Genomic DNA, 70537 nt, shown 5'->3' with positions numbered 1-70537 from the left:
AAGCTGAGTGTCCCTCTGCATTTGCCTTCCAGGGGAGCAAGAGCCCTTCACTGAAATCCTGCCACCATGCTGGGGCTGCTGCTGCTGCAGGTGTTGGCCAGCTGCCTCTGGCTGGGACACAGCGAGGTGGTGAACTCCTTTGATAGGTGTCCTCAGTTCTTCTATGATGGGATTCCCCCAAATGATGCCCTGAACCCAAATAACCCAGCCCGGATCTGTCAGCGCTTCAGGAACTCGTATCACTATGCCACCCTGTACGACAGAGACAGGAGAATTCCAGTGTACTCTGCTTACAAATATGAGCCTGGACCTGACAAGAGACCTCCAGGGTACTGGCTTGTTGAGCCTCAGGTGAGTGTCCCTCTTACACACTTCACCCTCCAGGCACTCAGACATGTGCCACAGTATTTAAATTACCACTTGTATTTCCTAACACCCCAATACACACATGCAAATGGACACACAGATGGGAATGTCCTCATTGAACTTCAAACACCTGCACCACATGGTTCCTCTGGTGCACCTGAGACATCAGCAGGAGCATCAGAGGAATCACATCCCAAAGGTGCCCAGCTCTCTGCCTTCACCTGACAGGAACAGCCAATCACATTACTTGGCATGACATGACAAAGTCAAATGCTTCCCCTCCCTGTGCCCTGCTCTGCTGGCTGACCAAGTGATGGGGAAAAGGCCTCCAGGAGAGGCAAAACTTGAGGGACCAACAGTCCTGCTGGGCTCTGATGCCCACTTTGCCCTGAGCTGTTCTGCATCCCTGGCAGAGCTTCTCTGCTCCCAGTGAAGAGTCAAACAGGCTTTATGATTGGTGTGAGAGAAGTGAGGAGAAACTCAGAAGGGGTGAGATGGCCCAGGGACAAAGCCTCAGGGAAAATGGCACTGGAGATGAGAGGATCTTGTTAACTGGGGAGGGATTTTTGGAGGTACATTTCAAGCAGTGAGATGTGAGGAGTGTAGCAAGCTGAATTGCTGCTAGCATAGTCTAGGGTAAGGAAGCCTAAAGGGCCTTTGCATAAAATGGACAGGTGTTTTATTCAGCCCAGCGGGCTGATGTTCAGATCCCACACATACACGGTGAAAATTTTGGTCTGCCAAGGGACCTGGGGGTCAGCTTGGCCTCAGGGCAGTTGAAAGATGAGGGCCAATGAGGGAATAGGGAGATGTGACTCAGGGGCATAGGAACGGACATAGGAACCGGGGAAGGAGCCAACGGGGTCTAACAACTTTTTGGGGGAAGTTTCTTGTGTTTCCCTAAACCAGGGAATGGCCCCTCAGGGTCTCCACAGAGGAGCATCAGTGTTGGTCCATTGAGAAGGGTGTGATCTCCATCCATGGGCAGTGACCCCTGAGCACCTTTGGCTCAGGCTTGGTCCAGAATGATCCAGCAGACAGATAGAACTCCACAAGCTCTAGAGGCCTCACAAATGTCCTTCAGACAAACCTCGGGAGAACAGGCCAGGCCAATTGCAGAAGAGAAAAGGAAGCAATTCCTGTCATTGGTAAGGACAGAGTAGCAGGACAGCTATGGGGAACGTGACCCAGAGGGGGAAACCACATGCCCTGCTCCAAAGGAAGGCTAAATATGTTTGCCTAAAGATGAACCAAAAGATGTTGAAATTATGAAAAAAAATAATAATTTCATTTTATGCATAGGAACTCAAGCACCTAATCTGGTCTTGCACTACTGCAGCCTCCACATTCTCTCTTTTTGAGGAATCATAGAATGGTTGGTGTTGGAAGGAACCTTAAAGACCATCTCAGTCCAACTCCCCTGCATGGGCCAGGCCACTTGCTGTTAGACCATGTCCTGGTTCAGGGCAAATTTTGGAGAGAACCCCCAAAGGGGCTCCTCTAGGAAAGCAGATTCAATTGGCCCCTTCTTCAACCTGTCCGGGAGAAAATACCTCCTTGGAGAAAAGTGGAAAAAAACTATTTATTAAACAATAAAAGCTGAACAATATTAAACAATTAAACCACTTGCTGCTCCAAAAGAGGTGACAAACCCAGAAAAGTCCCTCCCTGGGTTGCAGTTCAGCTCACTCAGGCTCTTAGCAGTCCCTCCTGTGCTGGAAATGCCACAGCCCAGGCCCGGCCCGGTGGGAGCTGCTGGTGTTCCTCTGGTGTTCAGTCCAGAGCAGGTTTGTAAAGGTCCAAAGAAAAAGCAAAAAAATCCACAGTCCAGGGAACTTCTTTGCCTCAGCTAGCTAAACTAAATAAAAGGAAAGCAGAGCTCTGTCCCGCTGTCTGTCTGTCCGCAGAGAGCACAGGCCAGGAGCAGGAATGTGGAGGAGTGAGTGCAGTGCCTGAAAACAAACTGCTGCTTCTTCTCTCTCCCTTCACTCTCTGGAACAAGGCTTAAAGGTGCAAAACTTCTTATTCAGCATAAACAGAACAAAATGATTGGGGATAAAAGCATCCTATAGTCAACCTAGGACAGACCAGCATGCTCCAAGCCCTGTCCAACCTGGCATTTTCCTCCTGGACCTTGGACCCCAGACACCCAAAAAATCTTTGATATATTTTTAACTTTCTCCAGAGGCATTTTTGGAGTATTTAGTTTCCCCAGGACTCTTTTGGGATTAAAGGCGCCTCTCAAAGTCTGATCATTTGTAACCTATTTTCAGCAATGCTGCAGAAAATGCTCCCTGGCCCAGATCAGCTCTGGGACACATTCCCAGCACTGCTGTAACAGATTCCATTCACACTGAGATCTTTTTGCTTACTGAGCAAAACTGTTCATCCTTGAATGAACTGCAGCCCTCCCATGGATAGCTCAGCTCCGGGACTGATTTCCTATCACATCTCCCTGTGTATGGGGTTACAGGAGGCAATCTCTGGTGGTCCAGGACTGGGGTACACTTGTAGCAACAACACATAAAATCACAGAACCATAGAATCACAGAATGACAGTGTGGTGTGAGGGGATCCAGGGAGAGCCCTGGGCAGATTTGGGCTGTGGAGACAGGAGGAAAGGGAAGCAGATTTGGCAGGGGAGATGATGTCCCACCAAAGTCACCTTTCTGTCCTAGGAGTGGGAAATGCTCCTTGTCTCAGGCATTCATCCATGCTCCCAGCACAGACTGCAGGCTGGATCACAAAGGTCACAAGTCAAACTGAGAGCAGTCAGATTCTGAGCTGCTTGCTCTTTAAAGCTCTTCTATTCATGCAGGAGGGGGCATGTGTATGATTTATCTCAGATTCATACATTTTTCAACACTGAGATGACAAAAAATGGTATCTTGACCATCAGAGACTTCTGCTCCAGGGAAATTTTCTCCATTACTCCCATTCCCTATTCTAACACCACTTTTTCTTTCCCTGTCCAGCTTATAGGTGATAATAATCTTAAAGAGATGACAAGTGAGATGAACCTCATACATAATCACTCCTTCACCTTAGATCAAATCAAAGAGAGCCAAGCTATTAATGATGACTACAAAGGACTGAAGGATTTGGACTGTGGCCATTTGAGCCCCAGTGGCCATCAGTTCACTAAAGAGAGCAAGATTGCTACCTTCACCCTCACCAACGTAGTGCCCCAGGACAGCACTCTCAACAAGGGCAAGTGGATGGCCTACGAGTCTAAAATAATGCCCAAAAAGACCCAGGGCTGTACAACCACCTACGTGATCACGGGTGCTGTGCCTGAGAAAGAGAACGAATCCAATAACAGGGTGAACAGACCCAGCAACATCTGGTCAGCTGCCTGCTGCCTGGGAGACGAAAAGCCCAAAGATGCCTGGGGGGCCATCGCTGAGAACAAGAGCAAAAAAAAGGTAGAGCAGCTCAGCCTGGAGGATCTGGAGAAGAGGTTGACTGAGCTCTACGGTGAAAAGGTTACTCTGTTCAAAAATGCCTGTTCCCAGAAATAGGCCTCACTTCCTCAATGGAAAGGGTTAGGTGGATTTTCCATTCTGTTATCGAATCACACAATCACAGAATGGGTTGGTTTGGATGGGACCTTAAAGCCTTAAAGATCATCTCATTCTGACCTGCCTGCCATGGGCAGGGACACCTTCCACTACACCAGCTTGTTCCAAGCCCTCCCCAGCCTGGCCTTGAACCATTCCAGACATGGGGCAGTCAAAACAGCTCTGGGTAACTTTTACTCGTACCACAGCCTGCTCACTGTAATTTACTGCTTTATAATATCCCATCTAACCCTGCCCTCCATCGGTGTGAAACCATTCTCTCCTGTCCTGTCACTCCGTACCCTTGTCCAAAGACCCTCTCCAGCCCTCTTGGAGACCCTTGAGGCACTGCACTCTCAGCAGTCTCCTCCAGGCTGAACATCCTCAGCTCTCTCTCCCTCACCCCAGAGCAGACACACTCCAGCCCTTGGAGCACCTTCATGGCCTGCACTGGACTCCACTCCAACAGCTTTGCATCCTTCTTGTGCTGTGGGCCCACAGCTGGAGGCAGCACTGCAGGTGGGGTCGGAGCAGAGCAGGGTAGAGGGGCACCAATGTCCTGGTCAGAGTCTGTGCTGCTTCCTTCTCTGCTGTGTTTCCAGCTCTGTCCCTCAGGGCACCTCCTGCTCTGCTCAAAGGCACAAAGATGTGGGCAGAGCCTCCAGCTGCTTTGCTTTGCTGCCCATGTCAGGAGAGAGCTCTGAGGAACGAGTCCTCTCCTCCTCAGCTGTCCCCAAGAATGTGCAGCTGACTTGTCCCTCCCCTCCTTAGCCAGGCTGTGGCACCAGGGCGCCTCAGGGTGCCCAGAGATCCTGTCTGGAGATCTCCATGTCTGGAGACACACAAAGCCCAACAATACATGATTGTGGAAATCCTGCTCTAGCTGATCCTGCTGCAGCCTGGAGTGTGGACTAGAAGGTCCTGAGAAGTCCCTCCAAAACACAACAATTCAGTGATTCTGTGATCCTGGCACATGCTTTTGATTGCTTGCTTTTGAAAGTGCACCTTGAGAGCAGCAGCTGTTGTATCAGACAGGCAGGCTTTGGCATCAGATCCATAGAGAGCGTGGAGCAGTCAAAACTGAATTCCTGTGTTGCACTCCTTGGACACCTTCATGCTCTGCTCTGCTTCTGAAGCTTTTCTGCAGATTGAGGGGAAACTGATTTGGGGAATTGTATTCAATGCTTGTCAAAGATCCATGTGTGCCCCATCATGGAGTTTGCAAGAGCTTGCAATAAAAGGGATTTTCTGCAGTGCTGGATTGTAGGGTCACATCTTGTATAAACCACAATTTGCTTCCCACTGAAATTTCTATACCCACCAGCAAAGTGACAGTGCCCAGAGCATGCTTGCAGGACATTGGGTGTGCAAATGCAATCAAAGGATGCCACAACACCTACACCAGTGTCAGCATCAGACACCAGTCATTCTCCTGTGAATGGCATGAACCAAGTGTGCCAGGGTACCAACAGCTCATGCAAGCTGTGTCACTTTCAGAGCTGCCAGCTTGGCACTGGACATCTCAGCTCAGGAGCCTTTGTTCATTGTCATGCTTGGTCTCACTGCTCAGCCAGGACCAACCTGTTTGGGGGCTGCACTAAAACACAGGTTCTGGTGGAGGTGCAGAGTGAGGCAGCCCCATGCAGGTGTCTCCAGGTGTGCTGGTGTCCCAGCTGTGACCACAGCCAGCAGAGCTGCAGGCCTGCCTCAGCTGCATAAAGAGCTGCACCCTGGGCCCCTGCAGCTGCCCTGAGCTTTGGAGAGCCCCACTGGGGCTGGCTGATGTGCTGCAGCATCCTGGGCAGCAGGCACCCCCAGCTGGGCCAGCAGCCAGAGGCCAGGCCCATTCCCCAGGGGCAGCTCTGGGGGCTCTGCACACCTGAGCACAGGCACCAGGTGCCAGGGCAGACATGGGGCACGGCCTGGCAGCACCATGCAGTTCTGCTCCTCTTGCCTCCAGCTGCCATGGCCACAGCAGCAAGAGCCCTGCCTTGTGCCAGCAGGGCTGCACACACCCCTGGGAGAAGATGTTGCTTTTAGGAGAGCAAAGTGAGCACATCACTCTCACTGCCTTTGCTGGACAGCTCCTGCCCTCCCAGGTCCTCTGCCTGCATGGATTTTTTCTGCTGGGATCAAATGCTGACACAGCCCCTGCTGGGAAGAAAGCATCAGAGTGACTTCAGGCTGAGGCCCCTCTGCAGACACCTCTGCTGTACCTCAGGCTGAGGCTCCCTCTGACTTGCTCACCCACCTCTGCACACTGGCTGGGGCTTGGGACCATACTCATCCTCACCATTCCTCGTGCCATGTCTCACTGCCCCCACCTTCCAGGCTCTGGAGCCACTGGCTGCTTGAACAACTGTCGTGGTTTGACACTGGCCAAAGACCAGGCACCCACAAAAGCTGCTCACTCAGCCTCCCCTCTCTCAGCTGAAACAAGGAGAGGAAAAGAAATAATAAAAGATTTATGATTTAAGAACTCAGAGTAAAACTCCCAAGGGCAAAACTTGTTCAACTTAGAGATAAAAAATGAGTTTATTACAGACACTATCAGAGGAGGATAATGAGAAGTAAAATAGCCCTTTAAAAACACCTTTTCTTTCCTCAACACTTCCCTCCTTCCCACCAACAGCACAGGCAGACAGAGTGAGCAGGGCTTGGTCAGTTCATCACCCAAGGTTCTCTTCCAATGCTCAGAGAGAGGAGTCCCTCCCCTTCTGCACTGTGGGGTCCCTCCCATGGGAGACAGTTCTCCTTGAACTTCTCCAGTGGGGCTCCACTCTCACTAGCAGCAGTCCAACCAAAACTGCTGCAACAGGAGTCCCTCCCACAGGCACACAGTCCTCCCCAAACTGCCCTGGCCTGGATCATCCTTCCATTGGGTGAAGTCCTGCAAGGACAGGCTGCTCCAGCAGGGGAGCAGGGGACCCCTCTCTTCACCAGGTCTCCCAATGGATCCCAGCATCCACATACTCCAGCATGGGCAGCTCTGAAATGGGCTGTGGGTGGATCTCTGCATTCCCCATGGATCCCCATGGGCTGTGGGTGGATCTCTGCATTCCCCATTAATCCCCAGGGCATGCAGGGGAACTGCTGCTTCACCACAGTCACACCAAGGCCTACAGAGGAATCTCTGCTCTGGTGCCCGGAGCATCACCTCTCCCTCCTTCTCCACTGACCTTGGTGTCTCCATGTTGTTTCCCTCACATTTTCTCAACTCCTCCTAATCTAAGGCTGCAATTCAAACTGCACACGCCACTTTGCTTTCATTTTCCACTTAAATATGTTATTGAGAGGTTTTACCAACATCTCTAACTGTCCCAGCTGTGGGCACCAGCATGTCCATCTTCAGAGCAATCAGGGACTGAATCTGCCAGACAAGGTAGAAGCTTCTAGCAGCTTCTCACAGAAGCCACCTCTGTGGCACTTCTGCTACGAAAATCCAGCCTGTGCAAAACCAACACACCAAGCCCATCAGTTCTAATCAGTGCTGGGTCACTGGGGAGGTGCCAGATGCCTGGAGATTGGCCATTGTGACACCCAGCCACAAGAAGGACTGGGAGGAGAATCTGGGGAACTAGATGTGTGTCCACCTGACATTGCATCCCAGAAGGGTTTTGGAGCAGATTGTCCTGAGTGATGACAGAGTGCATCCAGGAGAACCAAGGCATCAGTCCCAGCCAGCAGGGCTTTAGGAAAGGCAGGTCCTGCCAAGTGAACAGGATCTCCTTTCATAACGAGATGACCGGCCCAGCGGATAAGGGGGATGGCTGTGGAAGTGTCTACCTGGACTTCACCAAAGCCTCTGGCACAGTCTGCCACAGCATTCTCCTGGAAAAGCTGTCAGCCCATGCCTTGGAGAGGTGCTCTCCTGGCTGCCTCAGGAGCTGCCTGCATGTCCAGGCCCAGAGAGCCTTGGTGAGCAGTGCCACATGCAGCTGGCGTCCGGCCACAAGCGCTGTCCCCAGGGACCAGTGTGGGGCCCGGTCCCATTGAAGATCTTTCCTGATGATCTGGATGAGGGGATGCAGGGATCTCTCAGCAAGATCACAGATGGTGCCAAGTTTGGAGGGAGACTCAGCTGCTGGAGGGCAGGAAGGCTCTGCAGAGGGATCTGCACAGGCTGGATCCACGGGCCGAGGCCACCTCTGCAGGCCGTGCAGAGCAAGGCCATGGAGCTGCTGAAGGCCCTGCAGGGAAAGGCCTGAGAGGAGCAGCTGAGGCAGCTGGGGTTCTTTAGCCCAGACATGGGGGCTCTGAGAGATCATTTCTCTCTCCAGCTCCCTGAAAAGGGGGTGTGGCCTGCTGGGGATCAGCATCTTCTACTGGACAGCCAGTGAGACAATGAGAGGGCAAGGCCTCGACCTGCACCAGAGGAGATTCTGGTGGCACATCAGGAGGAATTTCTTCACATAAAGAGTGATTCAACATTGTAATGGACTGTCTGAAGATGTGGTGAAATCCCAGTTCCTGGAGCCTGGATGTGGCACTCAGTGCCATGGTCCACTTGACCAGGGTGTGATTGGTCCAAGGTTGGACTCCACGATGCCAGAGGCCTTTTCCAACAGAAATAATTCTGTGCTTCTGCCAGGCAGCCAGCTTGGAGCTGAGCACAGGGCTGCCCCAGCTCCACAAGCATCCTGCCAGGCACCTTTCAGCTGGCATTGCCTCTGCTTTCTGCTGAGCCTGCTGTGAATGGGCAATAGGATGGAGCCCTTTGCTGAGCCCAGAGCTGCTCCATGCCCACGGTGGGGTGGGAAGCACCTGAGTTCCCTGGGAAGCTGCAGCTGCACTGCCATGGCAGGGTAATTTTGCAGTTTGTTCTGTGTCTGTCCATCTGTGGGAAGAGCTCTGGGCTCCTGTGTGTCACAGGGGTTTTTGTCACTTGGGAAAAACGATTTTTGCTGGGAATTGTGAGGAGACACTGCGACCTCAAGCCGCTTCACTGCTCATGGTTGGATCAGGCAGCTGACTAACCCCATTTCCAGTAACCCCAATGGTTCACATTCTGTGGACTGAGCATGTTGCTATGTGCTGTCCCAAAAGAGAAGGAGACAGGAGAATCAAGACAGTGATATCTTCTAAACTTTGCTTGAGAGAGCAGCTAAGCAAAGATCCTTTAGTCCATCCAGGAAACAAACTTCCCTGTTTGGCAACTTTTATGAGGTTACATTGTAAAGTTGCAACTCTGATTTCTGAGGAACTGCTTATCTGTTGTATATCCGGGTGGCTTTCTGTTTACACTCCCTGCAATGTGGTTCACACTTCCTGAAACTGAGCAAAATGTCCCTTGCTGATGTGCAACAGCACTTTGGCACAGGAATATCAGCCAAGAACCCCTGGGGGTCAGGTCAGGAGGTGGTCAGGAATGCTGCTGCCCAAGTGCTGTGCCCCACACGTGAAGATGCTGCAGAGAACATTGTGGACAACCTGCTCTAGTTGATCTGCTACAGCCTGGAGTCTGGACTAGAAGGTCCTGAGTAGTCCCTCCAAAACACAACAATTCAGTGATTCTGGGATCCTCGCACATACTTTTGTTTGCTTGCTTTTGCAAGTGCACCTTGGGAGCAGCAGCTGTTGTATCAGACAGGCGGGCTTTGGCATCAGATCCATAGAGAGCGTGGAGCAGCCAAAGCTGAATTCCTGTGCTGCACTCCTTGGACACCTTCATGCTCTGCTCTGCTTCTGAAGCTTTTCTGCAGATTGATGGGAAACTGATTTGGGGAATTGTATTCAATGCTTGTCAAAGATCCATGTGTGCCCCATCATGGAGTTTGCAAGAGCTTGCAATAAAAGGGATTTGCTGCAGTGCTGGATTGCAGGGTCACATCTTGTATAAATCACAAGTTGCTTCTCACTGAAATTTCTACTTTCACCAGTAAAGTGACAGTGTCCAGAGCATCCTTGCAGGACACTGAGTTTGCAAATGCAAGCAGAGGATGCCATAACACCCACACAAGTGTCAGCATCAGGCACCAGTTATTCTCCTGTGAGTAGCATGGACAAAGTGGGCCAGGGTGCCAACATCTCTTATAAGATACCTCCATTGATCCAGGAACAAAACTCCCAACTTTGATGTCCCAAAGTTGGACGATCCTTTGGGGGTTGAAGCCTTTGCATTGAAGAGTTCAGTAGGTTCTGTGAATTCAGGATTATGTGGGGTTGCCCCACTTTTCCCCTGGGCGGTGTTGTACACTGGGTCATGCAGCACTGTGAAGTTGGGGGACACTTTGGTGGCCTTTGATGGTTTATGGCCCCTTCTAATGATGTGACCACTGTTGGGCCCTGCTTTGTTCTGTCAGTTGGGCCCCATCAGAAAGGAGGAATTTACCCCACCTCCACCAGATCTGCTTCTTCTTGGCCTTCTCCCTCATGCTGGCTAAACCCCAGTTTGTTTAAGACATTAGCCACAGGTTAACAGAGACAAAAGAAACCACAGGACTCAACCAGCATGTTTAAACAAACTTTGGTCTAACACACGTCTTCTGGACATTTATGGTGGTAACAACCAACTCATCATTCTATTATTCCTGGACTTTTGGAAATGGAAGAAAACGAGTCCAGTTTAGCTTTAAATGAATGAATGGTCATTGAATGACAGAATATTTGGGGTTGGAAAGGACCTTAACGACCAGCCTACTTCCATGCCCTCCCATAGGCAGGGAAACCTTCCACTATCCCAGGCTGCTCCAAGCCTGGTTCAACCTGGCCATGGACACTTGTAGGCATGGGGCAGTCTCAGCTTCTGTGGGCAACCTGGGCTTGGGTTTCACCACCCCACAGTCAAAAATGTCTTCTTAATATCCAATCTAAACCAACATTTCTTGCATTTCAAACCCTTTCAGCTTGGTCCAGTGCTGTGGTTTAACCCCAGCCAGCAGCCACGTCCCATGCAGCCTCTCCCTCCCTCCCTGAACACCAGGATCACCGAGAGAACTGGAAGGGGAAAAGCTGGAAAACTCCTGGGTGGAGATAGAGACAGTTTAAAAGGGAAAGCAAAAGCTGAGCACACAAGCAAAGCACATCAAGGATTTCCTTCACCATTTCCCATGGATAGAAAGGTGTTCAGACACCTCCAGGGGAGCAGGGCCCCATCCCACCTAACAACTACCTCAGAAGACAAAACCCACCACTCCATTCTTCTCCTCCTTCCTCCTCCTTCCCCTGATGTTATATCCTCAGCATGATGTCACATGCTCTGGAATATGCTCTGGTCAATTGGGCCCACCTGTCCTGGCTGTGTCTCCACCCAACTCCCAAGTACCCCCAGCCTCCTCACAAGTCTGGCAGAACAGAAAGCACAAAAGGCCTTGCCTCTGTGAAAGCTCTGCCCAGCAATACCAGAAACATCTCTGTCTTATCAATTCTGTGTTCAGCACAACTCCAAAACACAGCCCCACACCTGCCACTGACAAAAACATTATCTCTAAACCCAGCACACCTGTCAGCTCCAAGCCCGTGTGCAGAGTCTGTCTCCAGCTCTCCTGTAGACTCCTCAAGTACTAGCAGGTGCTCCAAGGTATCCCCAGAGCCTTCTGCTTCCCAGGCCGCTGGGATGGAGCTCTCACACAGCCATGGCAACCAGGCAAGAGAATATTGGCAGCCTGGCCATGGCAATGATGTTCAGGGAGGCTGCAGAAGGACAGATTGTGAATATCTGAGTGTATCAGAGTCAGGCCAGTCCATCCAGCGTCAGCAGAGCTGTTCTGTTGGGAGCAGAAACACGTGTAGGTGCTGGAGCAGCAGCCGCTGTAGCTGGTGGGATTGATGAAAGGATCAAGGAACCCACCAGACCCTGTTAGCTGACCCTGACATGCCATGCTACAAGGCAGCAAATTTGGGAGAAATTCTGAGGAAACTAAAGCAATGTCAGCATCTTTCTGAGTGGGTGTGAACAAACTCTGTAAATAAAAATAGAAAACTTCTCTTTTCTGTGGAATTCACTGTTTACTAAAAAGGGCAACTTTATAACTGGGTGTATAGTTAACTGATCCTGACATACCATGCTGCAAGGCAGCAAATTTGGGAGAAATTCTGGGGAAACTATAACAAGCAACAGTCAGCACATTTCAGGGTGTGTGTGAAAATATCCTCTGAATAAAAATAGAAAACTTCTCTATTCTTTAGAATTCCTTGTTTATAACAAGGGGCAAATTTTTGAAAGGGTATATATTGCAGTGGCACTCCTGAGGATTCAAACACTTCTTTCTCGTAGGAGAAGACAGAAGGAACAGTCCAGCTGCCTGTTCTGAGACTCTACACCAAGGTAAGCTCTTTCTCCCTCCTCACCATTGATTCCAATATTAAAAATCTCTCCTGACTTTCTGAAAAAAATATATATATGGACAAAGGCTAGGCTGGAGCTGCTGAGCTCCAAGGAGCAGTCAGAGCTTATGCATGCTCTGAATTTTGCAGGACTTTGTTGTTTTCTGTCAGTCAGGAGGGTACAGACAGAAGGAATGTTTTGGGAAAAAATTCAAGCAGACTCACCTAAAAATTAATATCAAAACTGTAGAACAAGAAGGAAGGGGGAGATTATTGAGTATTAAAACCGCACCCATAACCTTGCAAAAAACCTCGGGACAAACACAGGTGTGGTCTAAATTCCCAGGAAAATTTACTCAAAAAGCTTCTTGCGAAATCCAACCACTGTCACTTCCTGGAGAGCATATAAACCCAGAGAGTGTGACACTGCAGCAGAGGCATTTGAGACTTCTCTGCCACTTTGGGGCTGCGAGCAGAATCCTGTGCTGCTCTTTCTCACGGTAGGCTCTTTTCTATGAATCTGTTATATTAGATATTACCTTAGTTAGATCTCTTTCAGTCTCATGGAGTGGGTCATGCAGAAGGACTTTTCAGACCCTTCTCTCCTTGATTTGGGGCAGCTTTGGGCATGCTCTGCAGAGTACTGTAAAAAGTCCCGACTGGTAGTTGCAGTTCTCAGTTTGCAGCTCATTGGTCACCACATTCCTGATGCAGGGCTGAACAAGAGGAAAAGGAGCAGATATCTTGGGTCAGAGCAGGGCTGTGTGCAGCTCAGCATCCTGAATCCAGTGAAAAGGGAGAGATGAGGGGCAGGGAGAAGAACAAGACAAGGGCAAATGTGCAAGATGACTTGTGAAGCCTTCAGCAGTGCTGAGCTCAGCCCCTGGCCAGCCCAAGGTGGGCTTTGTGCTTTAGAGGCTGTGGCAGCTTTGTGTGCCAGGAACCCTTTGAACTGCCTGTCCCAGCTGCCTGATCCCAAATGCTGATGATATTAAATCTGTCCAATGAGTGTCTGGCAATGCAAATGGAAGCATCCCTGCTCTCCCAAAGCCTGTGCTGCCTCTGAAAGGAGACAAAGCTCCTCATGTGGTTGCCAGCATCCCAGGGAGCTTTTCAGCAGCGTTCTCATAAAGGAATGACCTTACTGCCTGCTGAAAATCACATCAGCACTGAGAAAGACAAAACAGGACAGGTGGCTGTCCAAGAAATTCCTGCAGTGGTGCCTTTGACTGTCCAGGGAAATCAATCAGCAAAGCTGAAGATGGGCATCAGCAGGAATTCCAAGCAACCAGGGCAAGAGCTGCCCCTCAGGGCTTGCCTTGCAGCAGCCACTGTGCTGATAAGATAGAGGTGTTATCCCTCATGCTTGCTGCTGCCATCTGCTTGGCCCCTTCATTTGCTCCCTCCATGTGTCTGCAAGTTCAGAGTCTGGGGCTGGATAACGTGGAAATGCAAGGTGAGCAGCAGGACATGCATGGCCCCATGTCAGCTGAGAGGCAGGAGCCCAGGTGGATGATTTGGGGTTCAGTGTTGGGTCTGACTGGAAGAGCTGAGTGTCTGTGTGAACCTGGATGGGGCCAGAGAGCTGTAGGCAGTGCAGCATTGCTGTTCTTGGCCTGCCCAATGGCCCATGAGATTAAAGCCCAGCCCAGCATGGCAGGGGGCTGAGCAGAGTCCGTGCCCAGCTGCAGGTGTGTGCTGTGGGAAGGTGCTGAGAGCAGGAGGGAGGTGGGCAAAGGTGACCTTGTCCCAGGACTGTGCCTCAGTTGCAAGATCCCTTTGCTGTGAGAGCTGATTGCAGTCCTGGTGGGTTTGGCTCCTTCCTCCTACAGGCTGAGTGCTCCCACTGCTGCCTCTTCTGGGCAGCTAAACCCTGTTTTTGGTTTCAGCCTTGTCATACTCGTAATTTTTCCATATGCAGGAGGAAAGAAATGACTCCTTTCCTGGTCTCTCACAAATCCCTGCTCTGCCAGCTCTGTCCCTCTGCACAAAAAGGCTCCAGGCCATGACCTGCTCTCTCCAAGCTGAGTGTCCCTCTGCATTTGCCTTCCAGGGGAGCAAGAGCCCTTCACTGAAATCCTGCCACCATGCTGGGGCTGCTGTTGCTGCAGGTGTTGGCCAGCTGCCTCTGGCTGGGACACAGCGAGGTGGTGAACTCCTTTGATAGCTGTCCTCAGTTTTTCTATTCTGGGACCTTTCCAAATGATGCCCTGAATCCAAAGAACCCAGCCCGGATCTGTCAGCGCTTCAACAACTCGTATCACTATGCCACCCTGTACGACAGAGACGGGAGAATTCCAGTGTACTCTGCTTACAAATATGAGCCTGGAAATGCCAAGAGACCTCACTCGTGGTGGTTTGTTGAGCCTCAGGTGAGTGTCTCTCTTACAGCACATCATCCTCCAGCCACTCAGCTGAAGCTGTAGCCCTCCCAGGCCGTATTTCCTGGCACATCTCCCTTTTTATGGGGTTACAGGAAGTAACCTCTAGTATTCCAGGACTGGGGTACACCTGTAGGAACAATACATAACATCACAGAATCACAGAATCACAGCGTGGTGTGAGAACATCCAGGGAGAGCCCTGGGCAGATTTGGGCTGTGGAGACAGGAGGAAAGGGAAGCAGATTTGGCAGGGGAGGTGAATCACCAAAGTCACTTTTCAGTCCTAGGAGTGGGAAATTGTCTCGTGCATGTATCCACGCTCCCAGCAGAGGCTGCAGGCTGGATCACAAAGGTCACAAATCAAACTGAGAGCACTCAGATTCTGAGCTGCTTGTTCTTTAAAGCTTTTGCATTCATGCAGGAAGGACACGTGTATGATTTTTCTCAGATTCACACATTTTCCTACACTGAGATGACAGTAAATGGGATTTTGACCAGCAGAGATTTCTGCACCAGGGAAATCTTCTCCATTATTCCCATTCCCTATTCTAACACATCTTTCTCTTTCCCTGTCCAGCTTATAGGTGAAAATAATCTTAGAGAGATGGAAAGAGAGTCGGTCCTCATAGGGCAACATCATTTCACCTTAGACCAAATCAAAAAAAGCCAGGCTGTCCTTGATGACTACAAACCACTGAAGAATTTGGACCGAGGCCATTTGAACCCCAATGCTCAACAGTGTAGCAGGGAAAGCAAGACAGCCACCTTCACCCTGACCAACGTAGTGCCCCAGGACAGCAGCCTCAACAATGGACAGTGGAACATCTACGAGTGTAAAACAATGCCCCAAAAGACCCAGGGCTGTAAAACCACCTACGTGATCACGGGTGCTGTGCCTGGGAACACCTACGTATCCAATAACAGGGTGAACAGACCCAGCCACATCTGGTCAGCTGCCTGCTGCCTGGGCGATGAAGAGCCCACGAAGGCTTGGGGGGCCATTGCTGAGAATGACAAGAACCAGGTGGAAGAGCTCAGCCTGGGGGAGCTGGAGAAGAGGTTGAGCAATCTCTACGGTGGAACGGTTACTCTGTTCAACAATGCCTGTCCCCGCAAATAAGCCCCACAGCCTCATTAGAATAGGCTTGGTGGCTTTTCACACATGTCCCAGAATCACAGAATCAAAGAATGGGTTGGTTTCATGGGACATTAAAGCCTTAAAGATCATCTCATTCTCAACTGCCTGCGATGGGCAGGGACACCTTCCACTACACCAGCTTGTCCCAAGCCCTCCCCAGCCTGGCCTTGAACCCTTCCAGACATGGGGCAGTCAAAACAGCTCTGGGTAACTTTTACTCGTACCACAGCCTGCTCACTGTAATTTACTGCTTTATAATATCACATCTAACCCTGCCCTCCATCAGTGTGAAACCATTCCCTCCTGTCCTTTCACTCCATACCCTTGTCCAAAGACCCTCTCCAGCCCTCTTGGAGACCCTTGAGGTACTGCACCCTCAGCAGTTTCTCCAGGCTGAACATCCCCAGCTCTCTCTCCCTCTCCGCAGAGCAGACACACTCCAGCCCTTGGAGCACCTTCATGGCCTGCACTGGACTCCACTCCAACAGCTTTCCATCCTTCTTGTGCTGTGGGCCCCAGAGCTGGAGGCAGCACTGCAGGTGGGGTCTGAGCAGAGCAGAGCAGAGGGGCACCAATGTCCTGGTCAGAGTCTGTGCTGCTTCCTTCTCTGCTGTGTTTCCAGCTCTGTCCCTCAGGGCACCTCCTGCTCTGCTCAAAGGCACAAAGATGTGGGCAGAGCCTCCAGCTGCTTTGCTTTGCTGCCCGTGTCAGGAGAGAGCTCTGAGGAACGAGTCCTCTCCTCCTCAGCTGTCCCCAAGAATGTGCAGCTGACTTGTCCCTCCCCTCCTTAGCCAGGCTGTGGCACCAGGGCGCCTCAGGGTGTCCAGAGATCCTGTCTGGAGATCTCCATGTCTGGAGATACCCAAAGCCCAACAATACATGATTCTGGACAACCTGCTCTAGCTGATCCTGCTGCAGCCTGGAGTGTGGACTAGAAGAGATGCTGAGAAGTCCCTCCAAAACACAACAATTCAGTGATTCTGTCATCCTGGCACATGCTTTTGTTTGCTTGCTTTTGCAACTGCACAATGGGAGCAGCAGCTGTTGTATCAGACAGGCAGGCTTTGGCATCAGATCCATAGAGAGCGTGGAGCAGCCAAAGCTGAATTTCTGTGCTGCACTCCTTGGACACCTTCATGCTCTGCTCTGCTTCTGAAGCTTTTCTGCAGATGGATGGGAAACTGTTTTGGGGAAATGTATTCAATGCTTGTCAAAGTTCAATGTGTGCCCCATCATGGAGTTTGCAAGAGCTTGCAATAAAAGTGATTTGCTGCAGTGCTGGATTGCAGGGTCACATCTTGTATAAACCACAAGTTACTTCTCACTGAAATTTCTACATCTACCAGTAAAATCACAGTGCCGAGAGCATACTTGCAGGACATTGGATGTACAAATGCAATCAGAGGATGCCGCAACACCTACACCAGTGTCAGCATCAGGCACCAGTCATTCTCCTGTGAATGGCATGAACCAAGTGTGCCAGGGTGCCAACAGCTCATGCAAGCTGTGTCACTTTCAGAGCTGCCAGCGTGGCACTGGACATCTCAGGTCAGGAGCTGTTGTTCATTGTCCTGCTGGGTCTCACTGCTCAGCCACGACCAACCTGTTTGGGGGCTGCACTAAAACACAGGTTCTGGAGGAGGTGCAGAGTGAGGCAGCCCCATGCAGGTGTCTCCAGGTGTGCTGGTGTCCCAGCTGTGACCACAGCCAGCAGAGCTGCAGGCCTGCCTCAGCTGCATAAAGAGCTGCACCCTGGGCCCCTGCAGCTGCCCTGAGCTTTGGAGAGCCCCACTGGGGCTGGCTGATGTGCTGCAGCATCCTGGGCAGCAGGCACCCCCAGCTGGGCCAGCAGCCAGAGGCCAGGCCCATTCCCCAGGGGCAGCTCTGGGGGCTCTGCACACCTGAGCACAGGCACCAGGTGCCAGGGCAGACACGGGGCACGGCCTGGCAGCACCATGCAGTTCTGCTCCTCTTCCTCCAGCTGCCATGGCCACAGCAGCAAGAGCCCTGCCTTCTGCCAGCGGGGCTGCACACACCCCTGGGAGAAGATGTTGCTTTTAGGAGAGCAAAGTGAGCACATCACTCTCACTGCCTTTGCTGGACAGCTCCTGCCCTCCCAGGTCCTCTGCCTGCATGGATTTTTTCTGCTGGGATCAAATGCTGACACAGCCCCTGCTGGGATGAAAGCATCAGAGTGATTTCAGGCTGAGGCCCCTCTGCAGACACCTCTGCTGTACCTCAGGCTGAGGCTCCCTCTGACTTGCTCACCCACCTCTGCACACTGGCTGGGGATTGGGACCACACTCAGCCTCACCATTCCTCATGCCATGTCTCACTGCCCCAAATTTCCAGGCTCTGGAGCCACAGGCTGCTTGAACAACTGTTGTGGTTTGACACTAGCCAAACACCAGGCACCCACAAAAGCTGCTCACTCAGCCTCCCCTCTCATAGCTGGACAGTGGAGAGAAAAAAAATAATAAAGATTTATGAGTTGAGATAAGGATTCAGAGTAAACACTCGTAAGGGCAAAACTTGTTCAACTTAGAGATGGAAAATGAGTTTATTACAGACACAATCAGAGGAGGATAATGAGAAGTAAAATAGCCCTTTAAAAACACCTTTTCTTTCCTCAACACTTCCCTCCTTCCCACCAACAGCACAGGCAGACAGAGTGAGCGGGGCTTGGTCGGTTCTTTTCCAATGCTCAGGGAGAGGAGTCCCTCCCCTTCTGCACCGTGGGGTCCCTCCCATGGGAGACAGTTCTCCTTGAACTTCTCCAGTGGGGCTCCACTCTCACTAGCAGCAGTCCAACCAAAACTGCTGCAACAGGAGTCCCTCCCACAGGCACACAGTCCTCCCAAAACTGCCCTGGCCTGGTCATCTTTCCATAAGGTGCAGTCCAAAGACAGGCTCCTGTAACAGGAGAGCAGGGGACCCCTCTCTTCACCAGGTCTCCCAGTGGATCACAGCCTCCTCCAGGCATCCACCTGCTCCAGACTGGGCACATCCCCCATGGGCTGTCGGTGGATCTCTGAATATATCCTGGACTCCCACGGCCTGTGTGCGGACCTCTGAATCCCCTGTGGATCCCCATGGGTTGCAGGGGCAGAGCGGCTTCACCATGGCCTACAGAGGAATCTTGGCTCCAGCACCTGGAGCACCTCCTCCTCCTCCTTCTCCATTGACCTTGCTGTCTCCATGTTGTTTCCCTCACATGTTCTCACCTCCTCCTAATCTCTGACTGGAATTCAAACTGCACGCTCCACTTTGTTTTGATTTTCTTCTTAAATATGTTATTGCAGAGGTGTCACCAACATCTCTAATTGGTCCAGCTGTGGCCAGCAGCATGTCCATCTACAGAGCCACCACAGATTGGGTTTGCTGGACAATGCTGGAAGCTTCTAGCAGCTTCTCACAGAAGACCCCTATGTGGCCTCCCCACTTGCAAAAACTCAGCTGTGCAAAACCAACACACCAACCCCATCCGTGCCACCTCTGTCAACTTCCCTGGCCCTTCCTAGGACCTTCACTCCTGGCAATAATCAGAAATGCCCTGCCATCCCCAGCAAGCTTGGAAATACATGGGAAGCCCAACAGTGAAAAGGATCAGCTTGGACTCTGCCTTATTTCATTCATGGGGACTGTTGCTTTCCATCAGTGGCGGGTCACTGGGGAGGTGCCAGCTGCCTGGAGTTTGCAATTGTGACACACATCCACAAGAAGGGCTGGAAGGAGAATCTGGGGAATTACAGGCGTGTCCCCCTGAACTTGCATCCCGGAAGTGTTTTGGAGCAGATTGTCCTGAGTGTGATCACAGGACGCATCCAGGAGAACCAAGGCATCAGTCCCAGCCAGCCAGCAGGGCTTTAGGAAAGACAGGTCTTGCCTAGCGAACTGTTGGAAGCCTGGATGCTGAGAATTTTACACTTTCTTTGCTGAAAGGCACAAATCCGCCAGGGCACACTGCATTTGACCTGAAGTCCTGGAGAAGGCTTCCAAAATTGAGTGATAGCCCTGGAATTACAGGTAAGTAATTTGAAAAGAAGTATGTAATATCAAAGGGTGAAAAGCACAGGGTTTAACATTTTTGAATATAGCAATATCTATAAAGCAAGAGGGAGGGTTGTGGGCACTGGCCGGTTGTTCTTCACCTTCTTCCTCATGGGTTTGGGGAGCAGGATGTAATTGGTTAGAAAAGTCTGCATTGTGGACTTTGAGTGATTAGTTTCTGGATTAAAAGTCAAAAAAATTTAGTTGTCATTTCTTAATTGGATAGTTTAGCCTTCAAAGACTTGGTTGAGAAAGATACTGGGCCAGTTTGCATCTTGTTAGTTGAATCCTGTAAAATTCACAAAAATCACACTTTGTAAGACTGTAATACAGATAAGAATTAATAAACACTGAACACCAAACACGAGAAATACTCCTGCGCATTTCGTTCCAATTCTAACAATTAAGAAGATAAAATAACAACACAATAGCGAACCTGATTTCCTTTGATGACCAGATGACTGCCCCAGTGGATGAGGGGGGGTTGCTGTGGAAGTGTCTACCTGGACTTCACCAAAGCCTCTGGCACAGTCTCCCACGGCATTCTCCTGGAAAAGCTGTCAGCCCAGGCCTTGGAGAGGTGCTCTCCTGGCTGCCTCAGGAGCTGCCTGCATGTCCAGGCCCAGAGAGCCTTGGTGAGCAGTGCCACATGCAGCTGGCGTCCGGCCACAAGCGCTGTCCCCAGGGACCAGGGTGGGGCCCGGTACCATTGAAGATCTTTCCTGATGATCTGGATGAGGGGATGCAGGGAACTCTCAGCAAGATCACAGATGGTGCCAACTCTGGAGGGAGACTCAGCTGCTGGAGGGCAGGAAGGCTCTGCAGAGGGATCTGCACAGGCTGGATCCACGGGCCGAGGCCACCTCTGCAGGCCGTGCAGAGCAAGGCCATGGAGCTGCTGAAGGCCCTGCAGGGAAAGGCCTGTGAGGAGCAGCTGAGGCAGCTGGGGTTCTTTAGCCCAGACATGGGGGCTCTGAGAGATCATTTCTCTCTCCAGCTCCCTGAAAAGGGATGTAGCCAGCTGGGGATCAGCATCTTCTGCTGGACTACCAGCGAGACAATGAGAGGGCAAGGCCTCGACCTGCACCAGGGGAGATTCTGGTGGCACATCAGGAGGAATTTCTTCACATAAAGGGTGATTCAACATTGGAATGGACTGGCTGAAGATGTGGTGAAATCTCAGTTCCTGGAGCCTGGATGTGGCACTCAGTGCCATGGTCCACTTGACCAGGGTGTGATTGGTCCAAGGTTGGACTCCACGATGCCAGAGGCCTTTTCCAATAGAAATAATTCTGTGCTTCTCCCAGGAAGCCAGCTTGGAGCTGAGCACAGGGCTGCCCCAGCTCCACAAGCATGCTGCCAGGCACCTTTCAGCTGGCATTGCCTCTGCTTTCTGCTGAGCCTGCTGTGAATGGGCAATAGGGATGGAGCCCTTTGCTGAGCCCAGAGCTGCTCCATGCCCATGGTGGGGTGGGAAGTACCTGAGTTCCCTGGGAAGCTGCAGCTGCACTGCCATGGCAGGGTAATTTTGCAGTTTGTTCTGTGTCTGTCCGTCTTAGGGGAGAGCTCTGGGCTCCAGTGTGTCACAGGGATTTTAGCCACCATAAAAAAATTATTTTTGCTGGGACCTGTGAGGAGACACTGCCACCTCAAGCCACTTTACTGAAAAGTGTTTTATCATGCAGCTGTCTTAGCTGTTCTCTAGTAACACGATGGATTCAGATTGCATTAAATGAACCATTTGTCAAGTGCTGTTCTGGAAGAGAAGGAAACAAGAAAATTAAGACATTTTCATAACCTGGCCTCTGCTGGGCATAACTCCTTTGTTCCATCCAGGAGTATCTTTGGCTGCTCATTGGGAAGGCAGCCTGGGAGCTGCTTCCTGGTGCTTTGCCATCCCCTGGGCAAAGCAGATGCCATCCTCATCTCCTACGTTGGACACCGGATTTCTCTCATGCAGGCAGCAAATGTATTGTGTGGGGCTCTGCATGAAAGATGTTCTGTTTGGGGCACTGCCCAGCCAATCTCCAGCTGCTCCTCCAGGGAAAATGCCCAGCTCTTCATCTCACCCTGCAGGGAGAGGCTTTTTCCTGGGAACTGATGACCAAAGGGATGAGGGTCATTCCTGAGTCTCACAGGAGGTTCCCCTGGAAGTTTCCTGTCTTAAATTAAATGCTAATCTAGAAAAAAGAGACTACTTTTACTAGTCTAAGTGCTTTATCTTGCTGGTAGCTTTTAGAAGAGATGAAAGGCAAATTTATCAATACCTAAATATTTATTCTCATTGTTATTTTTACATCCAAAATCAGATTAAGACATTAAGTAAATATTAGATGTTTGCTTAACCATCTTAGCCTCTGGATACAAAGGCCACACCTATTATAAAAGTTGTATAGGATTAAACCTCCTTTGATATCTGAGGAATTTATCTCTTGTGTACCTGGATGGGATTGTGTGAAGTTACACTCCATGTACATAAGAATCACCAAACCTATTCAAACTAATTACACAATAGGAGAGTTTCCCTACTGTTTTGTTTTGTTTTTACTGTTGCTCTTGGTTATTGTCTGGATTCTCCTCCAATGGGATTTACGAATTCAGATTTCACACAGCGACTGTGCAAATATTGGAGCTCCAACTGCCAACAACAAACCCCAAACACATAAAGTATTTTATGCTTTCAAATATATCCTTCCCTGGTGGATGGCACTCCATTTAAGAGTGGCAAGCAAGATTACATAGATATAAATAATCATCTGTGTAATCTTGGCTCAGCAAGATTACACAGATGATTATTTATATCTATGTAAACATCAGATCCATTCTAAGGAACACTTAAAGGCCAAAACATGAGCTGCTTCTGACAATCCAGGTCACATTCATGTTTACTCTGAAAGCAGCAACAATTTAAGCAAAGACTGATTTCACTTGACATTATTTTTTTAGGAACTGCTAATTTGTTATTCATTGTAAACTCAGAGCCTCAAAATGCTTCATAACCTAAAGAACCTTCCAAGGAGGCAGATACATATATCAAAGGGACCTAGGAGAGAAAATACACTCAAGATCAGCCTGATCTGTCTCAAGTGCTGGATGCATGGTTCTGCTGTGCCAGTGGGTTTGAGGGGTTTTACATCAGCTGCTGAAGAAGTCCAGAAAATGCCAACACCATTCACTGGCAGTACTGTACCTTGGGAGTGCAAGTTGGCATCCTTTTGTTTTTGTTTTCACATGAAGTTACATTTTCCCCCACTACCTTCACAAAATATTCAAAGCCCCAAGCAAATGAAATGGTGTGATATAAATATGATAGAAAAACCTGCAAGCTCAAGAAGGCTGAACCAGTGGTTCTGAGCTGGAAGTAAACAGGTTGCACTGCCTCCATCCTTCAGGGAGTAAATGCAGTGATTTATCTCTGCCCTTCCCTTGCTGGTTTATATGCAGGTGGAATTTAATTACTATGGCTACCCACAACCACTTTGTGTCTAGGTAAACTCTGGATCTTAGATATGTAAAAAGATTTAAAAGCAAGTGGTTTTATCTTGATTTTTGAGAGGAAAAAAAAGGAAAAGTGAGGAGAAGGTTTGGCTGCTGTCTTCCAGTTTCAAGCATGACAAGTCTTCAGAAAACAGCAGTTTAGGAGTATCAGACAGATTGTGATTATCAGTGAGCACAGGTGAGGAAGGCAGAACATGAGCCATTGATCACATGGTTTGGAAATGTATAAGCCAGCTCTTGTACATACACATGCAGGTATTCCAGGTTAACGCATCACATCCTTTTCTTTGAACAGCTGCAGAAAACTTGTTTTAAGCAGCCGTACTACTATAGGAAAAGGGGAAAAACACTTCGTGGGGTTTCACTGATTTATGGAATTGTTTATCCCAGAAAAAACCCAGAAGGGACATGAAACATCATCCAGTTCCAACTCCCTGCCATGAGCAGGGACACCTTCCACTATCCCAGGTTGCTCCAAGCCCTGTACAAACTGGCCTTGGACACTTCCAGGGATCCAGGGGCAGCCACAGCTTCTCTGGGCAGCCTGTGCCAGGGCCTCCCCAACCCGACAGTTAAGAATGTATCCCTAATATCCCATCTAACCCTGCTCTCTGGCAGTGGGAAACCATTCCCCCTTGTCCTGTCACTTCATGCCTATGTCCAAATTCTCTCTCACCCATAGGGTGAGAAGAACTGCTCTCCAAAGGGACTTGTTCCTCCTCACTGCCTGTCTGAGGCACAGATACATGCATTCATCCAGGTGAAACACATCTTATCCAGCTGATTGTGGCTAAAAAGAGGCAGAAGAATATCCAGACATTGCAAATTCCCAATAATACAAGAACCTGTCAAGTATTATGTGTGTTTGAGCCTGTCCTCAGATGACTTTGTGCTGGGCTCTCTTACTCTCTGCAGCTACGAAAGGAGCTGTCAGATTAATTGGCTGCCATGATCTGCATCATCCTTGTCTGAGCTGGAGGAATGATGGAGGAACTGTCATGGAAGGCACAAATCCAAAATAATTGGGAGGAGGGGAGTGATAAGGAATGCATGTATATAGCAAACCATAAGGGAATCCAGTCAGATTTTCAGCTGCAGTGCAGGGGGTGAAGGGGTTTAATTCTCAAGGGGAATAATTTGAGGAGAAAATTGTGCCTGTGCTTGACCCACCTGGATGGGGAAGAGGCAGGGGGACACCAGGTGTCCAGCAAAGCTGCTCTGTTTGTGGGGAGGATGGTATGTGGGCTGAAATGACAGTAGCACCATTTAGTGTGCTTGGGAGAATGGTCCATATGTGCTCCTGGTGGCTTGGGAGGGGCTGCAGTTATATTAGAAACACATCTGTGTGTGGTAGGAGGAGGAGAAGTGGGTTTGGGAAGCAGTTCCGGGCAGGGCTCTTTCTCCAGCAGGCAGTGATGGGGTGCAGTCCTCCTCTTAGTATTGGTGATATTTTTACCCGACCTCTGGGAGAAATGACAAGGAGGACTCCACCTTATCAGAAGGCTAATTAATTACTTTATTATACTATATTATTCTATATTATATTGCATTACATCTAAACTGAATCTGCACAAAGCACTCAGCTCAACTGCCCAGCATCTCATGACTGTCTGCTGACCCACAGTCTGCACACACACTTGGCCCTGACAGGCCAAGGAAACAAAACACCATCACTCTGGGTAAACCATCTCCACATTGCATTCTACTTTGGCACAACACAGGAGCAGAAAATGAGATAAGAATTGTTTTGATCATTCCTTTCTCTGCTTCTCTCACTGCTTCTCTCAGGTTCAGAGAATGTGAATCGCACAGTGTAGGTGGGAAGCCATGCTGTCCTCATAAGAGTTGAGCTGTAACATCTTCTGCCACCTTCACACGTTGGGTTTGAGTGTCCAGGCTTCCTCTTCATTTGCCACTGCTGATCTTGGGATCGCTGGTACAATCTTCTTTCTTCTGTGGCAAGTCATTATTTTCACAAGTTTGCATCTGAATGCCACAAATCCCTGAGAAGTCTTCCCTACAACAGGAAACCCACTTTACAGATGGGAAGACACAGGTTTTCTATGGCTTCTTCTATATTTACTATGAAAAACAACAGAGTAATTTTGCAGGAGACACCATTTAGGGTGTCAGTTGCTCTTTCATTTGTCTGTTACTATTTCATCTGGCATTGGCTATTTCGCCTCTGTTCCACCACAGAGCCAGTACAATGTAGATCATTCTTGACACTTTGTCCCATAGCACATTTTCAGAAATCCTAAAATGGCCCAGGCAACCTGCACTATGGTTGACTACCTTCACTAAAGCACATTTCAAAGCATTGTTTTCACTTTCTATGGCTTTATCCAGCCATGAATTGACAAAAATTCACTTTTAGTGTGGTTTCACAAGGTCCTCCCATCCCACTTTTCAAGAAAAATCCCCATTCAGCTAAGAAGCAGCAGTGATTAGTAAGGAACATGAAGAGAAACAGGGATGAGGATTAGCAAAGAGAGAGGAGAAGAGGAGAATTCCCAAATGTTAAATAGGAACATCTTGGCTCAACTAGGCAGGGGAGCCTGTGAACAGGAACAGCCTTGGTGCATCTCAGTGTAGTAACAGAAACAGGAAGGAGGCCAGACTGAAATAAATCTGAAGTACAAAGTTGTCATGACACAACTCTGAAATTAGAGGGATGAAGTTAACAGAATTATGTGGTTGTGTTGGTAGATGCTCCCCCAGACTTCCCACAGTTTGGCCAGAGAGAAAAAACTGATTGCATAATCTATCTGAAACAACGTATTTGCATAGTTAAGCTTAATTTTCCCACAGAATTAATCTCCCACCCATTATTTGAACTGCCATTCTCAGTTCCGCAATGACTGGGACAAAGACTGCTTTTTAGAATTACAGAATCACAGAATGATTTGTGTTGGAAGTGGTCTTAAAGCCCATCTCATTCCATTCCCTTGCCATGGGCAGGGACACCTTCGGACACCTTCCACTATCCCAGGTTGCTCCAAACTCCATCCAACCTGGCCTTGGACACTTCCAGGGATGAGTCCACAACCTCTCTGGGCAACGTGTTCTAAGATTTGTTTATTTCAAAAGCTCTGATTCCTCTTCTTTTTTTTTTTTTTTTTTTTTTTTGTGCCAGTATTTAACAGCTAAATCAGACAATCCCAAAATCCAGGGTCATATTTAACATCACAGAGGATGTCCAGAAATCTCAGCAGTGCAATAGGGAAAGGCTGATCCAGTTGACAACTCTTCCACCTCTAGGGATTTTTTGGTTAGATTTCATGTTTTCCTCATTCTGTCTCACTTACCTTATTGGCTGCTTGGTCAGTCACACAAAGGCAGTGGAAATGATAAGCAGAATGAACCAGATAGCTGTAAAACCTGAAAATTAATATGGTTAGCAGCTGGAGTTATCTTTGTTATTACATTTACTCCATCTGGGACAAACAGGCAAGATTAGGGATAGGGTCTCATTTTGCCCCTCTGCCCAGAGGCAGGAATTTTTCCATGTTTCCCCATTGCTCCCTGGACCCAACCAGAGGGGACTTGGGCAACTAGAGATTGACCACAGTCAAATAACCAGGGACTGCTGATGTTGTGGTCTCTGGAGTAGTTTGCAAAACTCCTCCTTCCTTTCTTTCACCTCACTCCATTGTTCCTTCTCACCATAATGTGCACTACTGTTTTCGACAGACTCCAGCTGGAATCAAGAGCCCTTGTGCAAAGTCTTGAGCATGTGCACAGTCAGACATAATTTCTATTTCATCAGCTAATGGCTGAGTGGAAGATGGGGAAGGGGGAGAAGAAAATCTCTTCAGACTGATCTAATGTTCTATTTGCCCATCTTTTTTATTCCTTTGAAAATGTGAAAAAACCTCAGCATTTAAATATTTACATTTTTTTCTGTCTTTTTCCAATTGAAGTGATTCACTGAATTCACAGAAAGTCTCAGAGAAGAATCTGAAAATGGTTCCATTTAAAAAACCAGACTTTTGGTTGATCTATTTTCTTTTACATTCCTTACAAATATTTGAAAATTTCTTTATAAAAGCTTAAGTGCTTAAACAATCTGTTTATACTGTCTTTACTAACTTCTCACACAATACATGGGTATAGATTTGTCTTGCAGCATATTTAGTGGCTCTTCTAACAGAAATGGATCTCTCTGGAATAGAACACCAAACTGAAAGACCAACTAAGTGCTCTGGGTAGTGGAGTGAAGTCTTTAATAAAATGGCATACCTGTCACTGGCAGTGTCCCTGATGAGGAAGGGAAAGAGGACAGAAGATTCAAACCTATGGAGAGAGAGAAATTCTTGATTTTTGTATCAATTTGTTCTTCTGATGAAGAGCACACCAGTGATGAGGACAGAGTCAGGCAAAGAGCCAGCTCATCCCAGCACCAAAGCAGTTCCAAGGGTGGAGTCTGACAGCTCTCCCTCTGCACAGAACACTTTAAAATGGCCATGTTTGTTTCTTGGCCATTAACAGATCTTTCCAGCCTGGATACCAGCATATCTGCTGACATGATACCTGTTAACAGTGGCATGAAGTGAACTAGAATGGGATCCATCTAAGAGCTTTACTTCATATAAGAGTGGAAGGATGACTTTCAAAGTGTCAAGCTAGTACTTGAAAACATTATTTCAACCAGGACCTGGTTTTGTCCAGAAATGTAAGCTAAACCTTCCCTGGTGCAAGAAATTAATTGAATTTCTCTCTTATCCTGAAAGGGAAGGTCTGAACTTGCCCTAATATGGGGCAAGATTTTTAACAAGGTGTCCTGTAATAGTGGTTTCTTGATAAATTTTTTGCGCTGAATGCTGAAGGAGAACTGAGAAAGTTCCAGTCTCATTACAGACATCAGATTATAACAAATACAAAGTCAACACTTTAGGGGAATAAGCATTTGGTGCTCTATTTGCAAGGACCTGACCTTGCTAAGGTTTGGGAGCATTTTGCAGGAAACTGGAATTACTGTTCCATTAAATTAAAGGCAGTTATCCAGTTATCCAGTCCCATGTTTTTCACAATCCAAATTTAAAAATTCTAAAATATTTGCAATTTTAAAATAGATGTAATTCCAATAGGCTGTATTATTTTCTAGGACTGGTTTGTTGAAGGGCTGTATCTATCACAGCAAGAAATTCTTTTATCTGGATTGCACCAAGTGAAATTTTCAATGGTGGAAAAGACCAGACACCAAAATGTGACTTCTGAACCAGGAACACTCTGAACGAGGCACCACAGGGGAATAGATCTATGAAATAGGGGAGAAAGTGCTGGGCTGATGCTAAACAGTGTGTGCAGTGGTCTGGTGTGGTCACAAGGCTGGAATGACAAAATAGGCTGAATTTATCATTGACAGCCATTCATTTTACAGATATAAAAGCCACAATAAACTTTCACAAAGCAGAAATCTGTACATTTTCCTAGAAATGTGTGGAGTTTTCTCCCATGAGTAGGGACACCTATTTCATGGTTACTTCCCAAGGGATTGAGTGAAGGAATCTTCACTCTAATGTCTGTGTACATTATCATCATATCAGTGGTAAGTTATATTTGACTCCTAATCAATACTATTTCTTTTGTTGGCTTTAATAAAGGTATCTTGATACAGTTTTATATTATGCTATAATCTGCTAGTAGTTATTTTAATTTTATACTGGATAGTAAGTAAATCTGATGAAAGTCTTCTGTCCATTACCTCCTCTTCATTTGTCTTAATAAACAATTCCTTTTTCTATAAATACATCTGATTTTCCACCAATTGAACTTGCAGGACAGAGGGATTCCTTAAATTTAAACTGTTGACAAAATCTGAGGCTAAGGAAGGATTTGCCTTCTTTTCAGCCCCTTTCTGGGAAGGTGTTTGAATACACAAGGGAGTTCTTTCTTCCCCTCAGTGGCAGGGCTTCTTCAGTTAACTTTTTTGAAGCTCCCACTTTCCCCATGACAGCTGGGGGGTCTGAACTCCACATGAGCAGGCCAGGACATTGCTGTGGTGTAACCACAACCATCACAACCATCTTACCTGGCTCGATGGTCTGTGGTGGCCACTGGGTGCTGTCATTGGTGCATCTCATGTCAAGGGGAGTCCAGAAGATTTTACCATTCTCCTCCTTGCACGTCCTGTTGCCAAAGGTGGGGGGTATCTTATCATAACCTGTCTGGCATTTGAAATGTAAGACTTGTCCCACGTAATGACGCTGTTGGGGCAGCCTTATGAAGGCATGTGGAATAGTCTTGGGAGGACCACAGAAACCTGTGGGAGCACAAGGCAGCACATGGTTAAAGCAGACAGATTTTCCATGCTGCTTCTGTTCTTGAAAATCTTGTGTTCTTAGGTAATATAAACAGGCAGGACATAGCAAGCCTTTCTAATTCTTGAGTAGGATGTCAAATACTCATTTGCTTTTACTGTATCACCTTATTCAGACAAGATATTACAGAAATAGTTTCTTTCGCTCTGCAAAATAATTAATTATTCACCATTTTTACACTAGTTCCATGGAAATCACCAGGAGAAGTATTGAATGAGCTCTTACCTTTTTGTTTGGACTCTGAAAGGTCTTCTTGCTTCTGGGGCGCAATGCTCATTGGTTCTAATTCTGGCTTCTGTGTCAGTTCTGACTCCATCATGGGAGCCCCTGACAACAATTTTTTCTTATCTGTGGTGAAATTACATTTGTTAAGTTACAGTAAGACAAATATCAGAACAAAGTGCCAGAACACCCAAGCTTCTAGAGGTTGGATAAAACTGCATCAAGTTCTAACTTAGAAAAATAAGCACAAAAGATCTTTTGTTAATGTTTTATACCAAGTTACACATGGAGGAGAAACACCTCTATGTATAGAAAAAAACCCAACACTCACTCACCCAAGCATTTAAATGGTTTTATTCCTTTGTATATCCAAACAGCTCCCTGCTGTTCAATCTTACACTCAATTCCTTGGTATGTACCAGGTTCTCTGTCATAGCCAGGCTCACACGCATAGTACAGTTTGGTTGGTGGTGGATACATGTCAGCAGTAACATCAGCAAATTCAGTCACTGGAAGACGTGGGCATGCACCTGCAAATAGAAAGCCTGAGAATCAGGACAGCCTGGCATTTTACTTTATGGATCAAGGACTGCCCTGTTCTCAATACCAGACATGTCCAGCAGATGGACAACATGAAACATTTTCTTAATGAAGAGTCATTATTATCAACATTTTCTTAATGAAGCTGTTAATAATTGTTTTGGAAAGCAGCTACCACCACCAGAGTGTGCAGCCCTCAGTCTATGGAGTGAGGCATAATAGGCAAAATAAACAATTAAAAGTTGCAATTGTCTATAAGCAAACATTGGGAATGGGCACAGACTTTCCGTTCTGTCTGAGGACACCAAAGAGCAGATTACTGTGAAATAAGTTTGCAAACCTAAATATAACTTGTCCCAAAACACGGATGTGAAGTGTTGTGTCATCAGCAAATCATATCTAAATGTACTTCTCAATCAGTTGGAATGAATTCAGTTAGATCATTTCAGTGCACTCAAAAAGCCTGCTCAAGCTGAGCTGGGGATCCAGAGGTTGATAAAGGCACTACTTAATGATTATTTAAGGTCTAAAGGCTGAGAAATTAAAGAATCACATAGTCTGGTTGCACCAGGCCTGGCACTCTGGATCTTTGGGTGCATGATCCATGGTCCTTTATGCTTATGCACAACAGCAACAGCTATCAGGACTGAAATTTCTTAGTCATCATATTCTCACATTTTCTGCAGCCATAATTAATGCAGACTTAGTAACCAGCAGGAATGACTGCCAAAGGCCCTCGAGTCCCTGAGAGCTGTTCATCATTTGGTGTCTGCCCTTGACTCCCAAAGTCCTTTCTCCTTGAAAGACCAACAGCAACTCAACCTGTGACTCCCAGCCCCAGCCCTGCAATGCCCTTTTCTTTCATTTCCTCACTTCGACATTTTCTGCCCTTTTTACTTTACTTTGTCTTGCTGTTTAGTAAGTCACAAAGTTTAAAGAAGGTTACAACGAAAGGTATGTGAGCAGTTTAACAGCTAATCTGCATAAAGGTTGTTTTAATCCCCTTGTACCTTTGTGTTATCAAAGGATTCGCCTTGTAAACGACATCAGACTGTGGCTTTGAGAGAAGCGACTGCACCCGAAATAGTTAACCGCATGTTTTACCACAGACTGTCAGGGTGATTAAAATTAAAGAGTTATCAGATCAGCAGCAAGTTGAGATCATGTACTCTCACTTTCCCTGAAAGCTAAAAGCTTGTTTCCCTCAAGACTTCAAAAGCCTCTTTGAAGCAGATTGCAGATCTGAATCTCAGCATAAGGCACTCCAACCTACAACTCATTAGTCTCTTCTTAAGAAAACCCACAACGTTTAACCAACTCATCATAAAGGGCAAACATTCTTTTAATTGATGATCAGATGTTGGTTCTTCTGAACTTGCACACATCAGACAGAGATTGTTCAGAAATGGTGCACTTGAGAGAAGGTGAACATCCACGTTGCAGCTGGATCACACACAGCCTTTCTTGGATCCAGCCTTTTCATTTCATCCACATTTCTCAAGTTCTTGTCTTCTCACATCTAAATAACTGCAGTATCTTCTTTGACCTTTACAACCATATTCCTTTCTCCGATCCAGAAAGAATTTTGGAAGAGGAATTTCCCAGGTCTTGTTGTGACCTTGTGCCAGCCTCCCTTTGACTTTTAACTGCTTCATTGTCACATAAAATATTTTGCTCCCTTTTTCAAGAACTGTCTCCTTTGCAACCATCATAACCTTTTAAAACACTGGCTTCTCCTCCCATACTTCTCACCAATGTGCTTGATCAAAATTGTCAACTTTTGGGTTTATTGTTGCACCAGTCCTCACACTGGAGGAGCTGTGAATGAATACAGATATTGCAAAATATCCTTTGCTATGATTGCTCTTGTCTCAAAATATCTTATATATCTTCAGAAGTGCTTATCTTTATGTGGTTTACACTCCTCTTTCTAGAAAAAGTAGGCACTCAGCATGTAATCCATGCACCCTGCTGCCAGGCAGTTTTAGGGAGCAAAAAGATCCTCCCTGAGCCTCCTTTTCTCCAGGCTGAGCTCCCCCAGATCCCTCAGCCTCTCCTCATCAGACCTGTGCTCCAGACCCTTCCCCAGCTCCACTGGACCTGTTCCAGCACTTCCACGTCTTTCTTCAGTTTCATGTCATGGCACCTCCTGGAACAGTTTGGGAAGATGCAGAGAGGATGCAGACCTGGTGAGGTCAGGACCATACTGACCTCTGGAGTGAATTGTGCCTAAAACTTCATTCCATCTTTATGCCCAAGGAAACTACATGGTTTGCCACTAAAAAAATCAACATCCTTGCTGTGTGAGTGGTAAAATAGCCAAGGCATTGGAAGAATCCAGGGAGTAGGGAATGGCAGGGTGGATTTTTTTTCTTCACCAGATTTCTGACTTTTTACATTTTTAAGGGAGATTAGCTTTGGTTTTTTGGGGTTTTTTTTGTTGTTTTTCACCTTGCTGGTAATTAGCCAATCAACTTGATTTGGCATGATATTAAAATGTCCATCTTTTAAAAGGCCAGCCCATCTGGGCATAACCTGCCTCACAGCCTGTAGTGTTTTGCACAGTTCAGCTTTCCCTGGATTCTGCATCCCTTCTCAGCTTCTCCAGGGTTGCAATCCTGCTATTACTGGTTTGAAATACTGCCCTTACATTACCTTGAGATGTCTTGATGTTTTGTTTGCCTCCTCATTTTCCCTCTACATTTATTCCAATTTTTCATCCCCATGACAAAGTGTTGTGTGCCACTATTTCCTTCTCTTGCTGTCCTGATGTCCACTGTTCTCTCATTCCTTCATTCACAAAATTCATCAGCCCCTACCAATTATTCTCACTTCCCACACTCCAAAAGTGTCCTGGCACTCCATTTCTCTGCACTTGGAGGCAGTAAATGGGCGAAACAGATAAGCTGGTGTAATTGTGCTCTCAGGGATTTAGCCTTTCTGTTAGTTGCAGAATTATGAGAACAGTTAGCTCTCCTAAAGCAGATGGGAATTCCTGTTTCTCTTCATATTCACGGATTTTTGGAGCCTACATCTTTTGTGGAAGTTCTGGAGGTGGTTTCAATTATTATGATGGATTGGATGGAGACAAACCCTTAGAATAAGGAGGCTTGTGTATTGAAACAATAGACAGCCATGAAGCATAACAATTAAAAAGTAGTTATTGGTTCTGCTGGAGTGCTCCCTAAATTAAGTTTGAAAAGTTTTTTGAGATCTGCAAGCCTTGTCATCTGTGCCAACAGATAGGTGTGAGCTGGGGTGTTGATGCCCTTTGAGATGTCTCACGGCATCTGGGATTTCCACACGAGCTGTCAGATATCAGACAGGAGATACTGGAGGGAAAGAAACCCAGCATCTAAATCAGCATCAGCACTTTCAGATTTCTTCCCTCACATTTCCCATTCACCTCTGTTAGTCACCCAACCACAAAACTGCTCTTGGTGGGTGTGCTGGCAATACCAGGCTTCATGAAACCCTCCCTCCTGTTTCTCTTCCATGTCTGAGCTGGCAGAGCAGTGATAGATGAGGCTCTAAAACAACACCTTTAGTCCACAAGAAGTGAGTGTGGAAAATTCGTAACAGGTATTTTTAGTGCTAGGTAAAACACAGACAGTGAGTCACGCCACACTAACCTAAACTCAGAACTTCCTCTGTCACGTGGCTGTGTGTCACCACTGACACTACTCTGATCTCAAGTTAAAGCAGCAAGGTGCAAAAATAGGACAATTTTCCCCTTACTACAAAGGCAGTAGGATGGGATTGGTAGGAACCTGGATGCTCTGAAGTTTTGGGCAGAAGCAGTGGAAGAAACCAGGCACTGCACACACATGCCCAGTTCAGAGATGAAGAGCACCTCTCCCCAGAGACAGCAACAAATCAAATCAAGTGAAAATGAAGATTTATTTTTTCCCCAGCTGTGCCTGAAAAGCTAAATCAGCCCCGGGGATTTATGTGCTGTGAGAAACTGGGAGCTCTAAATGGTGCAGTCTCATGAAGATGAAACTGATACAGGCAAGGCGAAGGAATTGATACCAACAACAGGACTGAAATGGTAATGAACTTTTTCTTACTTCAAAACTTATTCCCCAAGGATCCTTTAACAAGCAAGCCTCAGCTCTGCAGGATTCTTTCCCCCATTAATGTCATTTATTGCTTATGTGAATTTTTAAGATGGGAATAGATTCCAGATGTGGGGTTGGGGTACAGACCCCAATTTTATTGTAACTTGCCTGTGAGATCATAATTAACTGTTCATTAGATTATAGAGAGATTATCTTAAACAATAATTTGAGTAATAGTGAGTCTGCAGTAAGTGACAGAAATACAATGCAGATAAAGTGACCAGGCACAAGTTTTAATAAAAACAGCAATGGAGGAGAGACCAGCCTTAGGGGGATGGAGGTGGGTTTGAATATTCCCAGCAGTGGAGAACAAGAATGTCCTGTTCTAAGGATCTGGCAATTCAGTCCCTGCTGAGTTTGCTGTGCCAGATATCTCTGTTCAAAAAACAGTGTAAAATAAAGTGGAATATGAACTGGGACCACAGAAAACTGGGTTTGGGAAAAATGCATTTCTCTTACCTCTTGGTTTAATCCTGGTGAGCAGCTGTTTGCCATTGACCTATACAGTGGAATCTGATGCAAAAAAATTCCATATACAGCAAGGCTAAAGCAGGTTGCACAGTGGACTAAGCTTTGTCATGCAAAGCATAATTTAGCCTCAGGAATGTGACATTCTTAGCTCCTTCTGTGAGAAGCAGAGCTGGGCAAACCTCTCTAGAGACACCTAATTTACTTTCCAAAGCAAAGCTTTAAGGTGCTTCTTTCTTTTTATCAGCTGCAGTGGTGGAAGAACATTCTTCCATGCTGATATTGATAATCAGAGTGGTTTACCTGATGTATTGATAATCTCCCACCTCCCTAGCAGAGAGGCTGGGCTGGGGACTTGAACCCAGAATGTGGAATTGGAAGAGGAAATATTAGCAAAGAAGGAAGAGGAAGGAAAACTAGCCTGGGCACAGTGTGCTGCATAGAAAGTGTGCTAAGTAAAGCATGGGGTTTGTTTTTGTTTCTGGGTGTTTATAACATCCTTGGTTCTGTGGTAAAGCCACAGAGCTCACTCTGAATGCAACCACGGCACATGGTTTTGTAGCAGAGCACAGAGCCAAGTTTTGAGAATATCATACATGAAAGCCTTGTTTTGGTGTGTGACACTTCTGCTTAAATAGATCATCTCAGTAACCCACATGTCTTTGATATTTTCATCTGAAAAGAAACAAAAACTGTCTTTTTAAACAACAGAAGAGATAGATTCTTTCCTTTGTCTGAAATTTTCTCAGCCTTGCCTTTTGTAGGGCTGAAAGGGCAGTAGAGAATATCCTTTCTGAAAAGAATTGAATGGTCTGACAAGTGTGTGTCCCAGTCTTGGAAAAGTGAAGGAAAAAAGGTCTAGTGGGGAAATTTTGATTTCAAATATGCCCTAAGGACTCATCTCACTTGACTTAGGGACTTAGCACAGTCATGGAACTTTGCCCTGGAGATCTCAAAAGCGAAATGAAAGTTTTCTGCACATGAACATGATTCTTCTGATGTCATAAATGAAGTGTTTTTCCACATAGAGAGGGTTATATATTCTTTATGTGAAGGCTTACACTTTACAAATCAAGAATATCAAGAAAAAGCAGCAGGTGACTGAGTGCTGCTCCCCTGGCAGGGCTGAGGAACAGGGAGTCAAGTGAGGGAAGTCATGGAAGGGCTTTGGAAATGTGAGTTTTGGGGAAGCATTGGAGGAGATGGAGCAAGGACTCAGTGAGCCACGTTGTTCCAAAATTCAGGACCAAGGTCAGGGAATGGAATCCGTGGGTAGAAAATATCCAGAAGCAGGGCTTTGAAATAGTATTAATAAAACAGGGAGAACAGGGCAGACAAAGCTGAAAGTTGAAGAGGTAGGGAGACTGAAATAACAACAATCTAAAGGCAACAGTGAGCAAAGTCAGGAGCAGTGGCTTTCTAGAAGTAGCTAAAGAGTGGATTTTTTTCTGCAATAAAAGGAAAAAGGACATTACATCTCACCTCTGATGAGGTGGGAAAACAATTCCTCCAGCTGAAGAAGCAGGTACTGCAGGATCTCTGTCTGTAATATCTGCTTTCCTCAGTAGCATCACACTTTTAAAACTTTTCTTTTTACATTTTTTTACTTGTAGCTACATATTGAGCCCTTTGTTGCTGAAGGCCACCGTAGCTGAAAGGTTTATAAAGGTATGTGCTCTCTAGTTGACCTTACAATAATCACTTGTCTGTGTTTGACAACTTTAATGTATTCTGCATTGCTTTTCAAATCCATGGGAGCCAGCACTAATATGCAAGTATAATGGGAAAGAAATCCCTCTCATTTTTACATGACTGAGATCTGGTACCCATCTTGTGTGAATGAAATTCACATGAATGAATTTCTTTCTTTTGTGAGTTCTAATCCTTTCCAGGTTTAAGTTGCAAATCTGTTCAGTGTATCCCTGTATGATGAACAGCAAGATGGGAAGGCTGTAGGAGCACAGAGCAGCTTTTACCTTGTGTTTGACCCTCACTTCAGGCTTCACCCTCATGCCTGCAGCTTCTAGGCACTGCTGCAGGATAAATGAGATAAATGTGATGCTCTTCACAGGAAAACCAGCATTTCTCTTCTTTTTAGCACTAAGGTGTAGTTTAATTTTTACTAAATGAATGATCATCCCATGCCTGAGCTTCCCCAGTCCCCCAGGACTTTTCCCTCTCAAAACTCTTTGAGAACTATCAGTGAAACTGTTCTGTAAAACAAATGACTTTTATTTCCTTCTCCCTCTAATTATTTTTATTCCTGATAGTGCATTTTGACAAACACCATCTAGGGCTGGATGTATTTACAAAACTGAACCTGCAGTGCTGGGACAAGCTGAAAATACTGAGGCAAAATAATAAAAAAAAGTACTGTATGTGCTGAGGCCTGGTTGATTTCTGATCAGTTTGACCCAGCCCCTTTCCCTTTGCTTTGCTTATGTCTATTCCCAGGTCTCTTTGTTGATTTCCCTAAGGAATTAAATCAACAGGTATTACAGCCACAATGCCTTAAATGTCTCCATGATTAAAAACCCCTAAATTGGTGAAAGGTGGTGTTTCTACCTTAGCATATTATTTGCAGGGAGAAATTTAAAATATATATATAAATATTATGTTTAAGCATTGGGAGAGACATTGAAAATAAGTATAGGAAGCTGAGGAAAGAAGAGCCTAGAAATACAGTGGGGAATGCAATCCTGTGCATTAATTCATTCAGTGGTGAATAAAATTACAAGAAATAGCATAAAATGCAACTGCTCTGAAACCTCTCGATTTTTTTTTCCAATAAAACAGAGCAGTTTCTGATAAACCAGAACTGCCAGAAAGAAATTTCACATGTTCCAGGCAGAGTAATTCAGAAAGTGTGATCTGGGGAACCTGACTCATCCCAGAACTGATCCCAGTGACACATCTCTGGCTGAGCAGCTCGTGGTGCTGCTCCTGCACGCAGCACCAAACACTTCCCCTGGGCTCTGGCTCCTCATCTGGCAGTGAAGGGAGAAGCTGCAGCATTTACTGGCAGAATAATGAGAATAAAATCACCTGGGGCTTCAACACTCCTGCAGGTCCTTCCTGCATTAATCAGTTCAGTCATTAGCAACACACTCTTCCCTTGAGGTGGCCAGCCCTGAGGAAAATTCCCAGCCCTGCTAAGGATGATCCATCAGCAGTTACAGCACCAGCATATCTGAGAGCCTGCCTCAGGCTGTGTCTGTTCGTACCTCTCAGCCTGGACATCATCATCAGACACAGAAAGAAATATCACATTTATGGAGCGCTGAGAATGGAAGGGATTTTTTCCCCCTGCCTTTGAACAAAGCAGTTTAAATTTAAATACACTAATGCATCACCAGACCATTTTTCAATGCACCCACTTGTCATGATAAATAAGCCAAATCTAAGCAGTGTCACCATTTATAAATGTGTAAAATTATGCTGAATTGGATTAGCTGTCTCTATTCACAGTTTATAGGCACTGCTGATTGAAAGGCATGGCTGAAAAAGTATTTCATTTCTATAGTATCCATAGCAAATTTGGATGGTGTCTTTTAACTAATAGCATTGCCATCAATTTTACCTACAGGGGTGCTGGCATTTCAGTGTCTATTTTTGTTTCCTAAAGTTACAAGCAAAATGGAAAAAGGAAATTCAAAGGGCCGCCTCAGGCTGCTTTGATCTGCCCACTGTTCCAGTGATGGGTTGGAGGATACATACATTAGTCAGACAAAAAATATCCTCTAAAGCTCTGGATTTTCTGCAGTTGACAGCTTGTGGGCACAGAACCCATTTCTCTCATTTCCTTAGAATAATAAATTCCTTAAGCTCCTTAGCACCTTTCCTTTGCTGAAAGGAGTCAGGATGTTGCGATTAAGTTTTGGTGCCTCTAACAGCCACCAAAAAACCCAAACCATTTCTTCCCTCCCCAAAAGGCAAAAAGAGTCTTTTACCTGTCCTGTTCCCCTTGCTGAATCCAAACAAGAGCCACATCAAAAGCCACTTGTGCTCCATGGGACTTGTCCCCATCTTTTCTCCACACCTCTGGGGATGGTGAAGTTTCTCAGAAGCGATGAGCTGTTGCCAGCCAAGCCAAGGAGCTGTTACTGCCTGATGAGGCTGTCTGGCAGCATCACCCACGTGTGCAGAGAGGGCTTTGGTCAGCAAATCATCATTTTGCTGGCTCCACAGGAAAGAACAAAGGCTGCTTTCTGTTCTGGTATTAGTCTGTTATCCAGGAAACCAAAGTCGATGCTCAGCGTGCCATCGTATATAGGAAGTGGTTTGACACATCAGAGCTCCTGGCTCCACAGCTCTTTCACATTTCACTACAGCTGAGGTCAGTAGGAGCAGGAAGATTTTAATAGGTTTGTTCAGGCACTCAGCCCCAAATCTGTGTCTGGACAGGCATTAGAGATGGACCAGGGGCTGTGGAATAGATGTCTGGTGTGTGACAATGGATCTCAGGCTCTACCTGCAAAGAAAAGGTTCCATGGCTCACCCTTTTGGGTTTCAGAGGTGAGACAGAGTAAAGATCCATTCTAAATTAAGTGAAGCGTCTAAGAAAAGTGAAAAGTCTGTGAAGCCAAAGCTGAAAGAAAAACTCGCATGCCGAGACAGCAAAGAGACAGAGAAAGAAAACCAGAAAAGACCACAAAGTCGATTTGCCCCCGACTTAGAAATTCCTTTGATAAAGAAGAACTGGTGCTAAATGTCACGCAGAAAGAATATGTATGAACTTATTGTAAAACTGTATGCATATGCATTTAGAAAGGAGATAAAAGAAGACCAGAAGCACGCTTGCCTTTTTAAGAGACTTGCGTCTGGCGCACCTCGTAATAAAAACATACCGAGCTTTACAACTTTTACAAAGTTGTGAAGTTTCTTCTTTTCTCCGCAAAACATTATGGCACCCCAGATAAGACTTCTCTGTCCTCGCAAGGGCAGGGGAGATAAACAGACCTCCAAGGCGTGCCCCAAGATTTTTTTCCTGGTGGGGCTCCGCTCATCTCAACTCGCCACCTGCAAAGACAGACAAGAACCTGCTAGCCTGCAGAAGAAGATACAGTATGTACTGAGGAGCCCCCAGGGGAAGGAAAAGAGAGCAAAAGAGTACACCACCCAGAGACATCTGGGTTCAGCTGATAGAGCAGCTGTATTAGAGACGGGGTTCATCGTTCTGATAGAGCAGACCGCAAGCAGTTCTAGGAGTGAGCCGAGTGAACCCGTGTATGTGTGTATTAAGAGTTCATCGTTCTGATAGAGCAGAACCGCTAGAAGCTCTAGGAGTGAGCCGAGTGAACCCATGTATGTGTGTTGAGAGTTCATTGTTCTGATGGAGCAGAACTGCTGAGCCCGTGTGTGTTTTGTTTGTGTGTGTGTGTAATGTCCAGACACTGTGTTGCTATATAGTTAATGTGCGCATTGTGTAGTCAGTGCACTGTGTTTGCTATCGTGCAAGTGTATAAGTGTACAGTGTATAAAAGAGAGTAGAGCTACAGTGCTATACGGTGCGAAGGAGGCCAGTACTACTCGTGTTTGAAGCAGCCAAGTGAAACCTAAAGCACCAGCTGCAGCAAGCTGTAGAAGCAAAGAAAGAAGTGGCCTGCAGAGAAGCGAGTAGAAGACTGTCAGTAATAATATTTATCGTGTTTAAATGTAGTAATTTGTGTAGATTTAGTACATTTTAACCGTAAGTATGAGCTCAGAGAGTTCCTTTGCCTTAGATGTTGTTATGTTTGCCCAATTATCCCATCATAAAAAGGCCAAACAATATTAAAAGTAGTAACAATTTTAATTAAATAGTTTAGAAAATATATGAACAAGGGATAATTTGGTTCAAATAATAGCGCATAAGCAAAAACAACCGTGGGGTATGGAGGGCAGGGTTCAATGACCCTTGCCACTTCACGTACAAGCTTGCCAAGTGGAAGTCACCCCTTATATGCCATATGTGAATGCCATCTCCTCCCATTTCCGGTTCGTCACTTTTCTGTCTCTGCCTTCATTACCACCTTTACCACGCATGCGCCACCACTCGGTTTGGTGGTCGCACAAGTCTTTGGGGGTCGTCACTGATGAAGGCCCTGTAGTCTTCTTCGTTGTCCTTTAATTCACCTTTGGGTTACACATGCGCACCAAGCCAGTACAATGTAAGCCAAGACTAACGTATCACTGCATCTACATATCAAGGCAATAAGTCCCTTATAATTAGCATTTTCTTGGACCCAACCAGGTTCTTGGTCATTTTTAGCAACTGTATCTTCAGCTTCTTTCCTGTGGTCCTTGAAAACATCTGCTGGGAAGGGGGGGTAGGTGGAGCCCCTCCTTTCCCTCTCTTCTTTGGCATTACAACTTTTTAACTATTAACTGTTTTATTATTCTCAAATATTAATTACTGTATCAATATTGATTACTGTTTCAATTTTTATCAGCATGAATCATACCTATTTATCACAATGTTTAGACTTGATCTCTAGACTGTGGGCTGTTATTTTGATTGTGTCCAAGAAAAATTGATGTGAGTAAATGCTGAATTATGGTATGCTGTGTTGTGTTGAGAAAAGTGAGCACTTTGAGAAATATGCCCTTTCCCAGTGATTTTGTGTAGTGATTTTCTTCCGCTGCATTGTAGTAATATGATTCTCAGATTGTATAGTAGTGTTTGCAGAGATTTTAAGATTTTGTTGCAACAAGAGTGGCATTTTACATAAGAGAACTATAGTACAGTGATTTATGCCTAATTACCATAAAGCGAGTTAAAAGAATTCCAAGAATTCTCCCCCTCACAGCAATTCAAGCCTTAGCTCTAGTGAATTTGAGATAAAGGGGAAGAGTGCATGTGTCTGTGAGCATATCAGAGTTTCGGCTGTGACTAGCACAGCCTTTTTGCAAAGCAGTAAAACAAGTGTAAGTAGACACAGTGTTTAATTAAATTGTGCAAGAAGAGAACTAGAAAAGACTGATATTTTGTTTGATCAGAACATAGTGTCTACGTCACGTTTTTGATTAGCATGCTGTGTGAGGTGACAGTGGCTGTCCCCTGGGCACAGGGACAGCTCTGGCTGCCCCGTCTCCCCAGAGAACACGAGAATGACCTGTGAGCAAAAGCTAGATGTGCAAGTATTATTGCAGTGCAGTGTTTATGAGAAACACTGGTATTGCTGTTTTGCTGTTCTAATAAGTGTCAGGGCACATGTCCCGAGTGTAAATTAGAAGTTTCTAGTCAAGCAGATTCAGAACCTAAAGTCTTAAAGCTTGTGTGTGGGAATCACATCTGATACCTGCCACCTAGAGCTGTGTGTGTGTAAGAAGAAAACTGAGAAACTACTGTGAAAGGCTGTGAAAAGAAGTTTGAGTAGAAGCGAGATAAGGCAAGGAGAAAGAGGTAATGAGAACTGACCAGAGCAAACGCAAACAAGTTCCTAAATTAGCCCCTTTTGGGAGGGGCTCACTGAGAAGAAGTTGCCAGTAAGAGCAGCTCAGAAAATAAAGGGATTTATAATACTTCATTGCTGTTAGTACTATTTAAAAATAAGAAGATAAATGAGATAGAGTTTTTTGCATGCTGATATGTCTTTTTGTTTTAAGAAATCACCCAGAATGGCAAAGAGACTGTGAGATCAGACCGCCCTCTAGTCTTGGCCCTTAAAAAAGAAAACAAAGCAAAGAGAAAGCAAATCAAACATGTTGTTCAGCATGCAGCATAAGATAGCAATGAATGAAATCAAGCAAAGATTATCATGCTGAAATGCAAAGCAATCACAGTTCGCAAAATGAGTACATATGATTTGCTAAAAGCTCCTCCCAAGGTAAGGGAGGAAGGGTAAAGATGACCTCCCCAAAAGGGAAGACTTTTTGTCAGCACAAGGGCCATATATTCAGTTTTAAATAAAGCTTTAGTACCTGTGGAGAATGTTTATGTTGTAGTGTGAGAAATGAACAACTGGCCAGTCTGAGAAGGCATACTTGTGCAAACCTTTAAAGTAACATGTGTACTATGTGTACCTAAAAGCTTTTGTACAATTCGCTCAATTTGCTAAACATTCTCAAATGAGAAAAGTTACTCTAGAAGCAAATGATATAAAGAAGTTAGGCTTAACATTAACAGACACTGAAATTAAAGGCATTAGTAAAGAGATATTAGAATAAGTAAATAAGTGTTTTCAAGAGTATGAGCCTCTGCTGTACCAGGGAGAGTGAAAGATGCTCCCCCATGAGCATCAAGCATAAAGAAAGAACACAACTAGTGAGAACTGAGTAGTACCCTCAAAAAGAAGATAAGGAAAGAATCAGCCCAATAACTGATAGTACTAGATTAAGAGCTGTCAATAAGATAGCAAAAAATTTATACCCTGTGGTAGCAAATCCATAGACTTTACCAACTCGTTTAACACCTGAGCTAACCTGGTTCACTGTTTTAAGCCTAAGAGATGCCTTCTTTTGCCTCCCTATCCACGAAGCCAGCCAGAAAATTTTTGCATTCAAACTCAAACTCACATAATCCATGTGCCTGAAAGCTTCAAAATTCCCCACTCTGATTAGAGAACAACTTGCAAAGACCCAGAGTCCCGGGAAGCTCCACAAGAAGAAAGAAAGCTGTTGCAGTACGTAGATGATCTTCTAGTAGCCACTCAGACGAGGGAAGCAGGAGAAGCCTGGACGGTAAGCCTTTTGAATTTCCTAAGACTCCAAAGATGCAGAGTCTCAAAGAAAAAGGCACAAGTAGTGAAACAGAAAGTAGTCTACCTAGAGTAAGAAGTGAGTGCTGAGCAACAGACTTTAAGGCAGGAAAGCCATATGCCAAACTTTGAAACCCCAGACAACGAAAGAACTCTGAACCTTCTTAGGCATGGTAAGGTAGTGCCAGCTGTTTATAATTATAGACTGTTCTCCAGACCCCTCTATGCTCTTATTGCCAATAGAAACTGAGATCTCCAGTAGACAAAAGACGCCACACGGGCCTTTCGCCAGCTAGAGAGAGTGCCCCCATGTCAGCTCCAGCTTTGAAACTTCCAGATGTAAGTCCGCAGTGCTCAAAGTAAAGGGTGGCCACTGGCTTTCAACACAGAAGTTTCTGAAATACCAAGCCATCATAGTAGAGCAAAATTATGTAGAGATCATAGTGACTAATATTGTCAACCCAGCTTCTTTTCTCAGCAGAAATCAAAGAGAAGCAGTACACCATGATTGCCTAGAGACCATTGAAGCTACCTACTCCAGCCGCCCAGACCTGAAAGACACTCCTTTGGATGATGCGGAGACCTGGTTCACTGACGGGGGCAACTACGTTGCCAATGAGAAGCAACATGCTAAGTAGGCAGTGACCACCTACAGAGAAGTAATCGAGTCTAGACCCTTACCAACAAGTACCTCTGTGCAGAAAGCTGAAATAATTGCCCTGACCCGTGCCCTAGAAAAAGCAAAAGAGAAGAGAATAACCATCTACACAGACTCAAAGTATGCATTCAGAGTCATACATGCACATAGAGCCATCTGAAAAGAGAGGAGACTACTGACCTCACAAAGAAAGAAGAGACAATCCAGCTGCTAGAAGCAGTTCAGCTACCTAGAAAAGCATATTAAGGCACACCAGAGAGTGAACTTAAAATTAGAAGAAAGAAATGAGCTAGCAAATAGAGAAGCAAAAAAAGCAGCAAAGGGTGAAATACAAATTTTCCTCAAAAGTAAGCCATAATACAATAATACTAATCAAAAAAGACATACAACGGCAAGGGGTGGGCTACCATTGAAAGAGAGCTAGTAATCCCTTCCCATTTTTGTAGTTACTAGTGAAAGAAGGGCACTAGAAAGCACACTAGAGCCTAACTACTTAAAAGCCTTTTATAGAGTGTAGCTCCTTTTTCGAAATGACCAAAGCAGCGAGTGATACAGAGTGCATTGAAATGAAGCGTTAACTTTGAAGCAGTAATTTCCACAAGCTTTCTAGAACACACATCTGATTGAAACAATCGTTGTATCGTTGTCAGGAATTTATATGCCACTATCACTCAAGTAAGCCGACAATGTGATCCTTGCCTCCAGACTAACCCCAAAATACCCCCGGCCAAAACTCGGTCAGACTGGGAGAGGCCATGGGCCTGTACAGTAGTGGCAAATTAACTTTTCAAAACTCCCAAGGAAAGGGGGGTATCAGTATTTACTAGTATTGATAGATACATTTTCAGAGTAGCCAGAAACATTCCCCACCAGAACTGTCAAAGCTCAAGAAGTGACCAGATTATTTTTACAAGAAATAATACCACACTTCAGAGTTCCAGCCACGATATCCTCAGATAAAGAATCACATTTCATTTCCAAAATAGTGCAACAGATTAGTAGCCATCTAGGCATAAATTAAGAACTTCACACCCCATATCGCCCCCAATTTGCTGATTAAGCAGCAAATCATAAGACTGAGGCAAGAAGTTAATCTACCCTAGCCCAAGCTCTTCCACTAGCACTATTGCAAATTCAAACTAAACCTTGAGCTAAAAGAATGCTGAATCCTTTTAGAATGCCTTATAGAAGACCATATAGAATACAAAGAGAATGTCCAGAATGTCCATCTACATGGTAGCATTAAGCAAACAACTCAGAGTAATTGAAAAACATGTAGCTAGAACTCAGAGCAGAGAGTTAGACAACCTAGAGATGATGTATATGTTAAGTCTCTTACAGAGAAGACTTCAGAACCACAGTGAGAGAGACCACTGCAAATACTTCTCACCACCTTCACTGCAATCAAAATCAAAGAGCAGAATGCCTGGATCCATCAATCTTAAGTGAAGAAGGCCCAGAAGCCCCTTCAAGAGTGACACCAAGAGACAATAAACTGAGACTAAAACTTACTTGGGCAAAATGAGTATATTGCGGTCGAGAGTAGTTCATACTTTAGTTTACAAGATTAGTTATAATTCTATACAAAACAAAGTTTTAAAACTAAAAAGTACCTCTACCCAAAGCAATGCTGAATGGCCTTAGTCCCAAGCATTTAATCAGTATACTAAATACATGAGAAAACCTTCTGAGATAAAAAATTTAAACATATCTACTGTAATAATCCATGAGAATCAAGTATGTGAAGAGCAAAAATAGCAAGAACAAGAACTGTGAACACTTCAAAGAATCTGAAGAGAAGAAATCAAAGTAAAGTGCTGAGTCATCAATAAGAAGGCTTATGAAAGACCAGATGTAATTAGTGTCTGAACCTCCCCTAGTGTATATGAACACCAAGAAGTCTGTGATAACCTAAGTAAATCAGACTGTTAGTGTAATTTCACCTTGATACAGCCTGTAGAAGTGATCTGCCTTTGAGCTCAAATTACTATCAGACTTTCATTTGAATTCAAAGTAGACACTGCACTTTTTACCACAACAAAGCCTTATACACCCCATACTAGTTCAGACTCTACCCAAACTCCAAACTTGAACCTAACTTAGTAAAGAATGTGACTGAACAACAGCTATTATTCAATCCAGAATAGTCTCTCAAATGTGTAGAGTTGATAATGCAAATTAACATCTCAAAAATCCAACCAGCCTGCTCATCCTTCCTAAAAACTTCTGTTGAAGGCTAGACAACATAGTTACAAAAACAAGCATATCTCAAGAGCAGAACAAGAAAAGAAAGAGCCAACTCTCCTAGTGCCTAAAACCAAGAACACCAAGAAATCAGTTTCCTTAAGTCATTTCCTAAGCTAGTTAGCTGAACACTCAAGCAATAGCTAGTAAAAGGTGCTGAACTGCAAGTAGTAAATTAACCCAAGCAAAGAAAGTGATTTTCTTTATTTATAGCTATCCCTTTTCCTACTGAGATCTAGATCAGTGATTGTCCCAGTCTGAAGCAGTTAGATTCTGCTTAAAAGAAGTAGAGAGAAAGACCCCCCCCTCAGAGCTCAGCAGCAGGCTGTAAGATTTTGAGCATCACTTTTGTGCTGAGTGTTTCAAGTAGCAGAAACCTGATCCCAGTTTCTTCTGAAGCACTACAATGAATTTAAGCTCTTCTCTCAAACTTCCCCTTCATTAAGCTAAAGGCAAAGTGAGTGAAGTTTTGTAGACCAAGAGAGACATTCCTGCTTGCCACACATCTGAGAAATCAGGTGCTTTGGAGGGGGAAAGAGATTCCCTAAAGTCTCTACATTTCAGAACAAACATCTGCCTCAAATATGACCTAAAGCTCTGTCAGACACACTTGTGAAGTGTGTCTGAATTTGCAGTGTGAGCCCAGCACATCCCTCTGGCAGGGAGGGATGGTCATAGACAGAAAGCAGTTCCTGTTCCCCATAACAAACATCTAACTAGCATATTAGAGACAAGATTAAGAGTTTTAAATAGAATTAATTCAGAAATACTAGTAAATAAACTAGCCACTGCAACAAGTAACCTAACAAAATTGAAGCAGCCTTTATAGTAATCTCTATTAGCATTAAGAACTAGCCAGTGACAGATTTCAAAAGTACTGCCAAAGTAAAAAAGTATGAAAAGGCTGAAGACCAAGACCACAAGTTGATAGTAGAAGCACTTAGTATAGTTCAAGATAATGTGTCTTTAGCTTTCAGTTGTATACAAACACAGTTATAAATACAAGCAACAGCAGCTCCAATCATATGAAAAAAGAGTGAAAGTAATTTTCCAGCTGAAATTCAAGAAATTGTGTGAGATAATGCAATTGATTTTGAAAAGAAGTTTCAATCTTAGTAGACTATGGTAAATTTCACCTATGACCCTGTTTCTAATGTAGCAACTGCCTTTGTGCTTACCATACCTAATGCCACTGTTGATGTTATCCATCCCATCATTGCCCTAAGATTAAACCATGAAAAAACAATACTCTATCCTTCAAGACATAGAGTGTAAGCACGAAAGATGAATAGAGAGTAGCAGACAGTAAACTTAGAATCCTGCATTACTAGAGAACAGATAAGATTCATTTGTGAAAGCAATACTATTAATGCTCAAGATGTGTGTTTAGACACTGAACAGAGTATTTGTCACTTTGAAATTCATCCAGTCACTGACCAGAAAACTGTACTCGTATATACTAAAAAAAAGTGTGTGAAGACTGCCTGTGCTGCTGTATAAATTGATAGCAATGATGTTATTCTGTCTAGTAGAAACCATTCTAATTTCTGTATTTGTAATTTTGTTAAAATTATTGAGTGTGATTTTTCGTATTTGGTACCAGTAACATCCCACCAGCTGATTAAAGCCAATTACACACTGTATCACAGACTACCACCTACCCCTATTGAGATGAACCGTACATTAGTGAAACAATTAAGCACCAAGACCTATTGGAAGGCTTGAGAGAAATCCAGGAAAGAAGAAAGAAAACCTTAATTATTGTCCAACATGATACAAAAGAGATAACCAGAGTTCTACAAAAAATAAAACAAAATATAGATCATCACTAGTGAAAAGTGATCTTTGAGTAGTCACCAACTGCAAATAGAATCTTTAATAAGTTGTGCCACCCCATTATAGTTTTACTAATATTAGTTAAAATAAGCTTAAGATTATCTATTATATTGTTAATTTAAAACTAGAGAATACTACAACGAATAGCTGTACTAACATCTTTGTCAAACGTACATAGTGAAGCACTAAAAGACACTTACTGTCATGAAAGTTTTCATTAAGTAAAAGAATTTACTTATTTCCTAGGAAAGGGGGGAATGAGACAGAGTAAAGATCCATTCTAAATTAAGTGAAGTGTCTAAGAAAAGTGAAAAGTCTGTGAAGCCAGAGCTGAAAGAAAAACTCACATGCCGAGACAGCAAAGAGACAGAGAAAGAAAAACAAAAAAGACCACAAAGTCAATTTGCCCCCGACTTAGAAATTCCTTTGATAAAGAAAAACTAGTGCTAAATGTCACGCAAAATAAATATGTATGAACTTATTGTAAAACTGTATGCATATGCATTTAGAAAAGAAATAAAAGAAGACCCGAAGTCTTCAGAAGCACGCTTGCCTTTTTAAGAGACTTGCGTCCAGCGCGCGTCGTAATAAAAACATACCGAGCTTTACAACTTTTACAAAGTTGTGAAGTTTCTTCTTTTCTCTGCAAAACAGAGGTCTTCTGTTAGTGATGATAAAGGCATACTGCATTTGGTTTTGATGGAAGCATGTGTGCAGTTTCTCTGAATCACAGCTGAGCTTCTGAAGGATGGACAGCTTGATTAAAAAAAACAAACAAAAACAAGAAACATGAGGGTGAAGCTGCCAGGTTTGGAAAAGGTTTCTCTTCCCTAAATTGTCTGGCTGTGACATGCTTCAGTGAAAATTTTGCAAATGCCAGTGGAAAACTGGAGATTACCAAGGAAGTATCACACTTTATGTAGTTTTTCTTCAGCCATTTTCACAGAAATTATTTCCTGTTAGTAACCAGAAAATTAACAGGGATAGACTATAGAAGAAAAGAGATTTAAACTATCTGTGGTATTCTATCATAATTGTTACATGCTGGGCATTTTTTTTCTCCTTTATAAATCCTCAATGAATTAAATATTAACAGGCAAGCTGAGGAACAGATGTGACACATTTTTAACTGCTGCTGTGGCAGTATCCATCAGTCTGCCACCTTTCTCCTTTGCTCTTTCCATGAGAGATTTTGTGCAGCTTTGTGATGCAGGTGACAAATCCTCCTGCAGGGTTTGCCAGGAGATTACTTCTCGAATCCAAATGCAACAGGGCATGGAGAACAAGTAAGATTTCTGAAGCAACTGCTGTGGGTAAAATGCTCTGCTCACCCTGGGGCTGCTTCTTGCTCCACAGTATTTACTGCCTTTGCTTCACTATCAAATCATCTTCCACTGTTACATTTAACAGTGTAATAGGAAAAGCTCATGCCAAAGCCCTCTGAAGGACCTAGAGAGTTTCACTCCTGAAAAATCTGTCTGAAAGTCTTAGAACCCAATTCTTCACCTTTTTCCAGGATGTTTGGAGATATGTAACTGCCTGAACCCTGCAGTCATCTGGGCTGGTAAAATTTATTATATTGCCTGGAAAGAAATCCCAAACTTTTTATCCTTTCCTTACTAAATACAGGGTCTGTTCTTTTGAGGTGAAGGGATTTACTTGCCAACATCTGCTTCAATTTCTTGCTTGGCCTAACTATTAAATTCCACAACTATTTTAATGATGAACCCAGAGATGAGGGATGTTTTCTGCAGTTCTCCATCCAGCTCAATCTTTCATGCAGCCATTTGTTTTCAGGTAGCAAACCTCAGCACAGGTGACTAACAGCCACTAAGGTTTTATCAGAAAAGGTGAGCTTTTATCCAGGAATAAGTGGAAAGCACAGTCAGTTGTACTGGGATGAATGATGACTTCAGGTGGCTCGTTGCTACTAACACAGATTGCATGAGAAAGAGCTGTAAGGCAGCATTTACACCTCTTAAAGGTCAGAAAAAATGGTTGTGGTTTGTGAGAGGAATTAGCCAGACCAGCTTTGGAAATAGGTCAGTTTGCTGAATGACTCTACAAAAGAAAAAAAAAAAAACAACCAAAAAAAACCACAAAAAAACCAAACAAACAAAAAAAAAACACCCAAAAAAAACAAAACACCAAAAAAACAAAAAATCCCAGAGCAGATTCTGCAAGCAACAGACCCAAAGTAGAGCAAGGTAGAGCAGGGGAGACTGAGAGCAGAGACACCCAGCAAGGGCAGAAGGCACCCAGGCACAGATAAAAACTGGGATTTATGAGGAAAAAAACCATAACTAGCATTATAATTTAGATGATCGACATGAGATGTTAGCAACAGAATTAGGAGTGGCAATAAAGGACAGGAGGTGCTGTGAAAACTCAGTGGGTATCTGGCAAGTGGTGGAGGGAAAAAAAAAAAGAAAAAAAGGCATCTTGAGAATTAAGGATATCTGTTGCTCCTTGATTTTCCTCCACTGATCAGCAGAGTTTTGCTGCTCAGGTAAGTCCCTCTGTTTCAGCAGAGAGCTGGGAGGAAAAGAGCCTGTCACCTAGCTCAGGCCACCACAGACAAGATTATAAAGATTATTTTTATTCAGTATCACAAGGTCACAAGTACAGAAATGGAGTTGCCGTGGAGTAAACCACAAACACAGCTACAGCCTTCTTAGGTCTAGGTTTAACAAGGGCTTTTTGAAATCCTGTAAGTGCTTTTAAAACTCTGCACAAACTCATTTCGTCTGGAGAACTGTCCTTTCCTTAAATTGGTCTCTCAGCCAGCTTGAAGAAAAGGCAACACTGTGATCTCACTGCAGCCCTTCCCAGTTCAAAGCAGTTGTAAACATCCATGTAACTCACAGAAATAAGTGTTTTAGTCAACTTTTCTGCTGTTAATCATTCTTACACCAGTCCTGTAGTCAAGGGAATAATGTTTCATATGGACCTTCCCAGGGAGGGTGTGGGGGTGGCTCTAGCAGCTACCTAAACTCTGTTAATCAGCATATTGCTTATGCATCCTTAAAATTACGGTAATGGAGGTTGTGAACTCACATTGTGCACTCACAAGGGCCCTTCTCAACCTCCACAGCAGCATCCAGCTCTGCTGCAGGGCAGAGGTTTGGGGAACCCTGAGTTATACCACCCCCTTATAACTATCTTCAGAAAATTTTCATCCAACCTAATTATCTATAAGGGCCAAACAGGTTTTAATCACTTTTTATTTCCCATAAAAGTGAGATGGAGCTGACATCAATTTCACACCTTAAATGGAGCATCATTACCATGTCCATACAGAGCTCAACTCAAGAGAGAGCTGTATGGTTAGTACAATTATCAGAGTTCCTCCTTTAGTCAGTGTAGAGTCAATAAGAGATCTAGAGAGTGATTCACCTCCTCTTCTGAACATCTACATCCACCAGATGAGTCACTCTTATCTTCTCTCCCTTCCATCTGCACACAACTGTTAAACCAGCACAACAGCTCTTTTAGGTAGCCCCAGCTGGATGAGGCAGGTCCATACTAGGTTTAAAAATGGAATTTAAATTGATTGTTTAGTGACTGAGAACACTCTTTTCAGCCAAGCATCCTGGATATGGGTCATCATGGCTCATATGAACCATTTCTTTCTTTGATGCCGAGATAAATATGTGAGGAACATGAAAAACTCTTGGATATACTTAGTTTCCATGTAGTGAGTACTGCCACAATGTTCTTAACACACCAACGCCTAGACTGGGTTCCTTAATACTTCCTCATGCAAATACAGCTGAATAGTACAGATAACTTCCTTCCTATTTTTATTTGCATTCATCATTCCATTGGCCTGAGCAAAAACAAAAATTGAGGAACTGGTAAATGAAGTGTATTATTGCATGGCCATATTTGCTCCTTCTCCTTTTTCTTACCAGGAAGTTATAGTGAATCAACTCTATTTAATCCTGTAAAATGCACCCTGCAGTGAGCTTCTTACCCAAGATACCATTTCTTTGCTTTAGCTCAGTAATATTTTTATATTATCTATAAAGTTATGGAAACATAATCTAGATGAATTATGAGGTGAGTATGAAATTAATTGGAAAATCTCCAAAAAGAAAAGCACCCTTAAAATAGTTCAAAACTGTGTCAAATGGAAGGTCATATTGAGAGGCTCTGATTAACTGCCAGAAGAGAAGGATGCACTCAAAGGTGGTGCCAGGGTGAGACTTTGGTTATTCAGCATTTCCAGCAGTTCCCTGGATAATGAAGACCAGCTGGCAACATCACACACAAAAAACTTAAATCTAACCCTGAACAGCACAGCACATGCAAAGAAATCTCTTGGTTTGTGCTGTGACAGTGAAGCCACAGACAGGGTGCTACTTGTGGGCACTGCACCCTGAGAAAAGCATGGAGCAGCAATAGGAATGAAAAAATGTTGTCGTCATTTTGCAAAGGTTTCATATTGTTGTCTCCTTAGTGCGAGAGCTTCATACCTCCTTGATGTTTCGCATACAGCTCCTCCAAGCACTCTTTCTTCCTCTCACAGCAGACAACTGACTCCAATTCCCCTCAAACAACCAAGCCACTCTTTTATAACACTCTTCTTCTTATTGGCTACAGCTGTGGCCTGTTAAAGTCAGGCCTGCTCCTAATCTTCAATAATTAACCCAGCTGCAACTCTTTAGGGGGTAAGATTACTTTCTACACTACCTTCATTTACTTATATTCTATCCCCCTACTGAAAAAGGGTCTAGAAAACCTTTTCCAAAAGAAAGAACCAAATAACTTGAAGCTGTCTGCGGAATGACGATGGAGAAGGGGACAAGGTAAGAGCCTTAGCAGTGGTAGTGATGGAGCTCCTCTAGGCATGGACCAGATGAGCCCTCAAATCTCCTTCCAGCACTGGAGTCTAGGGATTATTTAAATAGGGCACATTCCCTTTATTAGAGGCATCTAAAATCAAGAGAGATAAATGTGAGCAAGTTCAAATGCTCAGTTTGGCACATCCCACCACTGCCATTGCACCTTTGGCCCTTAAATTGCCAAGTGAACTTCCCATGGTTGAAGATCACCATTAGAAATCTTTCTACTGCACATCAGAAGGCACCTTTCTGCATTTTCTTTTCTTCATGGGCTGGGTAGATGCTTCTGTTTAGAAAGACAGAGCTCAGTGCCTTCCTTTAGCTCAGTAAAGGCACAGTTAATCTTGTCTTCGTGAATTTTGTTGAGTCAGCCCTGAATTTACCACTTTGTAGGAAGCTGATGTAGATGTTACAAGAACTGGGGCTAAATTCTCTGCCACAGAAATTAAAAGCAAACAGTTTCATTTCAGGTCCTAGACTCTAATGTTGTGCCTTACCCTGGGAGTGAAAAAACTTTCTGAACTGGATGGTTTTTGAGGATTACTTATAGGAAGCAAAAAAAATTAGAAGCTGTAAATGCAAATAGTAGTGGGAACTATTTAGAGAAGTTCTTCAGCTTGAGTAACTTGGAAAATTTCTAGATTTAACCACTAACCAAGAAAAGTTGGTGTTCAAGGGTGAAAATTGGTGTGACACTTGGGAAACAAGTACAGAGTGAGAAAATGAAAAGCTGTGTAGAAAGCTCAATGCATTTTGCTTCAGCCAGGCTAAAGAAAAAGAAAATAATAGGAGTTTTTCCTTCTTGAGTAGAAATTATTCAACCTGACCCTTTCATTCAGTGCAGAATAAGGGTTCATGCCTTGTTTCTTTGCTTCTAATGAGGCTCAGGACTTTGTCCAACATCTTTGTGATGACTCTCAAATCCTCTTCTTACAGAATTAAGTGCAATCCTTCCAATTATTGCCAGAGTAACCCAGGCTGAGATTTGTTACAGATGTCAGACCTGATGATTTGGGACAGAATTTTGAAACCATGATGTCCTGTGATTGCTGTAGGATTTTTTGTAGGGCATTTTTCTAATGCACATTCAGTGGTTCTCAAATACTCCAGTGACACCAGTATTCGAGCAGTTGTAGATGAAGCAAACTAAAATTGGACAATTATGAATTAATGAGGGAGCACTGATGTTCAACAGAGCCAGACACTTGAAGACCGAAAATTATGGGTGAGATATTAAATAAATAGCTCACTGGTGGGGACCCTTTGCATTGGGTTAGATCTCCCAGTAGAAGATGGGTTGGTGCTGTTGACCTAAAACAATTTTCATTGACTGAGCACTATTTGTGCAGTGGAGAAGGGTGGGGTTGAGATGGGATCTTTGGATTATTAAATCATATAATTATAGAGTCACAGAATGGTTTGGGTTGGAAGGGGCCTTAAAGATCATCCAGTTTCAACCTCCCTGTTGTGGGTAGGGCCACCTTCCACTATCCCAGGTTGCTCCAAGCCCTGTCCATCTGGGTCTTGAACACTTCCAGGGATGGGAAGTCAACAGTCTCTCTGGGAACCTGTTCCAGTGCCTCACCACCTTCACAGTAAAGAAATTCTTCCTAATATAAAATCCAACTCTACTGTCCTTTGGCTTAAGGCCATTTCCCCTTGTCCTATCACTCCATGCCCTTGTGAGAAGTGCCTCTCCAGCCCTCTTGTGAGCCTCCTTTAGATACTGGAATGCTGCTCTAAGGTCTCCCTGACCAGGAGACGATGGATGTTCGAGGTGCAAAGCTCTGAGTAACTTGACAGGCCTGTGGAGGATTCCAGGGCACTTTGTGTCTTTCTCCTGAGGGAGCTCACCTGCTGAGACCAGATGAGAAAAGAATTTTGGATCAACAAGGTGTTTTTCACATTTTGTCAGTTAATGAGATGTTGGTGCAGACCCAGACTTTTGAGTTAGTCACCCGTCTGCTGTCACAGCAGATGACCTATTTCTGATGCCTGCATTGGGGTGAGATGAGCTCCACTGTGAAGTGGCTGCTTCGCTGCACTGCCTGTGAGCACCCAAATGCTGCAGATGTCACATTTGGTTTGAGGATACCCACCAAACCTCCCAGCTGGCATTCAACTAGCACGAACAAACTCTGCCTGCTATAATTAGCACCAAACATTGCCCTGCGTTGCCTTGGTGTCCATAACAGTCTCCCCGTGCTTAGAGACCTGGGCAAAAACAACCTCCTTACCACCAGGTTTAATCCCTTCAATTAGATGACCTAGAAATTGTCCTGGATTCAGACCCTCACCATCTTTCTGACACTTGTGCACAGGTTGTAAATGCTGGAGCACAGCAGGTTCGGGGCTGGATTCTGGACAGTTTCACTCTTGAAGGGTAATGCAATTAAAGGTGAAAGCAATGGACTGCAGCTGGCAAATCTGTACTATGGAGAGGTCCAAGATGTCCACATGAATCCAAACACCTGTTCTGTTCAGGGCCTCTGATGGTCAGTGCCTCTCTACTGTTGGGAGGAAAAGGAAAGAGGAAGGTGACCTAGACAGTAAAACATGCTAATGAAATACAGGAGTTATTTCCATAAAGCAGTTCATATTTCATGCCCTGGAGCTGTTCTTCCAAGAAAACAGCAGCTATTTATCAGGCTGCTCACAAGTACTCTTGCCCTGAGGAAGTTCTCCTCTGACCCTAAGGAATGAAACTGTCCACAGTTTACAGCCAGACCTTATTTCATCACCTGGGAAGTGCCTGGTGGTTGGTTTTGGAAGCTGCAGAGGAATCATTCATGTGGGGCAAACGGCCTCAAGCTTTCTCCCAGAGATCAGGACAAAGCTCATTGTAACTTAAGGACATTCAGGGCTGAAAAGGGGTCCTCACCCCTAAATGCTGAGCTCAGACAGAGTGCAATTGGCTTAGAATCTGATTGTATTTACCAACTGCACAAAATGTGCAGATTTGGCTGGAGGTCACCTTCATGTAGCAGAATTCCATCGTGTGTGGGATGATCTTGTGCTTTGAAAGGGTACAGTGACACTGCAGGCAGGAGATCAGATAAAAAACCAACATGTGGGATCTTTTATATCTCTCCTGGATGTACACTTGCCCTTTCTCTATTGATACCTCTGATTATCACAGTTCAGCCCTTCTGAAGCTCTGTCTATTTTGATCCCTGCATGGTAATAACCATAACCCTATGCAGTCCTCTGAAGAAAGCATTAAACAATCTTATAATTTTAAGCTCTGTCCTAAGGTGGATGGTTCCAAGTCCTCATTTTCTTCATTTCTAGCTCCCAGAGGTCAACATTCCCTCATCTTGAGTTTGACTTGCTTTTTGTATTACTTTTAATATAGGGAATTATTAAATAAGCCTTTGAAAGTGAGAATATTTTGGGTAGAGTTTCACATGTCCCCATGTCCCACAGAGGCTGATGTCACTTGTCTTGAATGAACAAAGAGAGGACAATTTCCAGGGCTGATTTACTTCCTATCAGCCAGACTGCCCCTCACTCAGATGCCCTCATGACCATCTTCATTTTATCTGTCACCTGCATGATACAAAGAGTGGCACTCAAAAACCACCTCATTAGTTGTTTTCACGGGGAGCAAGTGGAAAACCTGAATATCTGATGTGACTAATAAAAGCCAGACACTGAGCTTCCTCAATTTGGAGTGTTTTTGTCAGGTCATTTAAAGTTAGAAGTGGAAAGTACTTAAGATGCTCTGCCAGATATGTGCAGATATAGCTTGGACTATAAAAGAATAGATAAAAGATAATATGAAAAAATAAATCATAATGGAATGATAGTATCTACCTGCTTGGCTGTTCAGTATTCACCACGATGATTACATCTGTATAATTTCTCTTTAGTGGGATCAAGAAAATTAAAAAATTAAATACTTGTACAAAGACAGTAACTGAACCCATTTTAATGCAACTGGGTTTGCATCCTGGTTGCTGTGGCATCTCAAATGTCCATGCACAGCCAAACCTCAGCTTCTCACACTCCCCAAAAAGTGACATTGTCTGATCAGAGCTGCTGGCACTCACAGATTGTCACAGGCATTGCTGTGAGCTCCCCATGGTGGCACAGCCTGGCTCTGCCCTTGGAATGCTCCATTCTGGCAACATCCAGCCCCAGTGTGGAGCTTTGAAATGAGAAATCATAACCAACAACTGGGAATTTCCAATACATGGGACACCAGAGGAGCTAAGAGAGGAGAGCTTCATGACAAGGACTGGCTGCCAAGGGCAACAAGCATCAGAAGGAGCCCACAATGCCTTGAGAGGCTGCCTGGAACAGAAGCTAGACAGAGTTATAAGAATAAAGTAGGTATTTATTAAAAAGGCCTTCAAAGGATACATCTTGACCAGTACAAGAGCCTGGCGGTGGCTACACCCAAGATGGGCAACTGCACACAAGTTTTCACACTTTAATAAGTTTTGGTCCATTTCCATATTGGGGTTAATTGTCCAATTGCAGCTCCAGGTTATGCAGTCCCATCCTCCCAGATTGCTCTCCTCAATTTACTGCTGTTTACACTTTTTGGGCCTGAAGTTGCAAAGGTGTCCTTGGTTCTGGGGCTGGAAAATGATTGTTCTGTCTAACTAAACTGAGAGGAGGACTTGCTAACACTTTATATGTTGGTTTATATCTTGGCTGGTTTTGTGCACAGGAATGCAGAAAAAGGCATCCTTCAGGTTTTCAACAGTAAACCACCCTAATCCATCCATCAGTGTGGTCAAAAGAGTATAGGGATTGGTTACCACTAGGTGTATGTTCTCTGTAATTTTGTTAATTGCTCTTAAATCTTGCACTAATCAACAACTCTTACCATCTGAGGAGACAGCTAAGAGCACCTGGTTCTAATTTTGGCTCCTCCAGTAACTCCAAATGTGGATTGAAGTCACTTCCTTGCCTTTCCCCTTGCCCAACACCTGTAAACTCTTGATTACAATAACTTCTTGATAAAAACATTCATGTTAACTGCAGAGATGTCTCTGTGTTCACCTGCTTGATGCCATGTGCAGTCTTTGAGCTGACACAGGACTCTGTCTTAGCATCACAGAATCATTTGGGTCAGAAGGGACCTTAGAGATCACTTTGTTCCACCCCCCTGTCATGGGCAGGGACACCTTCCACTATCCCAGGTTGCTCCAAGCCCTGTCCAACCTGGCCTTGGACATCTCCAGGGATGGGGCAGCCACAGCTTCTCTGGGCACCCTGTGCCAGAGGTCACTACACACACAGTAAAGAATTTGTTCCTGATATCCAATCTAATGCTGTCCTCTGTCAGGTAAAAGCCAGCCCCCCTTGTCCTGTCACTCCATGCCCTCACACAAAGTCCCTTTCCACTCTCTTGGAGACTGCTTAGGTACTGGAAGGTGCCTGAAGTTCTCCCCAGACCCTTCTCTTTTCTAGGCTGAATGATCACTGAAAACATCTCCTAATTCTGAATAACTAGAAAACAACAGAGCAGAAACTTAGTCAAAATGTTTCTATCTTACATTTAAAAAGAAAGAGAGAAAATCTTCTTTTGTTTTTGCTTCAGGAAGCTCTCTGCACCAACGGAGAAGAAAGTCCCTTTCTAAAATAACAAGAAATTCATTAGCACTTATTGTACTTTTTTTAAGGTCACCATTACAGATATTTTTGATAACACATCCTTTTACGTGCATGTGGTCTGGTCTGATGGTGGAGATAATGCTGTTTACCTGAAGAGTAGGTTTGGGGTGGTTTTTTTTTATGTCTTCTTTGTTTTTCAGGAACAGAAGGGAGGACAGTGCTCACACCTGGCCATTGCTTGTTAAGATATTGGAATGAGTGTAGGAGGAAAATCAAGGCACATGGTGAACACTGTCAGGTTGAAAAAGGTGAAAGCTCAGTGTTCAATTTCCATCATCTGCCTTCCATGATACAATGATCTGATCCATGATGGGATCAGATAATTAAGGACTTTAGAGTCCTCTATCTCTGGCTACACTGCTTTTGTTTTTTTAAGAAATAGAAGAGTTGGCAGGCTGGGCTGCATTACCCATCAGGATAGTTCAGTATCAGGCCTTTTTCAGGAACCAGGATAATATTTCTGAAGGGAGAGGCAAAAAATCCTGCCCAGAAAAATGCAGAATAATCAGCTTTTGTTCCTACAAAATCCTGCCCAGAAAAATGCAGAATAATCAGCTTTTTGTTCTTGTTTCAACTTCCAGTCATTAGGTTGTTTCGTAACATAGAAAAGTTTTTCTGTGTTGAATGAGATACACACTCAGAATAAACACACAGCTCTTTACTTGAACAGTGTCTTGTGAATTGTTGAGTTATAAAAAACTGCATGGCAAACAATATTATGTATTTTCATAAAATTAAAACTGTGACCAAAAATAAGTCCTAGGATATAAAGCGGAATGTGGAAAATGTCCCAGTAAATTAGGAAAGTGCTGATCCAAGGATTTGGTTCTAGAGATGATTGACTACCTGGCCACAGCCTGTGCTTGAAAACATATTAGGCATCTCAATTTTAGAAAGATAAAAATTGATGAGATTAATTATATTCTAATTGTATAAGACAATATCCCTATATATATATCCATATATATGGTCCTCTTGTGAGATGGAAAGTATAACTTCTAAACAGCAGGAAAATGCTGCTTGGGGTTTGAGGAAGCTCCAAATCCTAAACCAGAGTCATATCCCTTACACCAGCCTGGTCAGGGATGAGGATGTTCCAGTGTTCCTTCTCTGTTGGCATCACACACCTCTATGGGAAAAAAACATTTGGAAGGGTTGGAATGTAAGTCCTCTACAACTACCCTAAACCAGCATTTCTTCATTCAACAGATTCTGAACATCTGTCTTAGCTTCAAAAATTCACCTGGAATATCAATGCCCCTGGACACACTTCAGGGCCCAGGATGCTGCACTTGACCTACATGGGAAGAAATCCACACAAAAAGACAAGACCATGTCCCAGCACAAAATTCTGCATGGAAAAGATGCTGAATTTCTCTTTAAAAGCTGGGAATCCCTAATAGAGGAGGAGAACTCCTTTTGACATTTTCCCAATGGTCAGAGCACTTGGAAAGTAAATCCAGAGCAAGTCTGGGTGTTAAATCTTCTCCCTTCATCTCTCTGGAGAAGTACAGCAAGTGACAAAGCCATAGACATAATCCCAGATTCATCAAACAGCTCAGATTGGAAACAAGGCTGGTAATGAGATCCCACCTGGATTTGTTCACTTGGCCTTGCAAACCCCCAAGGACGGAGACTGCACAACATCTCTGGGCAAGCTGTTACTGTCCATGAGCATCTCAGAGCCCATTAATGTGCTTCTAACACCAAATAATTCTGTTTATACCAGGAATGTCGTGACAGCCACCATGACAGGACGTCAGAGAATTCTCTTTGAACTTCAAGTTCTTGGACTCAGCTCTTTTGGGCTGAAAACAGGGGTTCATAAGAACTTGATATAAATCTTGAGCAAGAGGAAGGGTAACCTCACCTATCTGTGAATGATCAGAGCAGAGGCATTTCCAGAGCGACGTCGCTCTGCTCGATAACAACCCACAGTTCCTAGAATTTAATCTCATATCCAGAATTTTATTTCAGTCCAAAAAGATTGCCTGTAAATTTGCATAGAGCTTTCATTCAGATGATTGTAAAGCTGATTTTCTTCTTCACTTCCAAACCCTGCTTCACTGTTTGCCTTGGTTTACAGTGTCATTCTCAGTTATTAGTTTTAAAACTGGTGACCAATGCAACAGAGGTTTAATTCCCCATCCCCCTCATTTTCATAAAGTCACAGAATCATAGAACATTATAAGCTGGAAGTGACACACAGGAGTGACTGAGTCCAGCTCCCAGCAAAGGTTCTTAATGCAGATCTTTTTAGGTCCATTTCAACTCAGGATCCTCTAGAATTGCAAAAAGACAAACCTCCTGAAATCCCTCCAGTTTCTCAGGCAGTGGGATTTTCAGCATGTAAGAAACCTGCATTTTTGGCACAGAAACCCACTGTGGCTAACACAGGGGAGTTCTGAATAATTTCTTATCCAAATCCTTCCTCCAGCAGAGCAGCACAACCCTTTTTTTCCTCAGAGATGGCAGATATCCCATCTGTACTGAGTCTAGTCATGTGTAATATTTTCACTGCTGTGTTTTTGATGTTTTCTCACTTCTTCAAACAAGCTTGAGACCGTGGTGGTAGGACAAAATGGTCATTTCCTCATTTAAAGCATGTTTTTTTTCCCATGGCTGGCCAAACAAAAACACTCCCTGTGCAGTGTCAAAAGCAATGGAGTTTTTTTCAGTTGTCATCAAAAATATTGAAGTATATGTGTTGGAAACTTCATCTGTGATGAAATGTTTCTGTTCTGAGACATTTCTTACTCATTTTAGTTATGGAACTCAGCCAAAGTATGAAACTAGGTGAAACTGTGAAGCAAGTAAAAAACAGGGGAAAAACCCCCACAATTTTCTGGGGGTTTGGGTTATTCTATATACGGCAAAAGGCACTGTTTCCTTCACTGCTTTCACAGTCACATTTTCAGCTGTTCCCTTAGAAAAAGAAAGAATATTCCAAATGCCTTTCTAACCATTTTCAATTCCTTCAGGCTGCTACTCCCTGAAATTTGGGTTTTGGTTTTTTTTTAAGGTAGCAAACCTAAGCTGAGCTTCCCAAGCCAGGACGAGTTTTCCTCTGGGGCTTTCCTCTTCATATTTCATTTTTCCCTGTGAACAAAGCTGAAGATGATTGGGAGGAAAACAGCTAGCATTTTCTGGGAAAAAGGAAAAAAAAAAAAAAGGAAAATCAAATAATCAAATCCAGAAAGGTTTGGAGGTTCTGGCAGGGTCGCCACAAAAAGTGTGGTTTGTAGCAGGATTGGTACTCTGCTTGAGATCTCCACCATTGGCTGGAAACCACCATTTAATGGGATTTAACTACTTTTTGAGCAGGTTGACACTGCTCTGATCAGCCCTCATCTTTTGCTTTTGTGCCACATGCTGATCCCCACCATTTCCCACCTGTGTGAGAGGGAGCTGCTCTGCTCTCCTGATCCTCAGAGGTTCTAAAGGCTGGTTTCTCACAGCCACCCCAAAAAACTCCAGTTAGGTTGCCATGCACTGCCCTCTAATGCAATTTTGGCATATTAGCAGCCCTCACCCTCAGAGGAGATCTGTAACATAAATCATCCACATCCACCAAAAGCTGCTATCAATGCTTTAGGGAAATGAGACATAAATGAGACATTTAATGGCTTCTTTTTTTCCCCCTCAGCACTGCTTTATTTTACACATTCTTAAAGATCACCATCAGGGAGAAAAATGAGAACTCTCTATTTACCTTTTCTGGACAATTTTGGGTGCTCGATGCTTCCAGGGTCCCCTTCAGCTGCCTCTTTTCACTCCACACATCTGATTTCTTTAGGTTTTTTATTGCACTGCTGCTTCTTGGAGAGGATGAGATACCCAGGAGTGCAGGTGGCCACTCAAACGTGCATGTGCACGTTGGATTTATGAGGATACTTTCTCCTTTTTTAAGATTTTAATGCTTCCCAGCAGCCTGTTTGCTTTCCTGCTTCCTTCCTCCACTAAGTAGGCATTTCAGGAAAATTATCCCCAATGAATGCAGCATCTCTTTCCTTAATGGAAGCAGCTGATTTAGAGCTGCTGCTGTGTGTGTTTTGTTAGTGCTATTTTGTCTTGTGTGCATTGCTTTGCATTCATTAACACTGGGTCCCATCTGCCATCTCATCACCCAGCCAGTGCCACGCCATCCTTCTGCAACTTCTTGCTTCCAGCTTTTGGCTGATTACTCTGAAAAAATTGGGATTTGCAGCACATTTCACCACCTTGGCTGTTCACCTTTTCCAGGTGGCCTGTTGGTACAATGAGGGGTTCCAAGCAAGGCTGGTGGCTCTTCCCACAGTGGGAAAATGGGTTTATTCACAGCTTTTTGGACCTCCCTGTAACTAATCCCATCTCCATAATCCTCCTCTCTCCTCTCCTCTCCTCTCCTCTCCTCTCCTCCCCTCTCCCTCTCCTCTTCCTCTCCTCTTCCTATCTCCAGCTGCATCAAACTCATCTCAAAATGATGAGAAATTGTGAAGCTGGGAGAAAAGAGCTGCAAGAAAACATAAAGACAGAGCCATGTGAGATTAGAAAGGCAGGCACAGATGTAGAACTGGTGGCACAGAAATCATGAGTGGGATTCAAGAGGAAAAGCACCACCATGGAAAGGTTTGGAATATGAATGGGAAAAAAATAAAAATAGCTGGAAAATCAGACTTTAACACCTGTGAGGGTCTGTAGGAGGCACAGAGCTGGCCAGTGCTCCCCCACCTTTGCAGAGGAAAAGATTTCAGCCACAGTTAACCCACCTTCAAGATGCGCAGTGCTGGAGATGAGCTCACATATTTCTCCCCCATTTCCAGTCTGTCTGTGACCTTTGCAGCAGGGTGAGGTTTCTTTACCTGCCTGCAGCCTCCCTGGATTTAATGAGAAGGATTTTCTTGGTTCCTTTGCTCCTGAGTGGGTGTGTACAAATACACTGTGGCTGTTATTACAGTGATGGATCAGTTTTGATCTGTGCCTACTGAACTTTCCAGGTTTAACCACGGGCTGCTCCTCTCCTTGTGAGTTATCTGATTCCTGCCTTTAATAGATAGTTATTTACAGGTCTGATAATTCAACCTTTACCCTCCCTGTTATGACTTGTTCTGTGGAGGAACTGAAATCTCCTGTTGCTCTCGTGTTTTCCACCTTTGCAGATTCCAAACTCCTTTGAGTTTCTCCTTTGAGTGCCTGTCATGCTGTGATATTGCTCTGTGACATTTCAACCCACAGGGATTTCTCTCCCTACTTTCTGATGCAATTAATTATTTGATTCCTTCCCTTAACATAGGATACATAGTTCTTTTCTCAGTGGGATTCTTATGCTGTAAAAGGAGAGTCTTGCTGATTTTTTTTTTCTTCCATGAGGTAACAGATGTGTGAATTATACCAATCCTTCCTTTAAAAAATTCAGGCATTGCTAAAGCAAAAAAACACAGAAAGATGCTTGGGAGATCCTGTAAAAATAAACTGAAGAGAATTTCTTCTTACATTTAAGGAGCTTTCAGTGTCATTATGAAAATAGACATATCTGTAAATGTGTTTAGAAAGATTGGGTTAATAGAAAGCAGCATAAGCAGAAGAGGAAGTAGTAGCTTTATTTTATTTATTTTGTCAGCTAACCACAGGGAAATAAACTGCACAGTAGCACAGTCAGAAGCAATGCTGGAGATAAAGACTTTCTGATTAATACAGAGATAGTGCTTGTAAAATTGTGAGGTTGAGGTGCCAGATCTATCTGCTTCAGGGCTGGAGGTTGTGTTTGGCTTTGCAGACAGTCTTGCATGTTCATTTGCATCATCATGTGGTGCAAGTGGCCATAATTCTTAGAAAACTCAGTTCATCTATTTCACGTGCTTGCTATGAGCTGGAGATACACCAGCCCAGTGGAAGTAAAAAAGAAAATCCATTTTTACCTCTGTCAAAAAGAAGATATTAAATAATTAGTGCAAGATATTGGGCTGAAAATTTGGTATGGTTGGGTGAATTCCAGGCTCAGACAGATGCAGAATTTTAAGGCTTGCTTTAGATAACAAAAATTGTTTCTGCAGACTAAACAAGTCCACTTCAGGCCCAAATGACATCATGCAGCAAGACCTTCTAATGGCCAAATATTTTGCAATAACAATTACCCAGTGACCTCAGTGGCAGTGATGGCACAGTAAAATGGCAGTAAACGTGCTGGAATAACAGACAGAATTGTTTGAAATACACTTGATGAGGAATAAGTTTTCTGGTTTTGTAACTTTCTCGGTGTGACTCTGTTGCCAGACTCAGAAGAGTCTCATATCACTGTCTCTGTTTCCCCCCACCAAAATCTCAGGTGCCCTTGGTAAGTAACTGGAAATACTGAATGGCTGTGGAGATGGGTTATTCACTGAATAAACCACCCCAGATGTGCAAACCCAGGGCACCGGGAATATTTCTCTGTCTGCTCTGGGGTGCCCTGACCCCCAGGGGAGCAGTGACTTTGACCCTCATCCATGGAGAAAGTTTCCCAGACTTCAAGATAGACTGGAATCCACAAAAGCGTGAAATAGATTATAGAGAGCAGTGTAGGTGTATCACTTGGTGAGAAATTGAGGTTTTGGGATTTTTAGTGTGGTGTAGATGGAAGGACACAGGGTGTCATCCTGGGTTTCTTCTTCATGCTTCTTCTTCCTTCTTCTTCATGGGTTAGGGTGGCATTTTGTAATTGGGCAGGAAAGTCCCCATTGCAGCTCTGTGGGATCAGTTATTAGGTTAAAAGGGAAATAATCTAGGTGTCAGGTCTTAATTGGATAGTTCAGTCTTAAAAGACCTTGGAACAAGAGATTCTTGGCCATTTTGTGCCTTCTAATGAAAAGCTGCAGAACTCACAGTAGTGAGACTGTTTTACTGATAAGAAATAATAAACACCTGAGTCTGAACATGAACTGCCATCTCAAGTGCCTTCAATCCAGACCCAGAGAAACCAATGACTGGTACCTCCACACACAGATTACTTCAGGAATTAGAAACACTGGAAAATTATGGAAAATTATAACAGGATGTGAAAAAAGCTAATCACTTGTTTTTAAAATTTTAAAAGGTTAATAGTAATAAAATGGTTATAAAAATAGTAATACAATTAGAGTAATAATAATTTGGATAATTTGAATTAGGACAATATGAGACAATAGAGACAAAGAGTTACAGACAGTCTGGGTACCTTTTTCTGGGCAGCACGAGCTCAAAAAAGGACCCAATTAACAAAGGATTAACCCTTAAAAACAACAACCTGTTGCATATTCATACATCTCATATATGATGAATAAATTCCATTCAAACACAGGATTCTGTCTGGTCAGTGTCAACTTCTTCTTCTGAATCCTAACAGTGCCTTCGAGGCGGGAAGTTCGTTTCTTCTGATAATGGAGCAATAAATTCTTTTTCTCTGAAAGATTCAGGTGTCCTGTGGCTGCTATCTCGCTGTGAGTCCTTTCTTTAAAAAAAGTATCCTACATAGCTTAGTTTCTATTTTAACATTTTTTAATAACCCAAAACTATATTTAACACACTACAATACAGCATTACTTTCTAACACAACACATATAATATTCATTTTAATATTTGCGAAAAGCCAATCATAAAATACATGCATTTTTCACACAGAACATCCAGAGCAAACAGTGCTGGTATAAATTCAGCCCTGCCCTCGGCTCCTGTCACTGTCACCACAGAGAGCAGCGCCTGCCCCCTTGCTCTCGGGAGGACGCTGAAGATTCCAGTGAGGCTGTCCAATGCTTCTAAACAACCCAAGCGCCCTCAGGGCTTCCCCTCTAAACCCTTCCCCATCCCCGTGGCCTCCTTCGGACGTGGTTCAGGCATTCTATCATTAAATAAATAACCTCCGAGAGCGCAGATCACACTCGGCGCGCACCGTGAGAACCCGAAGGAACCCGGGCTTATCTTCCGCAAGGGCAGCTGGGGCGGGGACAGCATTCCAGCCGCCTCCTGCACTCCCTGCCGCCCTCCCAGCCTGACTGCGATATTATTTGCCGTGCCGCCTTCCCAGTCCCCGGGATTAGCCGTGCCGCCCTCCAAACTCCCGGGATTAGCCGTGCCGCCCTCCCATCCCCTCAGAACGGCCGTGAGGGCGGCAATGGCGGCGCTGCCGCTCCCTCCTCCCGCCGCCGGGGGGCGCTGTGGCGGCGGCGGCGCGGGGCGCAGTGCGCAGGCGCGGCCCTTCCCGGCGGGCTCAGCGCCGGCTCATGGCGGCGGCGGCGCCGGGACGGGTGAGCGGCGGCTCCGGGCCCGGCTCGGCCGTGTGGGGAAGCGGCTCCGGGCCTTGAGCGGTGTGGGAGGGCAGGGCAGGGCGGGTGTGCCACGCTCAGCGGCTCCTCGGACGGCTCCGGGCTTGTGTGGAATGGGGGGGGGGGGGGGGGGGGAGGGGGGGTTGTCAGGGCCTGCTTTGCCCCCTCTGCTCCCAGAGTGACGGAGGTCGCAACCCGCCCTTACTTTTACCGTGGGGACAGCTCCTGTGCCTCGCTGCCGTGTCCCTTCCCGCGGTGACAGCGCCATCCATCCATCATTGAGCTGGGGAAGGGTCTGCAGCACCGCTCTGAGGAGGAGTGGCTGGAGGGGCTCAGCCTGGAGCGAAGGAGGCTCAGGGGGAATTTTTCGCTCTTCACAAGTCCCTGACAGGAGGGGACAGTCCGAGGGGGTCGGGCTCTGCTCGCAGGTAACAAGCGACAGGACAAGAGGAGATGGCATCAAGCTGTGCCAGCGGAGGTTCAGGTTGGACATTAGGAAGAATTTCTTATCAGAAAGGGTGGTTAAGGTTTTGCCCAGGGAGGTGGTGAGGTTTCCATCCCTGGAGATGTCCAACTTAAAAATGGATGTGGCACTGAGTGCTCTGGTCTGGGTGACAAGCTGATCCTCAGACAAGAGTTGGACTCGATGATCTCAGAGATCTTTCCCACCTGGATTGATTCTGTGATTCCCCAGTGCATGCTGCCTCCCCCTGGATAGCATCGGTCCTGCTGCCAAAATCCCACTGCTCTGTGGCAGGTGGGAATTCCTGCAACACCCTGTCCTCATCCTGTGCATCTGTGCCTTTATACCCCCCTCTACGTTCATCCTAAAGCCAGATAATCCTCAAAAACCTTTTCTTTTTGCAGTAAACTTCTTGCTATTGAGCCCTAATTGTTCATATTCCACTGCAGGATTCAATTAATTCTTGAGCAGTTCTCATCACCTCTCAAACTGTTACTTTTATACAGCTTTGCTCTATAGTTATGTATATTTACCACTAGCCAGAAAAAGGTCACTTTTCTCTGGCTTTAGGAAAAGTGAAATAAAAGGTGGGGTACTCAAAAACTATTAGCAAATAACCTGGAAATAGATTTATGGTGTCATTTGGAGATTTTTTCCTTTTGTCTTTCAGTTTTAAATTGAAAAGAAAATGTCACTCTACGATGACTTGGGGGTTGAGACCAGCGATTCCAAAACAGAAGGCTGGTCCAAGAATTTCAAACTGCTGCAGTCTCAGCTGCAGGTGAAGAAAGCAGCTCTCACACAAGCAAAGGTACAGTCCCTTCCTGTTTTTCAGACTTCTTTCATGTTCAGTGCATTGTTTGTGACCTCAGAATACTGATTTGATAATCAGGTAATTTTGCTGGCATTTGTCTGTGAGTTTGTGGCAAAGAGCTTGGCAAAGCTGAAGGGGGAAAAGGGAAAATTCATTTTTCTTGATGTCTCTAAGAGGGAGTGTTGCAAAATTAAAACTGAAGGAACACTGATGTATGTGCTGCAAACCTCTGAGCTTTTAGCCAGCAGAGCCAAAAGCTGATCTTCAAGTTTAGCTTTAAAGATAATGAGATTCAGCTTTATAAAATTATTTTTTAATGTAAATAGGGGTTACTCTATGATTGATTATTTACATGTTTACATCATTTATGGCTGTTATTTAAAGGCTGTTGGTGCTTACCTGCAAATCATTATGTATTAGAAATTTTACAGCAAATATTTCCAGAGCAGATGAAAAGAAGGAGTGCCAGCTGATGCTTATTAGACTGTGACAGAGCCATTTTCTCTTTTTATTGCTGCTTCTTTATATTTCACCCTTTTTCTTTGAGCAGTGTTGATATTTTGGTTCAGGCAGGACACAGGTGCTCTTTGGGCTCTGTAGGTTCTGTTGTGAAATTACTTAATTAAAAGAAAGCAGTAACTCTGATGGCAGACACCTAAGTAGCCACAGCATTTTTTCCACTAGAATTACTCCTGATTTATGCTGCTGAAATTTGGGGCAAGATTTAGTTGATAATTGGAACAAACTGCATGGATGAAATTTACTGACTGCTGTATTTGTTATATTCTTTGTCCATGTAACTGATGTGCAGTGTGTCCATAGCCCAGCAGAAAAATAGAATAGGATTAGAAAACTCAAGAGTTCAGAAGAGTTTAAAATATTTTATCTGATGATAAATGGGAAGAATAGTAGATCTTTGAAATAAATCTAAGTTTCTTAGAAACTAACTCAGTTCAAACTCACCTGAAGTGATTGGATGAATTTTTAATGTGTGTTTCTGCTCTCAGTCAAAACCTAGGACTATTCACCTACAGCAAAGTATACCAAGCAAGCTGATTTTTAGAAAACTGCTTTATCTTTTTTAGACATTGTGTGTTTTGGTGATTTTTGCAGAGTCAGAGAACAAAACAAACCACAGTCCTTGCTCCAGTGATTGACCTGAAACGAGGCAGCTCCTCTGATGAGAGGCAGATCGTGGACACTCCCCCTCACGTGGCAGCTGGGCTGAAGGTAAGCCCAGGGCAGCTGAAAGTTCCAGATGTTTTGGAAGTTGAATGTTTCCTAGTGGTCAAAAAACTGATTATTTTCAGAGAATATCTTCCTCTGCTGAGAGTTTTTAATTAACATTTCAACTTTATTCAGACTTATGTGTGGTGCAGCATGGAATTACCACGGTTAATGTGCAGTTATAAAAATGTGTTCTTAGAATCCTGGACATCTTAGAATCCTAGAATCTTTCAAATTACTTGGCAAGACAGCAATTTGGGCAGGTAAATAATAACTATAATTGTGTTTGCACCAGTGTTGGAACTGGACTTGTATAACAATCAACTGATAAATAAAAGAACTAAAGCCACCTAACCTTTTAAATGAATTTCTTGTGGTAAGGATTCAAGAGAAACTCTCTCCCTGCAGCTTTTTCAAAGCAAAAGTTCTGAAATGGTTCTTTCAGATTAGAGAAGAGTTTGTGTGCCTCTGTTGGTATTACATTAGTAGCAGCTGATAAAAAGCCTGATGAGATTGTGTGGGAGGACCCTGCAGATGGTTGCAGCAAAAAGATGCCATAAAACTTCTAATAATGCAGTAGTGGGGTTTGAAAAATTGCTGTCCATGCTGATTTGCTGCTGCTTTGCATTTTGCAAGGGGAGGGGGTAGTTCTTTCTTCATGGGAAAAATTTCATGTAATGAGAGACTGGATGAAATGTTAGGTTTAAATAAAACCAAGATTTCTTCCAGCACCAGTGGGATTAGGATATTACCTGACGTTACAGAAGAAATCAGAAGTGCTAAATTTTTCCTTTCCAGCTGGGTGTTGTTTTCAGATCTCAGCTCAAAAAAATAATTTCTCTTTTTCCCAGGATCCTGTCCCCAGTGGTTTTTCTGCAGGAGATGTGTTGATTCCCCTGGCAGATGAGTATGATCCCATGTTCCCAAATGACTACGAGAAGGTGGTGAAACGT

The 70537-nt window shown here is 44.5% G+C and overlaps 4 protein-coding genes across 4 annotated transcripts in view; 3 read left to right on the top strand and 1 right to left on the bottom strand.

The window, feature by feature from the left end:
* The first annotated feature begins 38 nt into the window (after window positions 1–38).
* LOC128947903 (endonuclease domain-containing 1 protein-like) lies at window positions 39–3920 on the top strand. The gene is made up of 2 exons (XM_054292419.1): window positions 39–351; window positions 3342–3920. The coding sequence occupies exons 1-2, from the start codon at window positions 67–69 to the stop codon at window positions 3885–3887; spliced, it is 831 nt and encodes a 276-aa protein (XP_054148394.1). The 5' UTR covers window positions 39–66; the 3' UTR covers window positions 3888–3920.
* A 10358-nt stretch (window positions 3921–14278) lies between these two features.
* On the top strand, window positions 14279–15694 carry LOC128947921 (endonuclease domain-containing 1 protein-like). The gene is made up of 2 exons (XM_054292445.1): window positions 14279–14563; window positions 15152–15694. The coding sequence occupies exons 1-2, from the start codon at window positions 14279–14281 to the stop codon at window positions 15692–15694; spliced, it is 828 nt and encodes a 275-aa protein (XP_054148420.1).
* A 9058-nt stretch (window positions 15695–24752) lies between these two features.
* On the bottom strand, window positions 24753–43488 carry LOC128947916 (interleukin-2 receptor subunit alpha-like). The gene is made up of 8 exons (XM_054292437.1): window positions 43431–43488; window positions 38885–39405; window positions 30141–30335; window positions 29809–29931; window positions 29295–29525; window positions 27503–27556; window positions 26569–26641; window positions 24753–25277 (listed from the first exon to the last, which is right to left on the bottom strand). The coding sequence occupies exons 2-7, from the start codon at window positions 38958–38960 to the stop codon at window positions 26589–26591; spliced, it is 732 nt and encodes a 243-aa protein (XP_054148412.1). The 5' UTR covers window positions 38961–39405; window positions 43431–43488; the 3' UTR covers window positions 24753–25277; window positions 26569–26588.
* A 23513-nt stretch (window positions 43489–67001) lies between these two features.
* Window positions 67002–70537, top strand: part of RBM17 (RNA binding motif protein 17) — an 11598-nt gene continuing 8062 nt past the window's right edge. Inside the window, exons 1-4 of the mRNA XM_054292417.1 lie at window positions 67002–67062; window positions 68214–68354; window positions 69471–69587; window positions 70436–70537. The exon at window positions 70436–70537 is cut by the window's right edge and continues 65 nt beyond it. Of these exons, the coding sequence (XP_054148392.1) occupies window positions 68232–68354; window positions 69471–69587; window positions 70436–70537 (342 nt within the window). The 5' untranslated portion in view covers window positions 67002–67062; window positions 68214–68231. The remainder of the gene's footprint in view (window positions 67063–68213; window positions 68355–69470; window positions 69588–70435) is intronic.

Source organism: Melozone crissalis, unplaced genomic scaffold, assembly GCF_028551555.1.
Source record: "Melozone crissalis strain CALT ecotype California unplaced genomic scaffold, PUWL_Pcris_2 ptg000110l_1, whole genome shotgun sequence".
Classification (NCBI taxonomy): domain Eukaryota; kingdom Metazoa; phylum Chordata; class Aves; order Passeriformes; family Passerellidae; genus Melozone; species Melozone crissalis.
This window is presented reverse-complemented; position numbering and strand designations above follow the sequence as displayed.

Bases quoted from the DNA above. Each gene is read 5' to 3' on its own strand.
- LOC128947903 (XM_054292419.1), top strand. From the start codon at position 67: ATGCTGGGGCTGCTGCTGCTGCAGGTGTTGGCCAGCTGCCTCTGGCTG. The intron at 352-3,341 runs GTGAGTGTCCCT...TTCCCTGTCCAG, and splicing joins ACTGGCTTGTTGAGCCTCAG to CTTATAGGTGATAATAATCT.
- LOC128947921 (XM_054292445.1), top strand. From the start codon at position 14,279: ATGCTGGGGCTGCTGTTGCTGCAGGTGTTGGCCAGCTGCCTCTGGCTG. The intron at 14,564-15,151 runs GTGAGTGTCTCT...TTCCCTGTCCAG, and splicing joins GGTGGTTTGTTGAGCCTCAG to CTTATAGGTGAAAATAATCT.
- LOC128947916 (XM_054292437.1), bottom strand. From the start codon at position 38,960: ATGGGGACAAGTCCCATGGAGCACAAGTGGCTTTTGATGTGGCTCTTG. The intron at 29,932-30,140 runs GTGAGTGAGTGT...ATTTCACCACAG, and splicing joins AAAACCATTTAAATGCTTGG to ATAAGAAAAAATTGTTGTCA. The intron at 27,557-29,294 runs GTAAGATGGTTG...CTCTCTCCATAG, and splicing joins ACCACAGACCATCGAGCCAG to GTTTGAATCTTCTGTCCTCT.